Source organism: Thamnophis elegans, chromosome 6 (assembly GCF_009769535.1).
Source record: "Thamnophis elegans isolate rThaEle1 chromosome 6, rThaEle1.pri, whole genome shotgun sequence".
NCBI classification, from domain to species: Eukaryota; Metazoa; Chordata; class Lepidosauria; order Squamata; family Colubridae; genus Thamnophis; species Thamnophis elegans.
The window spans coordinates 63,124,598-63,196,686 of record NC_045546.1 but is presented as its reverse complement, the minus strand read 5'-3'; the positions used below and the strand labels follow the sequence as shown (position 1 = coordinate 63,196,686).

Genomic DNA, 72,089 nt, shown 5'->3' with positions numbered 1-72,089 from the left:
CCTCAGAATCACACCCGGTCGCCCTGTTTAGGATAACCCTCTCCCTCCTGAAAGGGAGGGATGTGGGTGAACCCTTGCAGGGTAGAGCCGAGGAATTTGTTCAGTTCCTGTTGGACAAAGTCGCTCAGATTTGGACGGACCTGGACTCCACTTGGACAGTACCTGCTGAGATGCCGAGAGTGGGCCTTGATCGGATTTCTTGGAGCGAGTTCCAGCTTGCTACTCCTGAGGAAGTGGACAAGGCCATGGGAGCTGTAAGTACCTCCATCTGTTTACTGGACCCGTGTCCCTCCTGGCTGGTTTCGACCAGCAGGGAGGTCACACGAGGCTGGCTCCAGAGGATTGTTAATACCTCTCTACAGGAGGGATCTTTCCCGCTGCCCCTAAAGGATGCGGTGGTAAGACCCCTCCTTAAGAAGCCTTCTCTGGATCCAGCTATTCTTAACAACTACCATCCAGTCTCCAACCTCCCTTTTGTAGGGAAGGTTGTTGAGAAGGTGGTGGCCTTTCAGCTCCGACGGACCTTGGATGAAGCTGATTATCTAGATCCCTTTCAGTTGGGCTTCAGGCCTGGTTACTCCACTGAAACTGCTTTGGTCGCGCTGACCGATGATCTCTGGCGGGCCAGGGATAGAGGACATTCCTCTATCCTGGTGCTTCTTGACCTCTCAGATCATTCGTCGGCACGGGATCAAATATAACCAATATGCGGACAATACTCAGTTGTATCTGTCCGCCCCATGCCAACTCAGCGAAGCGGTAGAAGTGATGTGCCAGTGCCTGGAGGCTGTTGGGGTCTGGATGGGAGTGAGCAAGCTGGCACTCAATCCAGACAAGACCGAGTGGCTGTTGATGTTGCCCCCCAAGAACGGACCAGATATTTCATTTCTTAGCCTGGGGGGTGAAACCCTTTGCCCCTCAGAGAGGGTCCGCAACTTGGGTGTCCTCCTGGATCCTCAGCTGACATTAGAATACCATCTGTCGGCTGTGACCAGGGGGGCTTTTGCCCAGGTTCACCTGGTGCACCAGTTGCGGCCCTACCTGGACCGGGAGGCACTTCAAATGGTCACTCATGTTCTCGTCACCTCTAGGCTTGATTACTATAATGCGCATTACTTGGGGCTGCCCCTGAAGAGTGTTCAGAGACTACAATTGGTCCAGAATGCAGCTGCGCGAGCGATATCGGGTGTACCTAGGTACACCCATGTTACACCTCTCCTCCGCGAGCTGCACTGGCTTCCCATCGGTCTCTGAACGCGCTTCAAGGTGCTGGTCGTTACCTTTAAAGCCCTACATGGCTTAGGACCTGGATACCTACGGGACCGCCTCCTGCCACATACCTCCCAACGACCTATAAGATCCCACAGATTGGGCTTCCTTTGGGTACCGTCGACCAGGCAATGCTGGTTGGCGACTACTCACGGGAGGTCTTTTTCTGTAGCTGCCCCGGCCCTGTGGAATGATCTCCCCGCAGAGATCTGGACCCTTCCCACTCTCTCGGCCTTCCGTAAAGCCACTAAAACCTGGCTGTTCTGGCAGGCCTGGGGCTGTTGACCCCAAATATGGTCCAGCCCCACTTGGAATGGAGTGCATGGTGTGTTTTTAAATCTATCTTTTCTTTCCTTCTCTTCCTTTTGCTTTATTTGTATTGTTATCCGCCCAGAGTCGTATGGGATTGGGCAGCATATAAATGTTATTAAACTTTCAAACTTTCAAATCTCTCTTTTAAATCCTGATTATAAAATATTTATGAACATTATAGCAGAAAGAATTAAGAAATTATTAAATGAAAATATACATTCAGACCAAAATGGATTCCTACCAATGATACAAATCAATACGAATAGTAATTAATATATTGGAGTATTATGAGGCCCACCCAGAAAAACAGGTGGCCCTGATCTTTTTAGATGCTCAAAAGGCCTTTGACAAGGTAAATTGGCAATTCATGACCCAACAAATAAAAGAAATGAAGTTTGGAGAGAAATTTGGAAATATGATAGAGTCAATTTACTCTACCCAGAAAGCAAGCATAATAATAAACAGGGAGATTAAAAAAATGTTTGAAATAATGAAGGGGAATGTCAGCGTTCCAAATATCATCCAGAATTAAATCAGAATTCAAGGCATAGCTTTCATCAAAGTTCTAATTTAATAAGAGAGACATGTTGGTACAAACTGTGGGAACCTGAATCTGAAAGCTTCCTGGGTTTCCACCCAGTTGAAAGTTCAAACCTTGCCCCCACACCCACAAGTCCACCACATGGTCCAATGTTCCTCTGCCATGCTGGCATTTCAACCCATCTAGTTCCGGCCAGGTGCAGAGGTGCAGAGACAAAAGATGACCTTGGCCCTCTGGAAAGGAATGTTTTATTATGACAACAACACATTCTGCTCCTTACTATTCCCCTTCCCTATTCCCCACAAATGAAACAGCATAGAAAAAATAATAGAAAGTGTGGCAGGCCAAAAAGGAATATGACTGCAGGCCTGAGAGGCAGCCTCTCCTCAGAAGAAAAATGTTTCCTGAAAAGAGAATTACATAAAAGTTAACATAACAATTAACCACCTCTTCCCTCCCCCCCCCCCAGGGGGATCCTTTGGTTTATCAGGAAACTTCTCATGGAATTGTTTTACTAACTTATCCGCTTTTCAGCCAAGTAGCTTCGGACAAACGGTACCCCTTCCAATGCATTAAATACTGTAAGCGACCCCTATACAGCCTGGAATCTAAGATTTTTCTCACCTCATAATGTGTTTCCCCTTCTACCACTACACGAGGAGGGGGAGCTTGGGTGGACCATCTTATGCTGGACCCAATTACTGGTTTTAACAAGTTACAATGAAATACTGGGTAAATTTTCCCTAGAATTCTGGGTAGACTATAACTGGGTTAATTATCTTCTCTATTGGGAATGGACCTAGAAATTTTGGCCCCAATTTCTTACTAGGCATTCTTAATCTTATGTATTTGGTAGATATAAAACCTTTGTCCCCCACATGAAAGGGAGGTTGGAGCAAGCGGTGTTTATTGGCTTCCTTCTTGTAGGCTTCTGCCACATCTGCTAGAGCTTTCTTCATATTTTCCCACCCTTTCTTTAGTGTGTCCATCCATTCATTCAGACATGGAGGTGGGAGGTTCTCTAGGCATCTCAGGCATGGGAACATATTCCATGCCATTGATAATCTGGAAAGGAGTTAATCCAGTGCTGCTGTGGACCACATTGTTGTACGCCACTTCGGCAAAGGGTAGCAAGTCCGACCAGTTGTCTTGCTGATAGTCCACATAACACTGGATGTATTGTTCCACCATCACATTGGCCCTCTCCACTGCTCCATTCATGCTGGGATGAAATGCTGAGCTGAGTCCTTGTGTGGACCCAATGGATCTCAGGAACTCTCTCCAGAACTTGGCGGTGAACTGAACTCCGTGGTCTGAAATGATCCTCTTGGGTACCCCGTGCAGGTGATAAATGTGTTTCACAAACATTTTTGCTAATTTCTTTGCGGACGGCAACCCTGAGCAAGCGATGAAATGCGCCTGCTTGGAAAACAAATCAATAACTGTCCAGATTACTCTATTTCCACTGCTGTCTGGAAGCTCAACGATGAAGTCCATTGTGATCTCTTTCCATGGTCGGCTAGGGCTGGCCACTCATTGTAGTAGTCTAGGGGGCTTCCCCGGTCATGTTTTCATCGTTGCGCAAGTAGCACAGCTTCTTACATAATCTTCCACCTCCGATTTCATCTTTGGCCACCAAAATTGATGCCTGGCGAGGTGAAGCGTTTTTAGGAATCCAAAGTGTCCTCCTAGTTTCGCATCATGGCTTTGCTGTAGGACTTCCAGCCTCAACCCCACAGGGACGTACAGTTTAGACCCCTTCCAGGCTAAGCCACCACTCATCGTTAGGATGCCCTTGTTATTGTTGAATCACAGGTCTGCCGGGAGTGCTGCTTTGAACTCTGTCGTCAGCTTATCCGGGCTTCAGGTGGTGACCTGGGAGAAAGAAATGATGGGGTGAACAACTTCTTACTTCTTATTGTCATATTGTGGTTTTCTCGAACAAGCATCCACCAACAAGTTCTTTCCTGCAGGGATGTGTTTAATTTCAAATTTGAACCTTTGGAAGTATTCTGCCCAGCAAACCTGTTTGGGAGGTAACCTTCGATGGGCTTTGAGAGCTTCGAGGTTTTTATGATCAGTCCAGACCTCGAATGATATATCCCCCCCCCCTTCCAGGAGATGTCTCCACATGAGCATGATCCACCTGATTGCGAACGCTTCTTTCTCCCAAATGGCCCACCTCCTTTCAGTAGTGGTGAGTTTCTTGGAGATGTAAGCGCACGGCAAGAGGTGGCCCTCTTTATTCTTTTGCAGTAGCACTGCAGCTATTGTTACATCACTGTCATCCGTCTGGATTATGAATGGCTGTTCTGGGTTGGGGTGTTGCAGTATGGGCTCCTGGGCAAAGAGCCGTTTTAATTTCTCAAAGGCTTTTTGACAGTCCATTGTCCACTTCAGGGGTTGGTTTGCTTTTGGCTTTGTTGGGGAAGGCCCTGTTTTTAATAGCTCAGTCAATGGGAGGGCAATTTCTGCAAAAGTCGGAATGAACTGCCTGTAGAAATTGGCAAATCCAAGGAAGCTTTGCAGTTGTCTGCGAGTGCTTGGAGGTTTCCAGTCTAACACAGCTTTCACTTTTCCTGGATCTATTTCTATCCCCTCGTTGGAGATGTGATACCCCAAGTAATCTATTCTAGTGAAGTCTTGTGGAACTCACATTTCAACAACTTTGGCGGCATTTTATTGCCCCCCTGAGGGATGGAACCCAGTTGCATCTCTAAATTTAGGAACCTCCTCATCACATTCTTCCGCCATCCATCCTGCAGCTTTCCCCTCATTCATCCCTTCTTCCATTGTTGAGAACTCTTCTTTGTAGGAAAGTGGGGTAAGAACCTGTTGGGGCATTGCAGGGGAGACTGGACTCAGTGGGGGTGTGTGAACCCCTGGGTTGGCCACTGCCCAGTTATCTGCCACGGTGCCATCTGCTAAGGGAGGGCAGGTGTCCACTGGCATCCCTCACATCCATGACCTGGGGTTGCTTGATTCACAGGTTGCAGCTCAACCATCAATGACTGGCTAGGGTGGGGTATGGGCCAAGGCCCCCTCTGCTGGCTTGGAGGATTTTCCCATGTTGATGGCCAAGCAGGTGCTCATTGGCATCTCTTCCATCTGTGATCTGGGAAGAAAGCCCAACCTGGTGGTGCTTGATTCACAAGCTGCAGCCCATATATCGATGGCTGATTAGGAAGAGATGTTGGCCAAACCCCTTCCTGCTGGCTGGTTGGAATTCCTCATTTTGATAGGGAATCTATCTTCAACTCAGTTGCAGGGTAATGGGTCATTTCATTTATTGCTGTTTGAAAGGAGTCAAAATCTCCACTCCAGTTTTTTTCCCCACACCTTGGCTGGGGAAGGAGGGGAAGTAAACACACATGTTTGGCTGCTCAAGTTGATTTGGGACTTTCTTTTTTTTATAAAAAAATTTTATTATTATTTTTTTGTTACATAGACAACACATACCCACAACAATGGAAAGAAAGAAAAAACAAAAACAACAAACAAAACAGAAGAAAAAAAACCCATCATCACATATAGCATGTCATTTGGTTACAAGTGTTTTAGCATTTATCATTGTTATACATTTATTATTTCATTTAATAGGTTATAATATACAGTTTGGGTTGCTTTATTTACCATCCCTTCCTCCTGTTATAACACCACCTTATTTTCCCTTTCTTTTCTCCCTTCCTCCCTTCTCTACTTTCTTCCTTCCTGCTCTCCCTTCCCTTCCTTCTTCCTGTACCTTTCTCCTACTCCTACTCTTCCTCATCCCCTTCCTACCCTCTCTCCTCCTCTTTCTCTCCTTTCCATCCTCCTCTCCTTACCTCTTTCTTTTCACCCTCTCTCCCTTCTCTACTTTCTTCCTTCCTCCTTTCCTTCCCCTTCCTTCTTCCCTTACCTCTCCTTTGCTCCTACTCTTCATCTTTCCCTTCCTACCCTCTCTCCTTCCTTTTCTCTCCCTTCCATCTTCCTTTCCTTTCCCTTTCCTTTCTCCCTCCCTCCCTTCTCTACTTTCCTCCTTCCTCCTCTCCTTCCCCTTCCTTCTTCCCGTGCCTTTCTCCTACTCCTACTCTTCCTCTTCCCCTTTCTACCCTCTCTCCTCCTCTTTCTCTCCTTTCCATCCTCCTCTCCTCACCTCTTTCTTCTTTCCCCCATCTTCCTTTCATTCTCTCCTCCTTTCTCCCTTTCTTTTTCTACTATTATTGGTGTGTCTATTTTAAATCTCAGTTTATGTTTCCTTGGGATGGTACTTCCGCCAACCCAAATATAATTTAGTATCATTTTTTATTCCCTTACCTTTGCTAATCTATCCTAACTATATTTCCCCCCACAGAGACACTTTGTATCTCTCTATTGTATATATACTTATATATTTGATAAAAAAACACAAAAAAACACAACATACATATGTTATAAAAAAGTATATCAGCTGGTTACAAAAAGTTTTTATGCATCTCTTCCATTAATTCATATTAATTCAAATGTCTTAACTCAAATATTTACTATATTAACATCATCATACCTCCACTTTTAATTGACTACAGTTATTTAAACATCCTTCATTCTTAACTATACCAAAAATTCAATCCATAACCACATGCTGGCATTTCATTTACTTATTTATAAAATCCTCCATTAACATTAAGTCCTCATATCCTGTTTTAGCTAAACATCCATAATATTTAATACCAAAGATTTCTAATTTCTAATCCTCCATGTATATAATTTATTATCATTCTCCTTTCTTTATTTAGTTATATCCTATATCATAGCATTTTCCCCCATTAGTTAAGATTTAACTGTATATAGTTTTATTTTATTTTTTTATAATAATTATTATTGTAATTAATAATCTTTATATATAGTCCAAAGATATTTCTAACTTTTCCTTCTCATATCCAATTATTACTTATCATAGCAACTCAACATTATATACATTACTATCATTATCAATTATTATTCAACTATACCTATTGCAAATGAATTTAACTAGGTTTAGCTAATTTTAAATTATACTCTTCCATCTATCAGCCTGTATCTCTCCAATAACAGAACAGTCTTATATCTGCTGTCATCCGTGGGTCCAGTTCTCCAAACATCTTTATAAGCAAGTCCATACGAATAAATCTTTGCACCTTTTTGTTTGTAGTGCCTCTCATATAATGTTGCCACCCTCTTTTTATTTCCTTTATCAGCTTGTCTTTAATTCTCAGTAGTGGTATCAAATGTTTTGCAGATGGTCTTTCATAAACTATGAATTATTTAATGCTTCTCACTCCTCCTGCGCCCTGTCTTTTGAAGTAAATTTTCTGTGTGTCTGCCTCCTCTCCAAATATTCCATTCTTTCCTCCCTCAGAAGTAAACCAGTTGCCCCGAATATCAACAAATTCAGAATCTTTATCTCCAACATCCTTATTTTGTATTTGAAAAACATTCTCAGTTTTTTCCTCGTACTTTGTTGCCAAAAACACCAAATAATCCAATTTTATCTGAATTCTATCTTGTGTGTCAGACAGTTTCTGTAGTGCTGAAGAAATCACTTGAATAGATGCCATGTTTATACGCAGTTAGTATTTTTTCTTAAGAGCTCTGAAGTATTTTCAAGTAAAAGCAGACTGAAAGCTGTACAATCTTATCAGATCTTAAGCCAATATTGCCAAGCAATAAAAGTGTCAAGATGGAAATAGCCAAATTATAGTGAATTGGTTTACAGCCCGTTTGCGGAAGATCAGAGGAGATGTTGGAGTAATCTATCCATTATCCGTGTGAATAACATTTAAAACCACCGTCCAAAACCATTAAAAGGATCAAAATCGCTGCTAGATTCTTCTGTTCTTTAATTTAAATTAGTTTGAGTTTTTAGGCGGTCTGTTCTCTCTAAATAATAAAGTATTCTTACCAGCTGAAAACACTTTCTCTTTCTTTAGGGCTGCCTGCAGTTTCAATTAGCCTTGTGGCTAATCCGGAAGTCACTGGCAAAGGAGGTTTTTCCAGGGCCCCCAGAGACTTTGTGAACATCTCTGGGACCACTGGGTCTCCCCCTACCTTTCACTGTCTCTTCGGGACAGCTTGGGTCCAAAAAAGGACCGTCCAGATGCTTTGGAATAGAAGGAGATCCAGGGAGAGCCTGGAAGTCCGTCTTCTCACTGCTAAGCCCCGCCTTCCAAGTTGATTTGGGACTTTCATTCTCCAGCCATGCAGTGAATTAGTTTTCCCAGCCCCCCTCTGGCTGCATCTTTCCAGACGCTATTTATCTGAAAATTTCCTCTCCCACACCAATTCCTTTGTACGTTGGAAGAACTTCAGAGAAGCAATTCATCCTTAGCTTCTTTTTTCCAAAGGCTTTCTCTTAATTGTTCGCTGATATTTAATGCTGACCAGGTCAGCTCAGTGTTGGAGTCAGCACCCCTTGCCAGCACCCCGCGCCAAGGTTCCTGGTGATTTATTTTAATTTCAGATTTGGGTTAATGTCAGCGTTCCAAATATCATCCAGATTTAAATCAGAATTCAAGGCATACCTTTCAACAAAGTTCTAATTTAATAAGAGAGACATGTTGGTACAAACTGTGGAAACCCAAATCTGAAAGCTTCCTGGGTTTCCACCCAGTTGAAAGTTCAAACCCTTGCCCCCACACCCACAAGTCCATCACATGGTCCAATGTTCCTCTGTCATGCTGGCATTTTCACCCATCTACTTCCGGTCAGGTGCAGAGGTGCCTAGACAAAAGATGACCTTGGCCTTCTGGAAAGGAATGTTTTATTATGACAACAACACATTCTGCTCCTTACTATTCCCCCTCCCTATTCCCCACTAATGAAACAGCATAGAAAAAATAATAGAAAGTGTGACAGGCCAAAGATCCTAAAATGAATATGACTGCAGGCCTGACAGGGGTACCACAGGGATGCCCACTGTCACCTCTACTCTTCAGAGGTTTTATTAATAAGAATCAGATTGACTTTAGGAGTAAGAGGAACTAAAATTAAACAAGAAGAATATTAAGTCCAGACGTTCGCCAGCGACCTGGTATTCTTCCTAGAAGTGCCATTGGACTTGGGACCAATACTAATACAAGAGATAGAAAAATATGGAGAAGTAGCGGGTCTTACAATTAATGACAAAACTAAAATGCTAGTTAAAAATCTAACAGTTAAACAGAAGAGAGAGTTAGAGAAGGAAATGGGGCTGCAGATCACAAAGAAGGTCAAATAGCTAGGCATTTGGCTAACGGTGAGATGCTCCTCAATAAAAGATGATAATTACACAATCCTATTCCAACAAATAAAGAAAGACTTAGAAGTATGGGGGAAACTACAATGATCATTGTTAGGAAAAAATATGACTATTAAGATGAATATTCTACTTAAATTACTTTATTTATTCCAAATGATTCCCGTGAAACTGGATAAAAAATTCTTCACAGATTTAAATAAAATAACTTTAAAAAACTATAAACTATAAAAATAGCATGAATAAAATTAACTGCATTGCAGGACAGCAGGAGTAGAGGTGGCTTTGGACTCCCAGTATGGGAAACTTATTACAAAGCAGCAAGTTTAGTATGGATTACAGAATGGGTAAATTTAAAAAACAGGAGAATTTTAACTTTGGAAGGGATGGCATGTCTTTATGTGGAATACCAGAAGCAAGTTACATGCATATTTTTACAGACACATATTGAGCGATTCATTGATACGAACTTGGGAGGAGATTAAAGTAAACAGTATATGAAAATCCTGGGCTGGTTATCCACTATGGAGGCAATGATCTACCCCAATACACTAGACGTAGGTAGAATGGCCAAATACTATGAAATTTTTGACACCCAAGGAATATTAAAAACTAATCAGGAATTAAGGGACCAGGGAGTAATTATAGACTGGTGGCCATATCTTCAACTACAATCTAGATATAAAAAAGATTGAGAGGAATTTGGAATTGATATAGAACCAAAGCAATTAGACAAAATGCTGTTAGGTACCGAAGATAAATTAATATCGAGGATATACAACTATTTACTAAATTTTGAGGAAATAGTAAAAGGATCAATGATAGCCTGGGCTAAAAATTTTAGTCATAATATTCAGCTGGAAGATTGGGAAAGAATTTGGAATAAAAATTACACAAAAACAAAATCTGTCGCATACAAAGAAAACCAATACAAAATGTTTTATCATTGGCATTTAGCCCCCACGAGATTGGCAAAAATGTATCCGAACTTAAATCCAAACTGTTGGAAATGTAAACAGGCACAGGGTACCTTCTTTCATGAATGGTGGTTATGCCTGAAAGGTAAAAAATATTGGACTAAAATACAAAAATGGTTACAGGAAATTACAAACACCCAAATAGCGTTCAAAGCAGAATTGTTCCTCCTGGGAATTATTAAGGGAAAGTATATGAAAGAGATAAAATATTTAATTTTGCACATAATTACAGCAGCGAGAATAGTACTCGCACAATGTTGGAAAAGTGATATCATGCCGACAGACTGTTTAATAATCCAAAAAATTCTTGATTCCATAGAGATGGATAAACCCACATTGGAGTTAAGGGACAAGGAAGACTCAGAATATTATACAGTTTAGGAAAACTGGTATCAATGGACAAATAATAGAAACATAAAATGTACAGCTTAGAAACATAGATGTATAGATATATGAATAATTAGGAATGTATAAAAATGTATTTGAATAACAAATGGTTATGTTAGTACTATCAAAAAGGATCGTAACTTATACAAAATTATTTTTAAAGGTATTTGTACTTTAATGTTTTAAATTTTGAATAAAGGTTTTTTTTTTCAAAATTCAAAAACAATGTGGGATAAACAGTGTCATCGACAGACTGGCTGACAAATGGCACTCAGCATGTAGTCCATAATGGAACTACATCTATGTGGAGGGAAATATGCAGTGCAGTCATCTGGGGTTCTGTCTTAGGCCCAGTAACCTTTAAAATTTTCATAAATGATTTAGATGAGGGAATAGAAGGGGAACTGATCAAATTTGCCAAACTGGTAGAGTAGTCAACACACCAGAAGATAGGCTCAAGATCCAGAAGGATCTCAAAATAGACTTGAACATTGGGCCCTATCTAACAAAATTAAATTCAGTAGTGAGAAAAGTAACAATTTACACTTAGGCAAGAAAAACCAAATGCCCAGGTATATAATAGGTGGTACCTGGCTCAATAGAACTACTGTGAGAGGGATCTGGGAGTCCCAATGGACAACCATTTAAATAAGAGTCAGCAGTGTGCTGCAGCTGCCAAAAAAGCCAATGCAGTGCTAGGCTGCATTAACAGAGGGGTAAAATTAACAGCACATGAAGTATTAGTACTGCTTTATAATGCCTTGATAACACCACACTTGAAATACTGCATACAGTTTTGGTTGCCAAAATATAAAAGAGGCGTTGACACTTTAGAAAGAGTGTAGAGAAGAGCAACAAAGATGTTTTGGGGTTGGAGACTAAAACATATGAAGAACAATTGCAGGAATTGGGTATGTCTAGAAAAGAATAACTGGAATGACATGATATCAGTGTTCCGATATTTGCAGGATTGCCACAAGAAGAGGAGAGTCAATCTGTTCTCCAAAACACTTAAAGACAAGACAAGAAGCAATGGATGGAAACTAATCAAAGATAAAACCAACTGAGAACTAAGGAGAAATTTCCTGAACAATTAAGCAGTGGACTGTCTTGCCTCCGGAAGTTGTGAGTGCTCCATCATTTGAGGTTTTTAAAGAGATGGGACAGCCATTTGTCTGAAATGGTATAGGACCATGATGGCGAACCTATGGCACACTCCGGCCAGCTGATTTTCGGCCTTCTGGAGGGCATTTTCATCCTCCCCAGGTGAAACTCACTTTTGAATACTGGGCCTTGGCAAAATGGGAGAACAAAGAACAGTTACAAATGAAAGTAGGTGTTGAACAAGTCATGATCTTTGGTTGTTAATGTTATCATTACTCTTCACGTTAGAGATATTTTATGCATTTACACTGAAAGATATTGTAAGGGTCTGCCTCTCCTCTCCATTCAAGAAAGTAAAGACTCTTGAAACTTCAGCATTTCAAAAGGAACCTTTCGTTGAAAGAGAGTGATTGCAGGACAAAGGAAAACAGATCTAAAGTCCCCCTCAGGCAATACAGTTAAGATAAAGTAGTTAGAAATGCCTCACCTCAGTCCAAGGTTGAATGAGCCAACCCACAGGTGTGAAGATGTTAGAAAAAGAAAGTGATAAGAAGCGATTCCCAGGATCCTCTTGCAAGAAGCTTCAGGACTGAGACAAAACACATGGCCCTCACCCCTTATTACATTCCCCCCAAAGTAAATCAAGCTTAGGGCACATACAGTAGTTCCCAGGATAAAGGCTATAAACTAGGGAGATACAGGATGTATGGGAAATAGGAAGACAGCAATAAGCTAATAAATGTATCCAGCCCCACTCCCCACAGGTATGGCAGTATCACAATAGGGATCTGACAGCTATCAACTCAAGAAAATGTGAATTCTACTAGAGCTTATGCCGCCTTGAAATGTCAGACAATAAATAAAAAAAAATTGATCCAAAGCTACCCAGCAGGTTGAATAGCCAGCCAGGAGATTTAATCCTATTGACAGCCTTTCTATATCTACTAGTTTCATCTATGAGAAATTTTAAAATAGAGCCTACTTCCTTGGCCACAGTCTGACAGTTGTCCCACTAGAGCTGTGATGGCGAACCTATGGCACACCATTTGTGAGGGCACATGAGGCATTGCCCTGTCAGCTCCAGCGTGCATGTGCGCGCTGGCTAGCTGACTTCGGCCTTCATTTTCAGCCATTTTTTGCCTTCCGGAAGCTTCCCTGAAGCTTCTGGAGGGCGAAAAACAACCAATGCGCAAACCTGAAGTTTTGGAATGGACTGAAGCCTCAGGAGGGTGAAAAACGGTCGTATGAGCAATGCAAAAATTCAGGAATGGACTTCCAGGTTCCCCATAGGGCCATTTTTTGGCCTCTGGAGGGCCTTTGGGGGGGGGAGGCCATTTTTACCCTCTCCAAGCTCCTAGAAAGCCTCTGGAGGCTGGGGGGCAATGAGTCCATCATGCACCAAAAGTGGGGGGAGGGCAGGGGTCACACATGCATGCATGCAGGAGAGTCACACACATAGAATTATGGGTGTGGGCACACCCATGCATGACCCCCTCCTGCACTCCCCCCCTTTTTGGCATGAAATGGCAAAAAGGTGAGCCATCACTGTACTAGGGCAACTCAAATCCGTGCCTTTCTGAGCTTCATTCCAGTTCTCAGGGCAATGTTCTCAGCAGCTAATTCAGGGTTGGACTCAGGCAGCTTTTCAGTATTTAAGGCCAATGCACCATAGAACTATTAACAGATTTTCCATTTTATCATTAATATCTCAAATGTACTTCTGTAAATATGTGATGGACTTCATAGTTTTGTATCTGATAGACTATTTGCTCCTAGAATAACGATTACTATGGAAAAAAATTATTGAATATTTGTGAAGAACTGGGGTGAATGCAAGAGAGATTAGACATATTTATGGTTCTCTGTGTGAAGTTTTATAGAAATTGTCTTTGCAAAAATAAATAATTCATGTAGAGACTCTAATATTTGTACTATACAGATTCAGAAAGAATGGTGAGCTTAATAACTTTGTTTCTTTAATATTTTTGGGGGAAGTTTTCATTTGCCTACACATGGAGTATATGAGGAAGTTTAAAAGCTTTATCTAGGATATGTTATAAAGATGTATTGCAATTGGATGATCTTAGGATGATTTTTGCCGCAGTTCTGGTGCATCAGCATTATGTAGGGTCACCATCATTTGGCAGCAGCTCCTTCCAGGGCTAGGGTAACCACTTGCACTCGGGATCCTTGGGTTTGAAAATCACACCCAGATTCTTGCATGTAGTGAGCACATGTGCCACAAAGAATCCCAATTTTGGGGGGTTCCCATCAAACTTTACCCCAAGGGAAGGAGTTTTTCTTTCTAATTGCAGGTTTTGGGGTTGATTGGGAGTGGCCTCCAGTCCATGCGCCAACTGGGGCGAGGGTTTGTTGTGTTCCCTGATGTTGTTTTGCCATTCGCTTAATAGTAGGGCCCAGAGGGGGGTTAGTCCCCCTGGCGTCATCCGCAGCTGCTGCCCTTCAAACGCCTCTTGATTGCCGTTCTGGCTCCCCCCGGATGTTGAGATTTTCCAAAATCTCCATCACCAACTTTGTTACATGTCTCTTCAGACGATCCTCTCTCAGCGAGGTTTCATTTAGCTCCTCCTGGTCAGAGGGGGCTTCTAGATCCAATTTTTACCCTGGTTTTTGGTTACCCTGGGTGAGGGTGACTCCCCTGGTCCTTCCATCCCAACTGTCTTTCGTCCCGATGCCGATTGACTGGGGGGGCTTTTTGGGGTCCTCTAGGTTCACCTCATCCTCTCCAACAGGGTACATGGAGCAGGCCTCCAGTTGGGGGGGGGTTGACATCTCCTCCAGCATTCAGCTTCCCCTTGTTTGCTGGTGTGCTCGGACGTGGTTTGCAGAGTCCCCTCGGTAGAGCAAATATTGCTTCTCTGGGTTCACCGTTTTGCAGAGATGTTGCTTTATGTAAGGAGTCCTCTCCTAACTTAATAAAGTGAAGACTCTTGAAACTGAATATTTCAAAAGGAACCTTTTATTAAGAAGAATGGAAGCCATTAAAGTCAAAGCAACATCTGAATCCCCTTAGGCAATGCAAGTAGAATTAAAGCAGTAGAGATGCTTCCCGTTTGTTAGAATGCAGATTCTAGCCAATACACAAGTGTGAAGATATTTCCTTTATCAAATGCCCTGAGAGCCGAATAAATATACATTTCCATGGCTATCTTCTATTAGACAGTAAAGTGAAATGTCCCAGATGGCCATCATAAACATTGCCCCAAAAGGTGATGGGATCTCAGGCATTTCGGCACCAGGAAATCAGTTGTAAAATATCAGTGTTCACAGGCACTGCTAATAAGTTGACTCCAAGGCCCCCCTCCTCCCAGTTTAATGGCAGTATCACTTTTAGGGGTCTGACAATCTCTTTTTTTTAGCATATTTTATGTTGACAGATACAATTGTCTCCATATATCCAGTGATTCAGTAATAATGATCTGAATAACAATATGATGTGTAAAATCTATAAAGGCTGATTGCTAAGCTTGTTCCTTCTTTACCAAATTTTGATGCATTTTAAAGCTTGCTCCTCGTACTTTATTTTGATGTCTTTAATAATAATAGAATGTCCAGAGGGGGGCATTCTTTTTTCAAATATTGGGTTTAACTAAAACCTATCACAATGTAATGGTGCTGTTTCTTTTTTCGCTAGTTTCTTTACTCAACTTCTGGTTCTTCCTAGGCAGGTGCAGATCATGAGTAGTAGAACAACTTATAAAAGAATTGACCCCTTAGAGTAGGGGTGTCAAAGTCAAGTCATCACATCATCATCATATAAGGTATCAGGACTTTTCCCCCCTTCACTACACCGAAGGTGGGCATGGCCAGCACCTGACACATCCGGCCCATGGGCGTTGAGTTTGACACCCCTGCCTTAGAGGAAGAAGACAGATGGAAACATGTCACTCATAGAAAAAAACACAAACCTAGTACAAAACCCATGTCCAAACTAACCCACTTTGATGTAGCCCCACTGAAGCTAAGCAATCAATTTCTCCCAGGAAGAAAACATGCAGACACATAGAAAAGAAGCATCATTAAATGTCCCTTAAAAAGTAGCACCATCAAATGCTTCTGTGATAGATAGACAAATACCCAAAACCTCCCTAGGAAAATAAAGACAAGTGTTGGTGATAGCAGATTCAGTTCTCAGAAGAACAGAACCAGCCATCTGTAGACCAGACAGTCAATCCAGAGAGGCATGTTGCGTCTCTGGAGCAAAAATCAAAGATGTGGCTGAGAACCTAACCAAAATAATAAAACCCACATATTACTACCCTTTTCTACTACTACTTGTAGGGACAAATGACACAAAAAGGGCTTAAAAACAATATTGAGTCATTACGAGCTACTAGGCAAAAAAGTCAAGAACCTAGGTGCACAAATAGTTTCTTCATCTGTACTGCCAACAAAAGTGACAGTGTCATACTAGAATTCAACATAATGCAACCACAAGCAATAAAACATAATGATACCAGATTCTTAGATTTTGAAAGAGCTGATTTCAACAAACTCAGTGAGAATTTGGGAAAAATTCCTTGGATGAAAATCCTAAAGGGGAAAACAACTCAAAAAGCTTGGGAAACTCTGAAAAATATGATCATAAAAGCCCAAACCAGTACAATACCACTGAAAAAGAAGAACAACAAATCCAAGAAGAAACCAGCATGGCTGCACAAAGATTTCTTGGACAAATTGAAAGACAAAAAGAACAAATAAAAAAATGGAAAGGGGGGCACACAACTAAGGCAGAATATCAGCAGATAGCCAGAATCTGCAAAGACAAACTCAGGAAAGCAAAGGCTCAGAATGAACAAAGGCTTGCAACAAAAGTCAAAGATATTTTTTAAAAAGTTTCTTCAAACATAAAATAACAAGAAAAAAAATCAAGGAAACAGTCAGCCCACTAAAGAGAGAAGACAACAAGGAAGTACCGTATTTTTCGGAGTATAAGACACACCCTAATTTTGGGGGAGAAAAACAGGAAAAAAAGTTTCTGCCTCTGCCTACCAGCATCCATTGGTAGTAATCTGGCTAGCATCCTTGCAGCAAACAGCAAATGGCCTGGCCAGGTTCAGCAGCCTGATTCAGGAGGAGCAGCTGATTGAAGGGTGGAATACCCCCAACCAGTTGTTCCAGGCTGCAGGGATTGCCACAGACCATCGCCGCCTGTGTGCCTCGCATTTTCTGGTGGTTTCAAGTGGCGGGGATTCTCACTTTCACTCAGATTTTGATAATGAGCACAGGTTTTTTTATCCATTTAAAACAAACCCTATCACCCTACATGGATTTAACCAGAGTGCATGGGGTGGGGTGGGGTGGGGAATGCTTTTTATAGGGGCAGAAGAGGGACTTGGCTGCTCGAAGAAGCTGGCCCAGTGCTGGTGCCGTTCAGGATTGCTGAAGCCTTCTTGGTGGGACAGCTGCTGTGGGTGCCCAGACCCTCCCCGTACAAAGGCATTTATAGTAACAATGTGTTGGTTATCATTGCCTCCCACAGCCATTTCCTTCTCCTCTTAAATCCTCTCTCCTCTGCGTGAGCCAAACTTTTGTGGCGTAAAACTGAAACCAGATGCTCTTGTGAAGTGGCACGGGAGCTTCTTGGGAGAGGCGAGGACAAGCTTGGTGTTTTCTCTCTCCCAACCCCCTTCCTCTTTACCTCCACTTTCCCTGACCTGCCTGCGATCTTAGCGCATGGCTCCTTGGCCTATCTTTGCTTTTCTTCCGCCCGCCCCATTCCATGAGCTGGAGCACTGAGGAGGTACGGCAGAAACACGTGAAAGCGAGAAGTAAAAAAACAAAACAAATGCAACATTTCAGCCAGTAAAGGCTTGGCACCGGAGCTGCCGAGGAACAAGAGGGTGCAAATCCAAGGGGAAGAAGGTGGCTGTTTTCCTCCTGAAGGTAAGGTGACCAGACATCCCGATTTTGGCGGGACAGTCACGATTTCGCACAATTTGTCCCGCGTCCCGCGTCATTCTTAAAAAGTCCCGATTTTTGTGACCGGACCCAGAAGTAAGCCTGCCCCGCCTCCAGCCCTGTATACCCGTCCCGGCCGGATAGTATTTTGTCCCTTCTGTCTCCCCATTGCTCAGAAAAGCAACTTCGGGAAGGTCCTTTGCTAGCAGGCAGGTTCTAGGACACCTGCCGCCACCAAAGGACCTTCCCAGAGTTGCTTTTCTGAACAACGGGGAGACAGAAGGGACAAAGTACTGTCCATTTTCCCCATGCCATAAGGGCAGCAGGAAGACTAGGACAGCCTGGGAGAGAAGCAGCAGAGAAAGGTAAACCAGCATTTTATATTTTATTTGCTTTATTTGCTTTCGGCCCGAGCGGGCGGGGAAGACACCTTGCCAGAGGCTGCTGGAGAACTCTTTCCGAAGAGAGGGTTTGGGAACTGGGCGGGCGAGATTGGAGCGGGCAGGCGGGGAGCGCACTTGCTCTACTTTCCCATGGCCTGCCTTTCCCCATGGAGCCTGTGGATGCAGCTGCTGGCTGTGAAGGGGGCCTGGAGGGAAGCCCCAAACCTCCTGGCGTGGACCTGGCATTGGAGATCCGTGTTTCCAAAGCGTAGCATTATTTCTTTCCTCTCTCATTTTCGGGGGGGGGGGAGCTACAAGAAGCGGGTGGTGGCCACTTGGGGAATTTTTGTGTCCCCCGGAGATCTGCTCTTCCCCACCCCTTACCTCCAAAGGGGAGGCCAGGCGTGGGAGAGAGTGCTAATGATAATGACCGATTCCCTCCTGTTTCTGTGGCTTGGGAGGAGGGAGAGAAGGTAATTGCAGAGCCTGGACTGAAGTTATGAGGCTGACTCGCTAAAATAAGCAGTGACCATTATTTGGAGGAAGAAAAAGCGTAGCCATGTGACGGAGATTCGCTCTTTTAGAACCTGCATCATCTTTTTTTCAAATTAAAACAAAAGTCTTTTAAACATTCTTATTCCTAAAGGCAAAAAACCCCATGAGGCTTGCTGGAGAACGGAGTGGAGGTGACGTGCGAGGGGGAGGCGGGGTGCCATGGTGGGGGAAGATGTTGCTGAAATAATTTGATCTGTCAGGAACTCGGAGGCGGGGGGGGGGTGTCAGTGGGAAGCCTTTGCCGGCCCGACGCCAGCCATAGCTCTGAAGTTGCTTTCCTTTCTACTGAAGCCCCCGCTCAGCAAAGCAAGTCCGGGGAAGTCCTTTGCACCGGCTAGAAAAGGTCTTCACTCACTCCCTCTTGCAGCACGCCCCCACTGTGAAAAACGCCGAGATCGATGCACTTGGGGCTGCTGCTGCTGCGACATCCAGGAAGGCTTCGCTGGTCTGGAACCCATCTGCGGGGGGAGGGATCCCCCTCGTGTTACTCATCTTCCCGGATGTGCTGGTAAGGGGATATTAAAGGTTTTTCTCCAGTCCCAGGTTTCAGCTTCTTGGCTTCATTATGTCTTTCAAGCTTCTTTTGTTGAGCCTGTAATTAAGCTTCTTTTTTATGTCTTAGGAAAGATCACCAGGTTAAAAAGAAGGAAGAGGCTCTGCTGGTCCGGAGCCCATCTGCAGGTTGGGAGGGAGGGAGAGACAGACAGAAAGACAGACAGACAGAGACACAGAGAGAGACACACACACAGAGTGGGTGATTAAGTGAATGAGTGAGTGAGAGACAGACAGACACACACACACACACACACACACACATACACACAGAGTGACAGAGAGAGAGGAAGGGAGGGGAGAGAGATAGAGAGATAGAGAGAGAGGGAGGGAGAAAGAGAGACACACACAAAGTGAGTGATTAAGTGAGTGAGTGAGTGAGTAAGAGACACACACAACACACACACACAAACATACGCACAGAGTGACAGAGAGAGAGGAAGGGAGGGGAGAGAGACAGAGAGGGAGGGAGAGAGCTTTCACTTTGTAGGGATGTAACATGGCTGTTTTTGCCTGCTCTCAAAAAGATGAGCAGGGTTGAACCTGGCTAATAATTGGAGGGGAACCCACCTGGGAATCTCAGTACTGTATATTTAATAGGAAAATATTAAAAATTGTCCAAAAGCAACAATGACAATTTCCATACTACTAGTAAGAAAATTACGACACATCAATAAAATTATAGGAGCTGAGTTTAACTCAAGAGAAACTTTTTTAAAGGTAGACAGTTATATAACAATTCCACAATTCTGAAAGAACAAGCTTGTTCTATATGAAATTTAATGCTACAGCAGAATGAAGTAACACTGAAGATAAGTGCAGATAGTCCTCAATGCACGACCACAATTGAGCCCAAAATTTATGTTGTTAAGTGAGAAATTTTTTGCCCCATTTTACAATTTTTCTTGCCACATTTGTTAAGTGAAAAAATTTTTTTAATCAACCCCCCCCCACCTGTCAATGGTGTCCCTCTTTACCAATGTTAAAATCTGGTCACCTTACCTGAAGTGGCTTCTTTTTCCCACCCCTTTCCCTGGGTTCATAGGGAATATCTCATCTCTGCAACCTCTCTTGCCCCCTTTGTTTCTCTCTCAACTTTTGTGAGGATTGTGATGCTCTTGGGAAAGTAATCATGCTTTGATAACCTTAGGAGAGTAGGAGGGAGAAAAAGGGCTTTTTGGGCAGTGGTTTTCGGCAAGTTCCAAGCGTGGCTTTCTTTCCCAGTTACTCAGAGGCTTTTGTGATGCCGCCTTGCTCCTCCTGCAAATGAGAGGTGCCTCAGATTTCTCAGGAAAAAAAAGCTAGATTGGGAAGTTAAAAACCTGGAATGGGATACAATCAAGCTTGATTCAAAGGCTTTGGCTTTGGATTGCTGTGCTGCCACCCCAAAATACTGTTACAGTGATCTCTGCAAAGGCCACTTCAACTGCCCCTTCTTGGGCAGTTCCAGGTGGCAGAGATTGTGATAACAGCATTTTTGGGTTCGCAGTGGAGCGATCTCAGGAGCTTGATTGTATCTCATTCCAGGTATTTAACTTCCCAATCTAGCGTCCTGAGAAAAGCTATTTTTGCAATCAGGGAGGAAAAAGAGCATTTCTGGTGACAGGTGGTTCCAAGCTGCAGGAATTGCGAAGCAGCCTGGAACCGCCTGCCATCTGAAACACTCTTTTTTCCTCCCCGATTGCAAAACCAGGGTGTGCATTCCTCCTGACTAGATGCATCTCCCGGGCCAGGAGCCGAGCCGGCAAGCCAGCAATCGGCTAGCTGCCTCTGATCTGCCTGCTCTGTGTCTGCGCCTGGCTCCTACGCCCTCACCTGATCCTGCTGCCCTCTCTCTTTTCTCCCTGCCTCACCCGGCTGACAGGAGATAAGAGAAGGCGAGTCTGCAGAGGGGGAGGCTGTGCGGCTCTGCAGTGTGCACTGGGGAACTGGGAATGAAAGTATTTTGAGGTGGCAGTGCGTACTAAAACCACCTGCCACCTGAAATGCAATGCACATTTTTGGCCTCTGCATGCATCCTTTTTGGAATTGGGTAGGGGATTGTGGTGCTGCCACCCAAAAATTCTTTCGTTGGAAAGGCTTTGAACGCAATTCCCCAGGAATTCTTCGGGAATCAGGCTCCATGTGGGTGGGCGGAACTATATTCAAAATATAAGACTAAGGTGACCAGGCGTCCCGCTTTTGGCGGGACAGTCATGATTTTTAATAATTTGTCCCACGTCCCGGGGCATTTTTAAAAAGTCCCGATATTTGTAGAAAGGGTGCCCCGCCCCTTTTTTCGCTCCACCACGTGGCTTCCTCTTGCAAACATTTTCACTCATTTTTTCAGGTCTATCTTTGTCTATAGACTAGTGGCTGTGCGCCGGGAGGGCGGCCTGCAGGGCTGGAGGCTGTGCGGTGGCTGCACGCTGCCGAGCACTAGCAGGAGTCGTGGGGCGGGCTGACAGAGCGGCCTCGCAAGAAGCTCACCTCGCCGCCTGATGGAGGCTGCCCGGCTGCTTTCCCTCCACCCTCACCTTTTTCCTCCCCTTCCTCCTCCTCCTCCTCGCTGCGATCTGGATGCCCGATGTGCCTTCCTTTCCTCCACGTTCGGCCCTTTTGTGCGGAGCCGCAAGATTATGAGCAATGCAGGATTGCTACGCTAAGGGCGCCCGGTCCCAACTGGGAACTGCTGCTGCTGCTGCCGCAGGGACCCAGCAGCACCCGATCCCTGCAGCAGTGGCTGGCTATGCTCCCGGCTGCGGGCCCCTGCTGCGTCCAGCGCGTCTTCAACAGCAAGCAGGTTGCCCGCCCGGCTCGCTGCCGCTGCCCCTCCATGGCCGAGTCATCCCAAACGCACATGACTCGGAGCTCCCCGCGCCTAGCTGCATTGCACACACGCGCGGGCATTCAAGGAATCCGGCATTTTTTTTAAAAAAAAAATCCCGATCAACCCGATCGCTCCAGCTCTTCCCACCCGGATGCCAGGAGCCGCCCGAAGCCTTGCAGCCCGCCTGGGGCGAGTCGGCCGCGGTGCAGCCAGTGGTGGGCAGGAAGTCTTTAGGCAGCTCCTGGGCTGCGGGCGTCCGGGCAGGAAGAGCTGGCGAGGGGGTGGCGGTGGCATCTTCAGCGGCGGAGCAGAGTCGCAGCAGCGCCAGCAGCCGGGCAGCCTCCATCGGGCAGATGGAGATTATAAGCGGGGCGGCTGCTGGGGCTTTGGCTGCTCCTAGCTCCCGTACCACTTGTTGGCTGCCCTTTGCTGCCCTTGCATTGGAGACATCCGGGATGCAGGTGTTTGCAGAGGATCTGGAACCTTTAAAAAAAACTGAGCGATCGGGTTGATCGGGATTTTTTTTTAAAAAAAATGCCGGATTCCTTGTTTTAGTATATTTTATTTTCATTTTCATACACTCACATGTATACCTCATACAGTATTAAACAGTAATTGCATCAATTCCTCTTGTCGACAATGCCCCAGAGAATAAAAGCCCAATATACCTCTTCCGTTCTCCATACACCACTTTCTTCCACCACCCTCCAGCTTTCTATCTTCCCTCCATCATACCCCTCTACCCTACTTCCCCTTGCCCTCTACCACTCCTCTCTCCAGATCCGCTCCCTTCTTCCCTTTTGCCTTCTCCCCCCACCCTCTCTCCCATCCCTCTCTACCCATCTTTCTTCTTTCCTACTCCTCCTCCCCTCAGTGTATTTCCACTATATGTATTTGGCTTATCCTATTTTTAAAGAGAAAAATTAGAGAAAAACAGTATACATGTGAAGTCACATTGCATTGTGATCTAACACATCGTGTCTAGCCTAATGTATATCCATCCCTCCCTCCACCCTCCCCCCCGACCCCCCTCCTCCTTCCCCCCCAACTTCCCAGAACCCATACACGGTATAGATTTTTAACAAACACAGTCTAAAATCTATTGAGAAAAAAGAAATAAAGAAATTAATAACATCTCTACCTTGATCTTAGCTTCTTCTTGCTAAGCTAACTTTAAACAATTTAAATCATTCCTGATCTTAAGCATAGGCTAACTGGAATTTCTTGCTCCCGTATTTATTTTGTATATAGTCAATCCACTTTTTCCAGTCTTGTTTATATCTCTCATTTGAGTGATCTTTAAGATATGCCGATATTTTAGCCATCTCGGCTAAATTTGTAACTTTCAATGTCCATTCTTGAGTTGTAGGCAAGTCTTCCTTCTTCCAGTATTGCGCCACCAACAGTCTTGCTGCCGTTATTAGGTGCAGAATCAAGTTAGTCTCTACCACTGTAAAGTCAGTACTTATACCTAGTAAAAATAACTGAGGAGTAAACTTTATCCTTCTTTTAAGGATGGTGCATAATCCACCATATTTTTATCCAAAATGCCTTAACCTTTTGGCAGGTCCACCATATATGAAAATATGTAGCATCGAGAGAACCACATCTCCAACATTTAGGCTGTACATTCGGATACATAGAAGCCAGCTTTTTAGGATCTAAATGCCATCTATAGAACATCTTATAAAATTTTTCTCTCAGGTTTTGAGCTTGTGTAAATTTCACATTTCTTACCCAGATTCTTTTCCATGTATCCAACATTATTGGTTCTTCAATATTTTGAGCCCATTTTATCATACAATCTTTAACTAATTCTGTTTCCGAATCCATCTGTATTAATACATTATATATCCTCTTTATATGCATTAAGCTTTGATCTCTTATTTGTTTAAACAGATTATCCTCAACTTGGATAAAACCAATTTTTTGATCTATTTTCCACCTAGCCTGTAATTGCCCATACTGGAACCATGTCTGAACTACTTTCTCCTCTTTTAATACCTCTAAAGATTTTAATTGTAATACCCCCCTTTCCGAGGTAAGAAGCTGTCTGTAAGTAATTCTGTCCTGTTTTTGTGCTGTATTCATATTTTCAATTGCGTGTCTAGGAATTGCCCACATGGGTATCTTGTTATTTAATTTATATTGGTATTTCTTCCAAACCTGCAATAAAGCATTTCTTAAAATATGATTTTTAAAATTCTTGTCCAATTTTTTGTTGAATAACAGGTAAGCATGCCAACCATATACCAGATCGTGTCCCTCAATATTCAATATTCTATCATTAGTTAAATGAATCTAATCACTAATTACAGATAGCGCCACTGCATCATAATATAGTTTTAGGTTAGGTAATTTCAAGCCTCCTCTCTCACGTACATCTTGCATTATTTTCATCTTTACCCTCGGCTTCTTTCCTGCCCACACAAATTTGTTGATACCCTTCTGCCATTCTAAAAGATTCGCATCTTTTTTAAGTATAGGTAACATTTGGAAGAGAAATAAAAATTTTGGTAAGATGTTCATTTTCACTGCCGCTATCCTACCCAGCTAAGATAAGTGCAATTTCTCCCATTTTTTCATCTCTATCTGTATACTATGCCAAAGTGGTTCATAATTATGCTTATATAATTTCCCATTTGAGGTTAAAATATTGACTCCAAGATATTTGACTTTTTTGACTACCTCACATCCTAGCATCCCTCCTAGTTCTTCCTTTTGTTTAGTATTCATATTTATAGTTAATATTTTTGTTTTTCCTAAATTTATTTTAAAACCAGACACTTGACCATATTGATTAATCGTATTCATTAAAACCATACTGGATTCCTGCGGTTGTTCCAATATTATGACCAAATCATCTGCAAAAGCACGCACTCTGTATTCTTGCTGCCTAATCTTAATTCCTTTTAGACCATGCATGCCCTGTATTTTATTCAACAATACTTCCAAAGTTATAATAAACAATAGTGGGGACAAAGGACAGCCCTGTCTTGTACCTTTTCCAATTTGAAAAGAGCCTGTTAAACTTCCATTGACTATAATTTGAGCTGTTTGCTGTTGATATATTGCTTTAATTGACTGTAAAAAGCTCCTATCTGCATTTTTTGCAATATCTTCAACAGAAATTGCCAGTTAACTCGATCAAAGGCCTTCTCAGCGGCCAAAAATATGAACGCAGCAGGAATTTGGTGGTTCTTTCCCAAATATTCTAATGCATTAATAATTAATCTAACATTACTTTTCATCTGTCTCCCCTGTATAAAACCTGTTTGGTCAGTGTGTATCAATTGTTGAATAACCAGCATTAACCTATTTGCTAGTATTTTAGTAAAAATTTTATAATCTACATTAAGTAATGAGATAGGTCTATAATTTTTTGGTTGGGTAGTATCTTGATCTTCTTTGGGTATCAAAGATATAAACGCTGTCTTCCAAGATGGAGGCACTTTACCTTCCGTTTGAATCTTATTAAATAATTCTCTAAGAGGTTCTACCATTTCTAACTGTAAATTTTTATAGTAAACCGCTGTCAAACCATCTGTACCTGGTGCTTTCCCTAACTTTAATTGCTTAATTACCTGCAAAATTCCCCCCGAGGTTATTGGTTGATTCAATTTTTGCCTGTGCTCTTCTCTAACTGAGGGTATTTTCTCTTTATCTAAATATTTGTCTATATCTAGACCATTAATTTTATCCCCTTTATACAATTCTGTAAAAAATTCCCGAAATGCCTTTTGAATCTCCTCCTGTTGAAACACCTCCTTCCCTCTGTAAGTCAGTTTAGATATATTTCGAGTTTTCCTTTTTTTCCTAATCTGATAAGCTAACCATCTGCCAGGTTTGTTTGCGTTACAAAAAGTATTGTGTTTTGCATATAATAAACTAGTGGCTACCTGGTCAGAGATCAACATGTCAAATTGAGATTTTAATATGGTGATTGCTTCCTTAACCTTTGTATCGCCTGGATTCATTGTTAACTCCAACTCTTTCCTCTTAATTTCCTCTTCCAATTCTGTTCGTTTTAGCCCTTGTTTATATCTATGTGTTTTATTTATATTCATCAGCACTCCTCTCATATACGCTTTGCTTGCATCCCATATGAATTCCATAGGTGTACCCTTATTCATATTCAAAACAAAGTATTCAAATAACATTTTTTTACAATCATTAATATACTTTTCATATCTAAATAGGTTTTCATTCAATCTCCAAGACCTTCTTGCCTGCACTGCCCTTCCCAATTCCATCCAAACTGGGTTATGATCCGAAAGGGCCTTAGCCGCAATCTTTGTCTTCTTCACCCTAGAAAGCAAACCATTAGTGATTAGTATAAAATCAATCCTTGAAAGGGATTGATGTCTATCAGAAAAGAAAGTGAAATCATATTCCTCTGCGTTTCTTTCTCGCCAAATATCTCTCAATTCAAAGTCGTCCATCATGTCAAAAAAAGGTTTGGGTAGTTTTGCTCGCATCTTAGTATTTGGGCGAGAGGTCTTCTTATCTCTTTTAGTGTCTATCACACCATTCCAATCACCCAATAGTATACAAGACCTATAGTCCCACTGTACTAATTTAGCATGAAGATTTCTATAGAATCCATCTTGCTGTTGATTAGGAGCATAAATTCCCCAAAGTAATGTCTTTTTCCCTTCTAAGATTAGATCCACCACCAGCAGGCTCCTCCCAGGAAGTCCCCACCACCAGCAGGCTCCTCCCAGGAAGTCCTGTCTTTTCCTTCTTGTGGTCTTTCTCCAGATCCAGATGGTGCAGGGTGTCCTGCCTTCAAAATACTGTAATAAAAATCTCGAGCTTTCCATACGGAGTTGAGACGATATCTTTGCCTGTCAAATGTAAATATAATACCAAATGGCGCGTCCCATCTGTACTGTATCTGACGGTTTCTGAGTTCTTCCACTAAAAAAGCATAGTCTCTCCTGACTCTTAGCATTTGAGGTGGTATTTCTTTCAAAACAGTCAAATCCTGGCCCCCAATTTGGAGCCTAGTGTTATAAGACTCTTGTAATATCATGTTTCTGAGCTCTCTTGTAGTGAAATATATAACTATATCTCGGGGGAGTTGCTTCTGTTTTGCCACCCAAGAATTAACGCGATAAATTTTATCGATCTGCCAGTCAAAGTTAGACCCCGGTCTTCCCGCCAGACAATCAAAAGCTTCTGAAAGAATCTGTTTCAAGTTCTCCTGTTTATCCTCACGCAACCCCCTTACTCTTAATGCCAGCTCCATCTGCCTGTACTGTATCATAATAATTTCTTTTTCAGCATTTTCCACTTTTTGTTGCACCACCTCAGTTTTGGATGTCAAATTGGTATTAGCTTCATTAAGATCCTCTAGACTATCTTCAATTCCAGAAACATGTTCTGTCAGTACAGTTACAAGTCCCAGCATATCATCTTTCATTTTAGCAACCCTGGTATCATTTTTTTCATGCAAGTCAGCCTTAAGTTCTTTTATCTCCTCTTTTATCTCCCCTTTTATCTCCTCTTTAAACTCTTTCAGTTTGTTTTCCACTTTAATTGTCAGCATGTTATGAGCTTCACTCAGTTCTCTCAGGAAGAGTTCTGTCGTTAGTAACTCTCCAGTAGGGGGCATAGAGGGCGGTGGCTGTGACTTTGTATCAAGTATTGGCGATGTACTTCTGGGGGCTGAAGAAGAGGGCGGTTTCAGATTAGGATTTGGTTTTGATGCCATTCCAAGTTTTATCTTCAAGCAATTAGGAAAACTCTACTGGCCAGCTATACAGTTGTGGAAAGAGGTACTTTTTTTTTTATAAACTTCGTAGGACTTTGCAGAAGGTTTCAAAAAATAAGCATTGTAACGAAACAGTTCAGCATATTAACCACTGTTTTGAATGTCTCTATATTATCCAAGAGTCTTTTAAAACTTTAAAAGTGAAACTAATTAATAAAGATCTGTTGGCCAGCTGTGAGGCAAAATAATTCACTCCCTTTCTTTGAAGTTTTGAAACTCCATATAACTAGATAAACATTGTTACTCAGCAATTCAACTGGCTCGTCGCCATTTTAGACGCCTCTTTAAATAGATAAAATAACGGAAGAGGATCTTGTAAAAAAGAACCTAGGATTTAAATAAACAATTAATGCTTTCGCATATGAATTCTGCTCGTTTTGAAATCAAGGAATTCAATCTTTGATCTGAGTGGGAGGGAGCTTACTTTGAGCTGCAAAGCAGCTAGAGATTTCCAGCACGGAACAGTTCTGCCTTCAGCTGGCCCCCCTCTCTCTTCGCAGACACAGAAGCTGCAAAGATCAGAAAGGCATTTGCTCGACAAAACTTCTCTCCTTTCCCTTCTTTTCCCGAAGAGTAAGGTGTCTGTCAGATGTCTGATAGATGATCATCTGAACAGATAATACGACTGGTAACTCGGGAGCAGCTATGTTTAGCTGCTTCCATCAGTAAGTCCCACCCAGGAAGCCAGAATCCCCTCAAAAATGCCGGATTCCTTGAATGCCCGCATGTGTGTGCAACGCAGCTAGGCGGGGGAGCTCCGCTTGGGATGACTCGGCTATGGAGGGGCAGCGGCAGCAAGCCGGGCAGGCAACCCGCTTGCTGATGAAGACGCAGCAGGGGCCTGCAGCCGGGAACAGAGCCAGCCACTGCTGCAGGGATCGGGTGCCACTGGGTCCCTGTGGTGGCAGCAGCAGCAGCAGCAGCAGTTCCCAGTTGGGACCGGGCGCTCTTAGCATAGCAACCCCGCATTGCTCATAATCTTGAGGCTCCACATGAAAGGGCTGAATGCGGAGGAAAGGAAGGTGCGTCGGGCATCTAGATTGAAGCGAGGAGGAGGAAGGGGAGGAAAAAGGTGAGGGTGGAGGGAAGCAGGCAGAAGCAGCCGCAGCAGCAACAACCATGCTGCCCGGGCTAGGCGTGTTTGGCACCAGCCTGACCACCCGGGTCATCATCCTGCTTCTAAAGGACAAGGGCTTCGTGGTCAAGGCGCTATGGGGCCGCACTCAGGAAGAGGCAGAAGAACTGGCCAAGGAGATGAGCGTCCCCTTCTACACCAGCCAGATAGACGAGGTCCTGCTGCACCAGGATGTGGATTTGGTCTGCATCAACCTGCTGCCTCCCCTCACCAGGCAGATCACAGTGAAAACTCTGGGTGAGTCTCTGCAGAGAGCTTGGCAGGCAGCTGGCTGGACTTCCAAGAGGTGGGGGGGAGAAGGAGGCTGTGGAAGAAGCGGCAGCACCTTGAAATGGAAAAAGGCCTGCTGTGTTGCGCACACATGAGGGCTTTCAAGGAATCCGGCGGTTTTTTAAAAAAAAAATCCCGATCAACCCGATCGCTCCGGCTCTTCCCACCCAGACGCCCACTGCCCAGGAGCCGCCCGAAGCTTTCCAAGAGGTGGGGGAAAAGGAGGCCATGGAAGAAGCGGCAGCACCTTGAAATGGAAAAAGGCCTGCTTCCCCGCCCATCAATGGTGTCCCGCTTTACCAATTTTAAAATCTGGTCACTTTATATAAGACGCACCCAGATTTTCACCCTCTTTTGGGGGGGAAAAGGTGTGTCTTATACTCCAAAAAATACCGTAACAAGCAGCAGAGAGAAAGCAGAACTGCTTAACTGATTCTGTGCCTCGGTCTTCACACAAAAAGAAACTATAGCCCAACCTACCAAAAACATAACTGTAAAAGACAAACTAGAAATAAAAGTTAAAATAAGAAAAAAAGTAAGAGAATACTTGTCTGATTTTGATGAATACAAATTAAGGGTACCTGACATATTGCATTCCAGGAGCTGGCAGATGTCATCTCAGAACCACTGTATCACATCTTTAAAAAATCCTGGAGCACCAGGGAACTACCTGAGGACTGGAAAAAAGCTGATGTGTTTCCCACCTTCAAAAAAGAAAAAAAAGAAAAAAAAACCACACTCAGGAAATATAGACCAGTCAGCCTAACATCAATACCCAAGAAGATGCTAGAAAAGATAATTAAAAAACAGATCTATCAACATCTAGAACCAAGTAAAGTAATAACTAACAGTCAGAATGTCTTTGTTAAAAACAGATCATGCCAAACAAATCTTATTTCATTCTTCAACATAGTGACTAAATTAGTAGACCTATGAAATACTGTGGATATAATATACTTGCCAGATTTCCTAAAAATGCCCTAATTGATTCATAAGTAATGAAACAAGTTTTCAATACAAAACCAGTCATTTATTACTAGCACCATTAGGCAAGATCTGTTCATAGTCAAGCCTATGCTTTGTTTGATTTATCTCTGAACTTTACCCCTGTTCCTTCTCTCCCCTAAGTCTGTGTCATAAATCACATTACCCTATAAGATGCACCCCTCCCAAATCAGTTGCAGTAATCTGAGATCTGACTCCAGCTGACAGTATGCGTGGAATGCACTCCCCCTCATTCTGTCCTCATGACAATACTGAGAATTGACATTACTTAGACTTCAGTAAGGCATTCAACAAAGTACACCACTGGTAAGCTAGAAAAAAGTGGGATACATAGCATCACCACCAGATGTATTCATAACTGACTGACAAATCATACCCAACAAGTAATCCTTAATGGACCTAGGTCTACATGGAGGGAAGCAAGCAGTGGGGTACCACAAGATTCCATCTTAGGTCCAGTACTCTTCAATATCTTCATAAATGACTTAAGTGAAGGAATAGAAGGGGAACTTACCAAATTTGTGGTGTACAATAAATAAAATATTATTTTAAAATACATTAAAAAAATAAAAGAAAAAAACCCGGCTCACTTACCAGCAGGCAGGCACTCCAAGTCAATCCAGAATGATATAGATGTTAATATCTGCAGACCACCAACATTTTCTCACAGCCCACCACGGACCACTGGTTGGGGACCACTGCTTTAAAGCAGAATCTGCAGAGGGGAAGCAGGGAGATGGTTCCTAAATAGAACGCCCCCTTTAAAAAAAATAAGTTTTTTTTTAAATGTCTCAATGCAGCCAAGTTCATTATAAGGCATCATGCAAGCCTTGTCACATCTTATTATGCCATCATCGCTAAATCTCTTTAGAAAGTCTACACGAATATAGTTTGTAAATCCCCCTATATTGCTCCTTTCCCATGACTCCTGATGCTGGCAGGTAGACTGCCCTTGCCCACAGAAGCTCAAGAGGAGAAAATTGGATAAAGCACACCTTAGTCATGCTGGATGAAAATTTAAATTTCTAACTTGCCTCTTTTTGGGAGGGGAGCGGGGGGCGTCAAGGCTGCCCAGGAAGACCAGCAGAATAATAATGTAAAAAAAGAGATAGACTTAATACAATAAATAGAGAAATGTGTAGAGAAATGTAAAGAATGAAGAGGGATGGATGGATGAAAAGGGGGAAGGATGGATGAGTTTTTAACAGTCTGGGGCTGCAAAACGGGGATTATTAATCTCTGTGTGTGTGTGTGTGTGTGCGTGTGTGTGTGTGTCCAGCCTTCATTCCTGCTCACTTCACACTGGATGCACAAAAAGAGCAGTCAAAATGTGTGTGTGTGTGTGTGTGTGTGTGTGTACGATTTTTACCAGCAACAAAAGGGGAATTGCTAGTAGAGTCTTTTATTTGCAGCTGTTAAGTGCTTGGTTACAGCAATTACGAGATCTCAGGAGGAATGAGGGAACCTAGTGAGGGGGTGCGCGGGAGGGAGGGGGATCAGAGATCACAAGGTAGGAAAGGGATAGATTAAAAATATGAGGGGATCGTACGCCCCCACCCACCCACTCCCAACCCCATCTGACAGAAGGAGACGAGAGAAGAGCAGTGGAGAGAAGAAAATCTCCTCCATCCCCCCATCTCTTCCAAATTATACACACAGACACTGCCCTCCCCATCCCGCAGCCCCAATTCCAGCCACACCAATTCAAGCTCCCAGATCTCTCTCTCTTTTTTTCTCCACTCATCCCCCCCTCAACCAAACAAACAAGCAAAGGAAATACAAGAAAAGCAACTTTTTAAATAAATAAATGAAAGAAATCCAAGGCACGGGAGGAAAATCCCCCTTTCCCCTAATTCCCACTACCCCCACATCCTGCCTCCCAATCCATTTGGGGTGGATTTCTTTATTTGCAATAAATCCTGGGTTTCCCCCCCTTTTTTTAAAGGAAGGAAAATGATAGATCTTCTCCCCCCCTCCCGCCCCCCCTCACCAAAAGGAGACCAGAGAAAAGCAACCAGATCGAAAGGAAGGGAGATATGATCATGTTTGGAAGAGCAGGAGGGGAGGGAGGAGCCTCGCCCCTCGTCAGGCACTGTGAGCAAGCCGAGTGGAGGGAGGGAAACCACTGCCATCTAAAGGCCACATTGGGAATGACACTTCAGAGAAATAAAAACTTTTTTTTAATGGTGTCCTTTTTAAATCGGGACTTTTTGAACACACAGCGGGACACGGGACAAATTTTGAAAAATTATGACTGTCCCGCCAAAAGCGGGACGTCTGATCACCTTATTTATGAATGAAAAAGGGCAGGAATATCCACACCTTACTGATATGGCCTAGCTTACCAACCTCATGTTTTTTTTTTACAGATTTTACACTATACTTCAATGTACTGAACAAACAACTACAAGGTGTAGGGAAAACAGCAGAAAGGATGTTTTGTAATATCAAAACATTTGAGAGAAAACTGCAGGTTTTTGAAAGAGGCATTGAAGGTGGGCAGCTGAAATATTTTCCAAATCTAAAAATGCATTTAGAAAATTCTACAATATTTGCAGACAATCCTACAAGCCATCAGGAAATCTACAAGGAATTTTCTAGCATTGTAGCAGCTGCAAAGGTGAATTTTAGTAACAAATTTGTACAGTACCGTAAGATGGTGTAGGAAGTGAACTTCACAGAGACAGTCTTGTACTAGGAAGAGCAGGCCAGAAACCTTAAGAAACAGTATTGTTATAAGAACCAGACTAGAAATCACTAGAAGAACAATGCAAGCATTGACTCACCAATATCCAAGCCAGAGAAATAGAAATACTGGATGAATTTTAAAAGAACCTCCTGAGAATAATTACAAGAGTATCAGGACAATTAGAAACAGCTGCAGAGTACAAAATAATACAAAAACAAAAGACCCGGGATGTGCGGGAAGAAGTTACCTTTGAAATAACAAAAGGTCATAGTGATAACAAAGATTGATTAGCTCAGGGCAAATATTTAATCATATTAAGAGGAAAAATACACTAGATATAGGATTAACACACCAGAAGACACTAGGGCTCATCCATGCCCCATGAAGATTACTTTAGGGCAGAGGAATAACAAACGCAAGACAGGATTATAACCATTAGCAAGGGCACACACAAAAAGCAATCACACAATAGTACAAAGAAAACAAAAGGACTTCAAAGAAGAAAATTGTATAAAAATGTACACTTACTGTATATCAGGGTCAGCTCACTCAGGAATGCTGGTCCACGTCACTGTTGGTCTTGCCTTCCTGAAAGAAAATAAAGAAACCTTGCTTTCAACACAGCTTATTTTGATCTTAAATTCTTTCACCGTGCCAGTGACGTTCTCCCAGCCGGGAAGACCAAACCCACAGAGGAAACTTTCTTTCCATCTAATAGTGGAGACAAACCTGTGTTTTGTTACTTCTCCAGATAAAGCTAAATTTGAAGAAATTGGTCTTTCCTGCTGATCTTTCCTGCTTACCCTGTTTAGATTTAGGAAATATGGAAATGGAGCTATTGGGATTTTAAGAAAGCTCAATCTGGAAAAATAAATTCTATGACCTGCATGAAATACTTGAGAAAATAGAAGGATGACAAAGGACAGCACAGTTAGTTCTGAAAATGAAATCCTTAAAATGTGGAATTCTCTGCCAAATAATTTTAAGTCAATGAAAGCACTTGGGATTGCTTTCCTTACTTTGGATCATCTTATGCTTGTGAGCAGCTGTTTTCAGCTTTGAATTATATCAAATCAGATACCAGAAACAGACTAACAGATGACCTGAGTCCTGCAAACTTACAAAGTAGAGCTAACGTTAGACAAATTATCAGCATGCATACAACAGCAAAAATCACATTAATTGTTCAAAAGCATACCAAATGCAAACTTTTACCTTTCAATAAAAAGTTGTTTGTATCATTGAAAGTTCTGTTATTGTGTTTTTCTTTTAAGACAAAATATGTTAATATAAGAGTTGTTTTTTCTAAACTAAAACCTCAGTATTCAGGTTAAATAGCCATGTTGGCACTGTGATAAATAAGTGAGTTTGGGGTTGCAGTTTGGGCACTCAAGTCTCTAAAAGTTTCACCATCACTGCCCTAGATGATAGGCTCAAGATCGAGATGGATCTTGACAGACTTGAACACTGGGCCCTATCTAATAAAATGAAATTCAAGTAAAGTCTTATACTTAGGCAAGAAAAACAAAAAGTACATATATAGACTGGGTGAAGCTAGACTTAATAGCAGTAACTTTGAGAGGGAAATTGGAATCTTAATAGACAGCCGGTTAAATATGAGCCAGCAGTGTACTGTGGCAGCCAAAAAAGCCAATGCAATCCTAAATTGGATTAACAGAGGGATACAATCAAGATCAAGTGATGTACTAATACCACTCTATAAAGCTTTAGTAAGACCACACCTAGAATTCTGCATCCAGTTTTGGTCACCACAATATTAAAAAAAAGATGTTGAGACTGTAAAAAAGGTGCAGAGAAGAACAACCAGGATGATTAGGGGATGGAGACTAAAACTCATGAAGAACGGTTGCAGGAACTGGGCATGGCTAGTCTAATGAAGAGAAGGACCAGGGGAGACATGATAGCAGTGTTCCAATATTTGAGGGGCTGCCACAGAGAGGAAGGGGTCAAGCTATTTTCCAAGGCACCTGAAGGCCAGACAAGGAATAATGGATGGAAACTGATCAAGGAGAGATTCAACCTAGAAATAAAGAAAAAATTTCTGACCATGAGAACAATCAACCAATGGAACAGCTTGCTTTCAGAAGTTGTGGGAACTTCATCACTAGAAACTTTCAAGAAGAGATTGGACTGCCATTTGTCAGAAATGGTGTAGGATCTCCTGCTTGAGTTTGTGTGTGTGTGTGTGTGTGTGTGTGTGTGTGTGTTGGACTAGATGACCTACAAGGTCCCTTCTAACTCTGTTAATCTGTTAGAACTGACTCCACCTGAGATTTGATATGTGCCAAGTTGGCATGATATACTTGATGTTCTAAAAGCAAATGGAAAGAGTATGAATCAATAGTACAATGAATAGGTAATATGCTTAAATGATAGGAGGAAAGTAACTGGTAAGGCATCAAATTATATGCTTCTGATATTCACGGTTTTACCATAACTTGTCATTATGGATATATCTTTAAATATCTTGTTTATATTTACAACAAAACATACATAGCACGTTATCTATTGTTACTTTCACAACTGAAAGAAGAAATAGTGGACTTCCTTAAAGCCATCCAGTAAGATCCAATTCAGAAAATTAAATCTACCACCCTTTTGGCAAAACTACCTTGGATATTAAATGTATTTATCTTTCTCATAATACATTTAATTGGTTTTATTGTTTTCACATTTTCTCTCCATCATATAATTTGACTGGATTGTCTTTCCAGGTTTCTTTCAGTAACAGCAAGCATTTAACATTCATTTCACTTTTGAAATACATTTTGCTAAATTGAGCACAAGGATGTTCATAGTAACTAAATATAAATATAGGAGAGAGTAAAGAATTAAGTCTGAAACCTCCAGCTTCAGTGTAGGAAAGTTGTGGTTTAGATAAGTACAGAAAAACGGAAGGAGAATTTTAAACAAACAAGAACTTGGAAATATCTATTTCCAGCTTTTTTCCTATGACCAGAAGGTTGCAAAATAACTGACTTTCTGACTAGTGGAAAGCAAAGAGTCTGAGTATTTCATAAATTTGGTAATTTTAAGAGGTGTTGACAGCTGGGGAATTGTGGGAGTTGAAGCTCACAAAGTTAAAGTTGCCAAATTTGAGAAACATTGTTCTAATTCTTTGCTGTTATTTAGTAGTCATCTGAAGTGTTGCAGCCCATATCTACTTCAAACTAATATAAAATGTATTATTACCTTCAGATAACAGTTTTATGAAATGTTTGCTACTTTATGGTAATTAATAAACAGTGAAGCATTGTGCATCTCCCAACACCTTGCTAAAGAAAATCAGAGAAAGACATGGAAGATACCGGAGGAGGGGGGAAAATCCTAAGATTTCATATAGCAATAGCAACTCTGTGAGGAAAAGAGTTGAAAGTAAACATCCTTTTGTCAGTTTTCTAATGGAGTCATTAGGACTTCAGCCTCGCATTTATCATGTATATCTTGCAGAAAATCAGGAAGAATGTTTTCCAGGTTGTATAAATTGCAGCTGAGTATATTTATATTACATTTACTGCAGAGATGGTGGCTTTTCAGGAGATGGGCAGATTCCTAATCAGAAGTATTTGGGGATATGAGGCTTTCATGGAGAGTTGATACCAATAAATTTTAATGAAATACAGTAAATTGGAATGTTTGTTATAATCGAGAAGCAGGCAATCTTGGAACTTTCAATAAAAGGAACATGAATGTAAGAAATGAACAATCAAGTATGCTTAAAGCTATGCTTAAACAGAACTAACAACTGTACTTTCTAGATTCTGCTCCACAACTGGCTGAGTCAAACTAAAAATTCCACCTATTAAAAACAAAATTTCATCAACATTTCAAAAGTACCTAACTGAGAGCTATTTCTCTATACAGATTTCATACTGCTTTGAAACCATATAAATAATTTGTTTGGAAATATTCTAAACTTTGAATCAAGCACTGAGAAGATTTTTGAATTTTAAGCTTTTGGTTTCATTGAAAGCATTAATTATGTTCAGCTTTTGAATGAAAGCTGCCCAGAGTTGTTTCATTATGAGATCAGTGGCCAATAAAATAATACAATGTAATTTAATTTTTAAAAAGTAAATACTGATAGTTCTCAATTTACAACAATTCATTATTATAACCATTCAAAATTACAACCATTCAAAATTATAACAGCACTGAAAAAAGTGATTTATGAGCATTTTTCACACTTATGACCAGCATCCTCATGGACCAATTCAGATGCCCCGACTTTGATGGTTGCAGGCTCCTGTGATCACCTTTTATGACCTTCTGATAAGCAGTCAGTAGGGGCCAGATTCACTTAATAACTCCAGTGATTCACTTAACTGTGGCAAAACTCATTTAACAACTGTCTCACTTAGCCACAGAAATTTTGAGCACAATTGTGGTTGTAAGTTGAAGATTACCTGTATCTTTTTCCTTAACTGTACAATACTTTTAACATATTGACATTCAAAACAAAACCTGAAAATGGGATTCCAATAAATTTGTTAAAATAGATGGAGAAAATGAAATTGATTGATCATGAGGGCATACTATATGATGATCAGACATGTCATGGTGATGCTGGAGTATATCAGGTCAAATGAATATAAACTAAGAAAAAAAAATCCCTTGTGCTTTCTTTGTGAGGTAACCTGAGTTTTCCCTGTCAGCTTGAGCACAATTCTTGAAAAGGGACGCTGTTTTAATGGGAATTAAACTTGGAGTTGTAGCATACAAGTCTTTAAGTAGAGTTCTTTCTAACACCACTTTTCCAAGGTAAAGTAGCAGATTTCTGTTTTGATAACATTTGCAATCTCTCTTTAGTTTAACAAGTTGGAAACAATAGCAATACTGATTACTACTAATTTTGGTAGTGGATATGATACTTCTATGTTGGTCTACCAAAGTTTTATGGTTTAATAAAAAGAAATAATAATTATAATCAATATGATAGTATATGGTTGTGATGACGGACCTATGGCATTATGAGCCAAGGTGGCGCAGTGGTTAAATGCAGCACTGCAGGCTGACTGCTAGATCAGCAGTTCAGCGGTTCAAATCTCACCGGCTCAGGGTTGACTCAGCCTTCCATCCTTCCGAGGTGGGTAAAATGAGGACCCGGATTGTTGTTGGGGGCAATATGCTGACTCTGTAAACCGCTTAGAGAGGCCTGAAAGGCCTATGAAGCGGTATATAAGTCTACTGTTATTGCTATTATTGCTATTGCTATTGCTATTGCCACAGGTGGCATGTAGCACCCTCTCTGTGGGCAGGTGAGCCATCACCCTAGTTCAACCGCGCATGCATGCATGCATGCCTCCTGCTGGCCTGCTGGTCATCGGTTCTCTGCTGCACATGTGCAGGGGCAGAGCATGTGCAGGGGCGCGTGTTGGAGTGCGTGTGTGGAGATCATGCACACATGCATGGGGGTGGGACATGTGCAGGAGGTGTGCGTGCATGCATGGGGGCATGGGCATGGGGGGCATGTTCATGCGCAGGCGACGGGTGCATGCAGGGTGTGTGCACGCATTGCATTTTGAGGGTTTGAGTACACATGCATGCATTCGCATGTGCACATGCACACTTTAGGCACTCACTCTGGGAAACGTTAGCCATCACTGGTATATGGGATCTGATTAGTTTAACATATATTTTTAGAAGGCCTTTTTTGTTGCTTGGGTTTCATTTCCAAATTCTCTACTGCTTGCATCTGTTCCCCTTGGGGATATGCAAATCAACTTGAGAACAATAGGTGTTTCAGCTGCACACTGTTCAGTTTAACATGTTAAGACTTTGGAAGGAAATCTCTCTTTTTGCAGAATATACCACTAAACTCATATTGATTCTAGACACCTGCACAAACACGAGAAGTCAAAATAAACTTAATGAGATTTAATAAATACTACGGTAATGCCCTATGTAGAGAGCCAATTAGGAGTAATAATTAAAGCATCAGGCTGGAAAATGGGAGACTGAGTTTCTAGTACCTGCCTTAGGCACAAAGCCAACTGAACTGGGTGACTTTGGGCTAATCACTTTCTCCCACTCCTAGAAAGTAGGTAATACAGAATACTGCTGCAAAACACTGCCAAGAAAACTGCAAAGACTTATACAGGCAGTCTCCAAGAACCGGACATGACTAAATACAAGAAAAAAAAAATCTATGTAAATATTATATTTACTCAATGAATCTAATGAATAGAACCTATTTACATTTTTATTCCATGTATGATTTCATCTTCTCATATCTTATCTTATTTTCCTCTAAACCAAAGTTTCTCAATCTTAGCAACTTTAACTTTAGCATGCTGGGGAATTCTGGGAGCTGAAGACCACACATTTGTAAGTAGTTAAGGTTGAGAAACATTGATCTAAACTAAAATCTTATTTTGACTGCTTCTTTCTATACTCCCCCTCCCAGTTCTATAATATTTATGATATTTTGATGTACAGTAACCAGAGCCGTAGACAGCTTTCAAATCTGGTCATTCCAGAGCCTTATAAAAGAGGATTAATGTATTCATGTTTTAATTTTCAGTTCCCTTTCCAATGATTTGAAACATGGGACTTGCCTTTTATTTACAGCAACAACTCACTGTATTGACACTGTAATCAGGCTATCTACTACAATGCTGAGATCTATTTCCTGATCATAATCATGCCAATTCACATTCAATCAAAGGGGAAAATAAAAAGACCAGAACTGATAAAAAAGAACTAGTGTAACACTCCGATTTCAAACAATAACAGCAGATCACCAATATGATTGCATTCTTTAAAAGACCTAGGTGAGTGACATAAGTATTATCTAATGCCAGAAATAATTACAGTCCTGAATAATATCTTGTTTTGAACAATTACAGATAAATAAAAACAATCCTATAATAAATCTGATATCACAACCCTGCAATGGGTGTTATAACATTTCTAAAACAAGCATGCTTTACTCTAAAGAGATGCAGAAGACAATAATTGAGGTTTGATTTTTATGTATGAATTTTTAAGGAGAAAAGGGTGGACATTATTCTGAACACATAGAGGTTTATCTAATGCATGCAAGATGAAATAAGGAAACAGATTGTTGCAAGCCTTAGTATGCACTTCCTTTTCTGAAGGAGAAAAAAAGTATGTACTATATGATAATCAAACACAGCTCAGATTCACAACAGTTCTCACTGTCATCATGGGCAACTGGGCAGAGAACGAAGGACTCTCCATATTTGTCATTGTAAGTACATTTATTATGCATTTTAGTTTCCCAAAATCAAAATCAATTTAGTTTTATAAAAGCATCTTCAACTCAAGAAGTGCAATAATTTAAAAACGTCTTCCTGTTTTGAATGCATTGTAGTTTTAATATATGCAGTATTTTAAGCAATAAGTGTGTTATGGCTTTAAAAACAATTACTTATAGAGAATTCTCAATGAAATATGAACTGTCTGGAAATATGTACTATTGGAAAAAAATAGGAAATAAATATGATTTATAAAAAAACAAGTTTAGTTAAAGGGTGGTAGCAATTTAAGGGTTTCCAAAAGAAATTGGTGCCTTTTATAAATTATTATAAATTGTTATATGAGTTATGTGAGTAGACATTTTATTTATGCCTTTAATTGTGTCTTTTTTTTCTCTTTAAAGCCTTTTCCCCCAAGTATTCTCTAGTTTTGAATACTTTTTTGGATACCAGTATGATACTAACAAAGTTTTTCAGAATTAGTATAAAACTAGGCTGGATCATGAGACTATTGTTTACTGAATTTTTACCCAATTCATATGATTTCTAATTATGTATTACTGCAGATATTTCATTGAGAACTAAGTAATTTTAGTAAGAATTTTAGTAATTACTAAAATAGTAACATATAACAAAAGAAGCTCAGATTTCCAGGTAGATTCCAAAATGTGGACTACCTTTCTGTGAAACTTTTGTAGCCTACTAAAATATAATTAAAGTGCTTGATCAGTAAGCAAACAAAGTTAATAAAATTGACAATATTAACACCCCTCTCCACCACTAAGGGTAAGATTTTAAGAAGTTTCACTTAATTTTGAGAAACCTCATCTGCATTTAACATTGTTGTGATCAGTTTTTGAGAAAACCAGGCATAGTCACCATCTTGCCTCTGCTAGTGATACAGAGAAGGGGTCAGGATGTTAAGCAGCAGCACCACTACTAACAGTAGTCAGTGCTATTTTATTGTTCACAGTTAGGGTGAGGATATGATTTAAATTTAAAAACAGCAATGCAGTTCCAAGTGTCATTATTTACCTAAAGACCATCATAATTTTAAAATACTACAGATAGTCCTTGAGTTACAACCACAATTGAGGTCAAAATTTATGTCGCTAAGTGAAACATTTGTTAAGTGAGTTTACCCAATTTTTCAACTTTTCTTGTCACTTGTTAAATGAATCATTCTATTTGTTAAGTTAGGAACATGGTTGTTAAGTGAATCTGGATTTCCCATTGATTTTGCTTGTCAGAAGGTCGCAAAAGCTGATCACATGACCCCAGGACACTGCAACCATCATAAACATAATCACTTGCATAGTGTTTGAATTTTGATCACATGACTATGGGGTGCTGCAACGATCATGTGAAAAACAGTCATAAGCCACTTTTTTCAGTGCCGTTGTAACTTTGAATGATCACTAAATGAACTGTTGTAAGTTGAGGACTACCTGTATTGAAAAGTGCACACTTTGCACTTGGGGAAAGAAGCCAAGCCTGCATAGAATATAATGCAATATAATTGTCTAAACCTACTTGGGCTCACTGTTTAATGTAACTGTTAAAAGTAGAATTGGTTCAAATTGGGCTGCATAACCTTTTGACTTTGCTGCTTTCCTCCAAATCTGGGCTAGAGTTTTCAGAAACCTATTCTAATCATTAGATCTTGCAATTATAGTAAAGTAATGAAAATAATTTTAGGCCATGTTTTTCTTCTTTCAGCTAGTATGGCTGGGTTTAAATGTTTTCCTCTTTTGCTATTACTACTTAATCTATGCTAATGGGTGGCCGTATTACTATACAAGAGAACTTCTTGGGGTAAGTCCTACATCACATGCTGTTTGTTCCCATGTTTCAGTGAACTTCATCATTGTTCTAATGTTTACTGGATATTGCTGCTAATTGCAGCTCAAAATGTGCATCTCTATTTATATGGCCAGTTCTAACTTTTCAAGAAGTCTCCTTTCTTTCTGTTGTCATCCATATGACAAGTGGATTGATTGAGAACCCACCTATGATTGCAGCCATTTTCTGTGCAGCTTGCAGAGGTCCAGTTAAGGTTTCAATGTTTCTCTTTGCTTTGGGGAAAAAAAATGAGGTGAAAACTCTCTTCTCAATAATTCTGGCATAGGCAAAATACTTTTCCTTGCTTCTTTTAGCAAGAGAGAAACTACTGGGGAGAGAAAAGTTAAGCCCAGGACCACCCAGTGATCCTGTTCAGAAGCACTAAAAGTTAGGTTTAACTTTCCCCCTGAAATTCTAATTATTCCTCTGCTGTTAATTTTAACAAACCAATAGCTTGGGGTTGGGTTTTTTTGCTGAAAATGCATCAGGAAGAAATAATACAGTATTATTGTTATTATGCTGAGAGTGAAAATCTAGATACATATATAGAATATTCCTCTGTGATAAAATGTCAATATATTTTTCTCTGAAATGTTGCAACTTTATTTCAGCTTGACTGTTATAAATGTAGCTGTCTATTAAGCAATCTTAGAAGTCTCTGTTCAAACCCATTTCCCTTTTTTTGTCCTTCCACTTCCACATTGATCTGAATCAACGGTCAAACAAACCAAGTATAACACTCCTCCTTTTTTAAAAATAATCCTTGCAGGATGATAACCCTAAACCACTGGAAGTTCTGTTACATCTATTACAAAGCAGAAAAAACAATATGTGGTGCATCAGGGTTCATTTGTTTCCCCCACCCCACCCCACCCATGGGAAGAACCTGGCATCAGCCACTACTAGAAGGGGAGGGCAGTCTTCCAGGAAATATTTTTAGGTGTTGCTTAAGGGTATTGCCCCATCAAGAACCTGATTCTTCTTGCTTTATGCAGAAATTGGAAGCAGAGTTTGAGCAAGACACAAAGGGAAATAGTAACAACAGTACATTACAAATTCATCTGCTTTAGTACTATCATGTTTCCCTGAAAATAAGAAAGGGTCTTATTTTCTTTTGACCCCCGAAATAAGCACTTGGCCTTATTATTTTTGAAGTGCAGGAGGCAGCAAGCGTGGCTGCTGCTGTGTTGCAATATTTTTGTGGAGGGTTTATTTTCAGGGGAGGGCTTATTTTAGCACATGTGCTCAAAAGCCCGATTGGGCTAATTATCCAGGGAGATCTTATTTTCAGGGAAACAGGGTATCTAGCTGGGTAGATGTAGAGCAATGCAGGCTGTACAGCAGGGTGTCCAACTTTGACAACTTGTAGACTTCAACTCCAAGAATTCCCCACCCAGGTTGGACATCCCTGTTGTAGAAAAAATAGTTATTGCTCCATTTTTTCAGTATAAAAGCAAATGAAAATGTCTCAAAATTCTGAAGGGAAGCTAATTCCAAAAATGATCACAAATCAATAATTTTTAAATTGAGCAGAAATATTTTAAGAGTGGAGGGATGAGAAAATTCCTGGATAAGAAGGATAGAAGCCACAAAGCAGCTGTAACTGTCAAGAGTGTTCCACCGAAAATAACAAAACCAATGAACAGTCACAGGGGCAATATGCAATAGTTAAGAGTCTCAGGAGACCCCCCCTTGTTCCTCTTAACATACCTTTCTTCCCAAATTGTGTTTAAGCAATGTTATGGTGTTCTTTTCCTCCATGCACCATCTTTTGATAACCTTTCTTCTGGGCAAGATGGTCATTCATAGAATCACTTAAAATAAGCTGAGGTGTTAGTTATCAGAAATAGTCTTGCCTCCTTAGAAGCTTTGAATTTAAATATTGTCACTCTGTCTCGTAGAACCATACTATGACTTTAAATTAATATCAGTTAGTCTATGTTATGCCAACAATGAAAAGTTTCTTGGTGTATATTAGTTTGCAGTTAGTGTTTCAGACTTAATCCTATTTTTCTTCACATTCATATATATTGCAATAAATTTTTGTAAATGGCACCTCAGAAGCTCATGGCTTTGTAGATGTTGCTAAACTATAATTCCCAGCATCCCTTTCTATTAATCATATTGGCCAGGTCCCACAGTCCCTATATAATTTTAATGTTGATTTTCCCTAGGGCTTTTAGTTCTATTTCAATGTATCCTTAAATGATATTGCTTGATTAATTATGATCCTATTGTCTCATGTTTAGTCTTATTTGGCATTGGCCCGGGCACCTGCAGCATGTTTGAATTTCAACTGCCTATTAATTCTGCTTCCTGTCTGTAGAAATCTGCTTTCCTTTCTCAGAGGCTCAAGTGCAGTAAGTATTTACTATTTTTAATCAAAATAATAATAATCATTGTAAGCAAACAAGGGTTGTCTTCTATTCTTTTAATCTTGTAGATTACCATTAATACAAATGTTGTGATAGTGAATGAACTTTCTCTGAAGATGGTATTCTGACTTCAGCGAAAACATGAGACTATTCAGCGTTGAGTCATTCATTGAAAATTCTTGTGCCCACCCAGTTACTGACTGAGTCAAACAGCATATAAGCCAGGTGTCAGGGTTCCAAAAAAACACCCCCAACTAAATAAAACTTTGAGGCTTTTGTTTCCTCAAAGTTCCAATTTATTAGAGATGTCATGTTGACACATCTGGGAAAACCTGAATCTGAAAGCTTCCAGGTTTTCCCACTCAGTGGAAAGTTCAAGATCCTGCCCCAACACCCACAAGTTCATCACATGGTCCAATCTTTCACTGCCACAAAGACAGATTCCTCCCATCCAGCCAATTTTGGGGTAGGTGTTTCGGTTTGTTTTGTTTGTACTTGGCGACCTAGGGGTCTCATGGCTGGCTTTTCAGTGGTTGACTTTCAGTTGGGGTGGAGCTCATGATCCAGGATGACTGCAGTGTTGTACCAATTCTGGATACGTTCCAGCACCCACTGGATGCCACATGCCTTTCTGAGCTCAGGATCCAGCACCTCCTTGAATGTGTGTACAAGGAGGCCCTCTGGCCAGTCTTGTAATTTTCCAGCCAGTCTCCAAAACTCCCAAACTAGCTCTTTCACCGGTCAGCCAGCTTGCTTCAACTCTTCGATTTGCGCTTCCACCTCCACTTGATGGGCGACATTGTTAAATCTGATTTTCATCAGTTAGACAAATCTGTCGGCGGCGTCTAGCTCAGGAGCTGCTTCATTGTGGAGCTCAGCTATCAATTCTGATGCCTCCCCCTCATTCATCTAATCTGATATTGCTGAAACCAAATCTGGGTCAGAAGGGTATTGATCCCCATATTGGTTCTAATGGTCACTCATGCCCTCATCACCTCAAGACTGGATTACTGTAACATGCTCTACCTGGGGCTGCCCCTGAAGAGTGTTCGAAGACTGCATTTGGTCCAGAATGCAGCCGCGCGAGTGATACTGGGTGTACCTAGATACACCCATGTTACACCCATCCTCCGCGAGCTGCACTGGCTCCCTATTGGTCTCCGAACGCGCTTCAAGGTGCTAGTCGTTACTTTTAAAGCCCTACATGGTTTAGGACCTGGCTACCTGAGAGACTGCCTCCTGCCACATACCTCCCAACGACCAACAAGATCTCACAGGTTGGGCCTCCTCCGGGTGCCATCGACCGGACAATGCTGGCTGGCAGCCCCCCCGGGGGAGGGCCTTCTCTGTAGCTGCGCCGGCCCTGTGGAACGTTCTACCTGTAGAGATCCGGACCCTTACCACTCTCCTGGCCTTCCATAAAGCCACTAAGACCTGGCTGTTCCGGCAGGCCTGGGGCTGTTGATCAATGTCCAGCCCCACTTAGACTGAATGGAAGTTGTGTAATTTTAACAATTGTATTTTTTTACTTTTAAATTTTTAAATGCTTCTTTATCTGTCTGTAAGCCGCCCAGAGTCCCAAGGGAGTGGGCGGCATACAAATTTTATTGAATTGAATTGAATTGAATTGGTCAATATGTGCCCAGATTCAATTAGGAAATGGGCTAGCTTTCCAGGTGTCCCATCAAACATCGTCCAGAATCTGGGAGGCGTGGCAATCAGTGGGGCTTGCGGCTGGATTTGTGTGGGCATTTGGGCAGGCACTGGCTGCTCGATGCGGGCTGGTGTCCACTGATACTGCACCCATCCTTGTCCTGGGTAGAAAGCCCATCCTGGTGGGATCTGGCTTGTTGGCAGCAACCCAAATGTTGGTGGCTGATTTGGGGTCAGAATCCCCCAAAAGATCTGCTGTGGGCTTGTCAGCAGCTGGCCAGGTGATTCATTCAACCTGGTTGTTGGGGCATTTGCAACCCGGGGTTAACTGGGGCTGCAATTAGCCCCACTCCAGCTGTAGGGCTGTGGGCTGATCTGCTTTCAAATTCGTCTGGGAGCTGTCCAAATTCATCTGGGAGGCCAGCCAGCAACTGGCTGCATGACGGTGGTGGGAATCCCCATTCTCCAGAGTGCCTGTTTCACGTCTGCTGTGGCATTCTCCACTTGTGGGTTGAGGCCGATCCCGCACCCATCTGTGGTTCCAACAACATCTCCTGTGGGGAGGTGAATCCCACAGCTTTGCCTTGAATGGTCCAGTCCAGTTGCAAGGTTTGCCAGAAGCTGGCTCTTTGTTCCTTGCTCCCAACTGGCATTCTGTCTCAGTAGCCTCCTCAGCTTCCACCATGGTTTGGGAAGGTGAGTAGATGGTCTTGACATAAATCACCGATCCATCACCTATGGCTCCCCTCATGGACTTCTTCTCTTCCTCCATCTTCCCTGAGTCTTCGCATTGCCTGGGTTCAGATCAAGGCTGGGGCTCAGGACCCCGGACAGCACCCCGAGGTTCGGGGTAGCTGGTGAAGTATTTTAAGGGAGATTCAGGTTAATATCAGGGTTCTAAAAAAACCACTTCCAACGAAATAAAACTCCGAGGCTTGTGTTCCTTCAAAGTTCCAATTTATTAGAGATGTCCTGTTGGCCTATCTGGGAAACCCGAATTTGAAGCTTCCAGGTTTCCCCACCCAGTTGAAAGTTCAAGATCTTGTCCCAACACCAACAAGTTTATCACAGGGTCCAATCTTTCACTGCCACAAAGACAGATTCCTCTCATCCAGATCCAGCCAAATGCAGAGATAAAAATGACCTTGACTTTCCTGAAGAATGTTATTTTGGCTACATATCACCCAACTCCATATAATCCCCCCTCCCATTTTCCCACAGTAGAAAGTGTGGCAGGCCTGAAATCCCAAAGGAAAAGATGGCTTGCAGGTCTGACCCCAGGCTTTTCTAAATCAATGTGATATATCAACTATAAAGACATAAAGCTAAACCATAAATTGGTTTATTCATGCATGTTAATGGTTTGTTTCAGTCATGATTTTCTGAACAATTCATAAACAAATTAGTTTTAGACTTAAATACAAGCAGTATGATTCTCTTTTTGTATTTCTGTTTATTTTTTATTTTGTTATACTTCTGTTGTCTCTCTCTGTTTCTTTATTCTTTTTTTCTTTTACTCCAGGGGTGTCAAACTCAAAGACTGGGTGCTGGATTTAGCCCACGGGTTGCTTAGATCTAGCCCATGAGGCCACCTTGGCAACAGCGAAGGACTGTCCCGCGGTGCCTCTGCCAGTGAAAAATGGAGCTTGGAAGTCCTCTCAAGCTCCATTTTTGCTGGTAGAGGGTTGCAGGAGGTTATCACAGCTAAAAGCAGAACTCAGAAACCCATTTTTGCTGGCAGAGCACTAGGGCAACCACAAGTGCCCCCGACACAAGTGACATTGAGCTTACAATGCCTATCCTGGCCATGCCCAACCCTGCCTCCTGAAGTCAAACACAACCCTGATGTGGCCCTCAATGAAATGGAATTTGACACCACTGTTCTACTCTTTTTCTTATTATTAGTTCTTGTTAGTTTTTATCTTTCAGTCTTAAAATATGATAGGTATTCTCAGATTCTGTGGTCCTGTTGCAGAAAATGAGACAAGACCAGCTCTTTGTCAAAGGGAAAGGTTTATTTGGTGGCCAGTTCCTGAGTTTGTTACAACTTGATGGACTAAGCTTCCCTCTGGGGGCCATCCTACACCAAAAGTGGGCCATTCTGACTCACAAAATATTTTTAAATTAGCCTGGGTTGCTGGGGGGTCCCCATAATCCCCATTATATGCCTTCTTAAAATTCTTCAACATACACTGGAGGGGTGTTCTCAGGACACTACCTCCTCCTCCCATGTTCTAAAACACTACCACTGACCCGCGGTGCTGGATACTCGACAGTCACCAACGGAAACTGCAGTGGTTTAACCTCCCATACAACCTAACACGGACTTCATTAGGATCGACGTCCCGAGTCCAGGGTGGTGATCAGGCACCCTCTTCTACTCTCTAGAGGAGTAGGTACACAACACTATATTATACTTGCCTGCCAGCAGGTCTTGTATTCCCTCTCGTCCTGGCCAGGATTTGTTCAGATTTTCTCCTTTCCCTTACTCACACAAAGGGTCCTTGGGCTGACTTGGATTTCCCTCGATGGTGGAAGGTGTCCTCCCCCGTTCCTCCGAAGCAAGAAGCCTCGTGGCGCCTGAGGTACCCGGGGCTCGGATCCTTCTGCCAGCGTGGGGTCCTAGTCGTCCGGAGCGAAAGATTGCCTGGTTGTCCCATTCTGGGGTGCCAGAAATGTTGCAGAAAATGAGACAAGACCAGCTCTTTGTCAAAGGGAAAGGTTTATTTGCGCAAAAGTTCAGGAGCAAAACCTGAACCCCAAATGGCAGTTCTGTACAGTCTTTTATACTCTTTGACAACTTATCGATCATCCCCAAATACCTGGCCTTCCTGTGTCACGTAGACCCCTTTCCTGTGTCATGTAGACCTCTACACAATCTCCCAAAACAGAGACATGACATTCATTACTCATTTACCTCCCCACAGGGGGTATTGGTACAAATATCCTGTTTCATTTGTTTTAGTTAGGGGAAGCAAACAGAACAACTAATCTTAAGGGTAATCATTCCTTTATCCCATTCCACATGGTAAAGAAACTTTTAATACCCAAAGAATCTGTCTAGTTGTCAAATTCTCTTTTAGTCACAAATGATGAAAATCCTGATCAATTATGACCACCAGCTTACCTGTGATGAGAAATTAAGTGTGAAGATTAAATAAAATCAATAGAATATCTTTATAATGCCAGTATTCTCGATGCAATATTCTGTGCTAACTGAATATCAAGGCTGCTTCATATAAAACACATTGTAAATAAGTGTAAATATCAAGTTATCAGGGTATGAACTGCTATATCAGAGCTACAGTAAAGGCCATAGCTCTAATATAAGCTGCAACAAATCACTTTTTGCCATAGGATCCCTTGTAATAAAACAATGGATTCAGAGGGAATACAACTTTTCCAGAACAAATTGGAAACAATATACCCTGGTATATAAAACATCCACTAACAGCACATATGTCTTGTCCAGATTGAACTTCAATTTATTGCTCCTTAACATAATTGTAGCAGGCATTGTTTTAGCACTTCTATTGTCTACCCAGATGAATAAAAAGAAGAGATGGAGGTGATGATAATTTAAAGCTAGAAGAGAAAAATGGCCATGCTGATTATAACTAAAAGCACATTCACAGTCAAGGCCTCCTCATTTGATAGGGCCTGAAACAGATTCAGTGGAGGCATAATGGGGTCAGCAAACTTTATGAGGTATTGTTCAGTATCAGCCCAAGAATGGGTAGATAGCACTTCAAACTCAGAAGAGAGAACCAGGAGAGACAAATAGTACTGTTGTATTTCATTTTTTCTTTTGAATCTCTAGTGTTGCTCAGTGCGTGTCAGAAGACAGTTGGACAGAAACCTCACATTTCACAAACTGGTGGCCTGGATGATTGCACTACATACTGGTGAGTGTTCCAAAGTTCTATTTTATTCAAAGTCTCATCAGTTTAGTGAACAAAACTCATACTGAAGGAACAAGTTTCTAGAAAGGCATGAGAAGTAAAGAAGTAGAGAAGTAAAGAAAACAAAACATTTGTTAAACTGATAGAAGAGAATATTTGTAGCTCAGGGTTGAGTTGTGGGGTCCTTGGTGTTTTCTGACTTAGTTGTTTTCTTCCAGATGTTTCATTACCACCCTAACTAGCTAACATCATCAGTGTAGTCCATTTGCTAAACCGTAATACAGTTGGATATTGAATGAACTTGTTCACTCTGGTTTATAAAACATGGCTTTTAGTTTTCTCTGCTGTACAAATCCAGTCATAGTCAACATATTATGATTAAGTAAGCCATGATTTAGTACAGTATAGAAATCCAGATTTAAATTCTGGCAACTGTCAAACATGCAGAGGATGAATGAAAGAGAAGTTTATTCTGTATAATTATATTTAATTTTAGACGTCTCAGGTCATCAAGTCCTATACAAAATATTAAAAAGAAATAGTTTTGTGAATTTTTTGTTTAAAAGAAAATAGAAAGAAAAGGAACATAATATCTTGATATAAATTTACTGGGGCTTTAGCAGTTTTTCATTATTATGAATATGTGCTAGCAAGATATCTTTTTCATGTCCTGTCAAATTCCTTCAGCATTAAATGCACTTATTCTACCTTGCTGTCAAAGTTCTTCTGCTATCTTATATTTATTTCCAAACAAATATCTACTTTTTCAAATTTTGCACAAAACCATTCATAGATTAATTATTAAAAGCCACCTCAGTATAACTGGAGAAAAATAATGCAATTAAAATAATTAGGTATACAACTTAAGAGTAGAAACAAAACGACCTGTATTTGTAAAGTATGTGTCTTGTACACTTGTTTTTATATTTTATAGGATGTTTCAGTTCTCAAAATAGTTAGCAAAAAATCCCCTTTCCATATGAAAAACAAAGCATTTTAAAAGTGATTTATCTCTTTAATATTTAATATATATCATCTATCCCACTTTTTATTTATTTTTATTTTTTGCTAGCAATCCATACAATTGCACATTTATTTAACGTTGAAAGATTGGTGGATGCACGCACTGAAAAAAATGGAAGCATTAAGTGTGTACTGTCTGATCTGGGTGACCAGTCAGGTGAAACTTACCTGAACTTTGCCAGAAAAAAAATTTCGGTAAGCAGATGGGGGGGGGGGAATCAGAGGTTTATTGTTTCTCACGCATGCATACAGAAGTATTTTATTTTTCCCTATAATCATCGCTACCCTAATGTAATGCCTTTTATTGTGGATATAGTTGCTTGGTTTTAAAGCAAAAGAAGTTATGCAATTCTGTCAGAATGAATTTGTTTGGTATGATTATATCAACATGATTTTTTCTTTCCAGAACCCTATGGGTGGCCTCTATGTGGCATTTACGACTTTGGCTGGCCTCAGTGGTGTTATCATTACATTGTGTCTAATATTAATTATCACATCATCTACAAAAACCATTCGCAGATCGTACTTTGAAGTATTCTGGTTTACTCATCATCTCTTTGTTATTTTTTTTGTTGGTCTTGTCATCCATGGATTTGGGTAAGTAATTGCACTTATTCAGATATCACATTCAAGAACTGCCTAAAGACAGTATCAAAAGGGCTTTCTTAGGACGATCTATCAAAACAGTAAATGACTGAAGTCTGTAATAGAATCATTTTTAACCTGATGTCCAGTGGTGGGATTCAATTTTTTTTACTACTGGTTCTGTGGGTGGGGCTTGGTGGTCATATGGGCATGGCTGGGTGGGTGTGTGAATGGGTGGGTGTGGCCAACTCAATGTCACTCACATCAAGGGTTGCCTCGCCTGGCCCCTCCCCTCCCAGCCATTCCTTGTCACACCCAGTCTCAACATATCTATAGTTCTGTAAAAATGTTCACCTTTTTTCAATTTATTATCTACATACTATAAATGTACTTTCATGGATCACCGAAAGGAGGAAATGGCTCACATGCTTTGCCCAACAGTGTTGCAGGCTTTTAAGGAGCTGTCACAAAGAAGTGGGGGGCAATGTATTTTCCAAAGAAGCAGAAGGCAAAACAGGAAGCAATGGATGGAAGCTGAACAAAGAGAAGCAACCTAAAACTAAGGAGAAACTTTTTGACAGTGAGAACAATTAATCAGTGGAACTGCTTCTCTCCAGAAGTCCTGGGTGCTCAATCACTAGAAGTTTTAAAGAAAAGACTGGACAGCCATTTCTCTGAAAGGGTATAGGGTTCCCCCCACAAGGTCCCTTCTAGGTGTTATACTGTTATTCTGACACCTTTCCCAGGACCTCTACTCAGATTTTGGCATCCTCAGTTTTCCTGCCTCAGCAGGCGGTTGGATTAGAAGATCTCCAAAGTTCCTTTCATCTCTGTTATTCTGTTATTTCTGAGCTAAATAGCTAAGAATTAAAGAGCTGCCTCTAGACATTCATTTTAATGAGATTTTTAAAAACATGCAGTTGAGAGTTCTTCATGTCTCCTTCCCCTGAAGACCCAATATAATTTGGAATTTAATCCCTGATTGCCCTTTTGGCATTTCTCCTGATACTTCTCCAAAATGCACCCCGAAGAAAATGCATCCATCTCCATCTCCGTCTCCCCCCTCACACACTCACTTTAAGCAAATTCCCTTGTTTTGGGGACTTTGGAAATCTGAAGCATCAGTACTAAAATCTAACTTTTATTTCTGCTGCTGTGAAACTACAGCAGCTAAGATGTTGATCTTATAAACAGATTGTCTTATCAGCAGTGACGTGCGGTGAGGCTGATATCACACACACACACACACACACACACGCACACACACACACAGAGGCAGATGTCACACAAGGGCCCTTCAAAGACTAAATGGTTTTTTTTACTGGTGGGGAATTAAAACTCCCCTTTTCCTCAAGGGGAAATCATATTCAGACAAAGAAAATTATTAAAAATATCCTTTCCTTTCTGAAGCCTGGCTCTTTCTCTGCACCTATATTGGGAGGGGGAGAATAGGGGAAATGCAAGCGGCGAGGCCAGCCTGCCCCCTTCTTGTCTCCCATCCACCCTTCCCAACGGGACAAGAAGGCGGAGGGCTGGTCTTGCAAAAGGGATCAGCGCACTCACCACCTCCCCCTCTCCTGGGAGGAGCTCTGCAGCGGGACAGATGGATGAAGGGGGAGATTGCCCCTTTCTCCTCCGTGCCCCCAAACCCTATCTTCCCTGGCCTGCACCCCTGTGCTGGAAGGGCGAGCAAAACGCACAATTTGATGCTATGCCGTGCAATGCAAGCGATGCAATGCAATGCGATGCAATGCGATGCAATGCAATGCAATGCAATGCAATGCAATGCAACCCGCCCAGGCTCCTTTGGGTTCGGGGGTGATCTGAATGGGAGGAAACGGGGGATCCCCAGGGCGGACGCCTCCCAGTGCAATGGTCTTCCGCAGCTCCGGAGTGAACCTTTGCCTTCCCCGCCCAGGATTGCAAGGCTGGAGGCCTCGACAGCAGCCACCCCAAGCTGGCCAACCCTCAGCCCGTACCGTCAGCAGCGGGACCTGCATGGTTTCTCTCCTCCCTGGCGCCGTCCGGTAGGCGTGCGAGCACTGGGTGCGAGTGCTGAATGGCCGGCCTGGAAGGCATGCCGGCACTTTAAAGTGCTGGCCGGCTCGGCCGCCATTCAGTGAAACATGTTTCACTGAATGGCGGCCGAGCCAGCATGCACTTTAAAGTGTCGGCATGCCTTCTGGGCCGGCCATTCAGCATGTCCCACTGAATGCCGGCCCGGAAGGCATGCCGGCATTTTAGAGTGCCGGCCGGCTCGGCCGCCATTCAGCGAAACATGTCCTGGTTTGTGGCCGGGTGGCACACTTGTACTTTAAAGTGCATGCCGCCCGGCCACAAACCAGGACATCTTTCGCTCTATGGCGCGCTGAGGCGGCATGGCTTTAAAAAATATAAAAGAATAAAAAATGAAAAATAGATGTGCCAGCCCGCGCGCCAGCAGAGGCGGGTAAAAAAAAACCACACACACACACACACACACACAAAATAAAAACAAATTACAATTACTTACATTACAAATAAATTGAATTCCTCCCCCCTGCCCCTTCCTTCTGAACCACATACCTTCCAGCTGCGTCAAAAATGCAAGATTTGGTCTAGCCAGGGCCAGGCAGGCTAGGATAGTTGCTGCTAGAGTCACCACGTGAATGACTCTGCTTAACTGTTTAAAAAAAGCCTCTAAACAAAGTGCCCTCTGCAGGAGGCGGCGGGAGAATCACGTGCCTCATTTGCATAAGGAATTTTTCGCTTTTTAACTTGGTTAACTCTTAAAAGGTGAAAAATTCCTTATGCAAAGGAGGCCCATAGTTCTCTAGCCTCCTCCTACAGTTAGCACTAAGCAGACTCAGAGTCACTGTGACTTGGAGTCTGGGAGCAACTACCTTGGCCTTTTTAATTATTTTAAAAATTGTTTCCTTTTCCTCAGGAGACTGGTGAGGCCCCGCCTCCCCTGCCTCTAGTGACTGCACATCACTGCTTATCAGTATATTAATTCTCATTTCTCCTGGCATAAACTCCTCTCTGTTTTTTTCCTGATAGCCTCTGCCTTCCAATGGGACACAATAAAGGCTCTTTTTATAGTAAACTTTTGTTCCTTGGGTCAGTTCATCATTTCAATTTATTTAAAGGAAAAAAATGTATCTAAAGCTGTCTACTGTTCTTCAGTAAAACTATTTTTTGGTGTTAGGAATTTAAGTAAGGAAACTAATAAATGGAACTAGCTATTTTCATTTTCCTTTCTACATATAAGCCATACTGAAACACTCTGTCGAAATATTGCCAAAACATTTTCCTAACCATAAGGATCCCCACTGGCTTTTGTTGCAACAATAAGGATGCTTCTGGCACATGTGTCATTTCAAGACTATCTGTGTGCTGGCACATGTTCATAGAATGGCCCATCATACTGTGTGAAGCAAACAGGTTCAAGATGTAAAACATCTGTGCCAGCATTTTAGTTTTCCTTATAAATCATTTCTCAGGTCTTAAGGGGCAACAAAGAAGAATATGCTGGCATATAAATGTAAATCATTTCTATTTTCTTCTGGAATAGAATAATAATCAGGTTTATTTGCCAGCTTTGCATTATTCCAAGAAACAGGTTAATGGGAGCATTTGGTCTTATGGCTCCTGAAAGGCGAAGAGGGATACTTTGCTGAAGCTATGCAAAAAAAAAAAAGATGTTGCCAGTTCATCTCCTGGAATGTTTGAAATAAGAATTAAAACTACAGCTTGTCACCCTGTCTTCCAAATAAGTTCATCATTATTAAATAGGAATTGTTCCCAGATTCATACCGAAAGGATTATAATCAGACAATTAAAAAAATCAAGACAGATTTACCTGTCAAGTCTTACTTTAACCTGTAGACAGCTGATGAAGTCAAATCTACACGTTATACTTAAGCTATTGTAAAATGTCACAGAATTTGAATTACTGTACCATATGTACTGAAGGAACTGAACAGCACCATTATCACATAGATATGCAACAAAACTGAACCCTGACAGTGAGCTCAGTAGTCAGTAGCTGTATGTGTCCTAAAATATGATATCAGATTGTTTCCCTCCCATGTCAAACCCATACGTTTTCTGTACCAAGTTGGACTTATTAAGAAACCAGCATCCTGGCACCAAAATGCCAAACCTATTTAACAGAAAGATGCAGTGGGAGAATAATTGAAGATTCAAACCAAAGTTCTAGATTTCGTGCATTTCAGACCTTATCTAGCACTCATCTGAATAAGTTATTTCTTTCTCAAGACTGCTTCCATATATCCTTACTTACCCCCGGATATTCTTTTTCTGCTACTTCAGGGAGAAGCAGCCAGGTTGAATGCTGCTTCTCTCTGGCGCAGTGCTTTCCCTATGGGACCCAAAGCACTATGCTGCGAAAGATGCTCTCGCTTTTCCATCAAGAGAATGGTGGAAAGAAAACAAGTTGATGGAGAACACGTGGAGTGACTACATGTGCTCTCCAGGTCAATGGCTGATTCTTCTCTCCACCTCTGCTCTTGCTGAGAGAGGGAGAGCGTCTTTTGCAGCACAGCGCTTTGGGACCTGTAAGTAGCTGCTTCTCTCTGCCTGGCTTTCCAGAAGGGATTTACAGGACCCAAAACGCTGTGCTGCAAAAGAAACTCTCACTCTCCCAGTAAGGGAGTGGTGGAAAGAAAAAGCATCCGCTGACCCAGAGAGTAAATGGAGCCACTCCATGTGTTCTTTGGTGACTTGTTTTCTCTCCACTGCTCTCTTGCTGGGAAAGCGAGAGTGTCTGTCGCAGCACAGTGCTCAAGATTTGGAAGTCGCGCGTGAAGGTAAGCTGGAGGCTGGGGGGATGGCGGGTTAGTTAGCTAGTCGTGCCTGGGATAGAACCAAGGCAGCTTCACCAGCAAGGCAAGCCCGGGGATGGGGGAGAAGCAAGCTAGGCCACAGCCAGCATGGCCTGGAATGGAACTGAATTGGTGGCTTTGCCAGCTACGTGAGCGTGGGGATGGGGGGGCACAGCCAGCTCTGTGGACAGGGGGATAGCATGACTGGCAGGTTTACCTGTAGGCAGGAGGAGGCAGCTCAGCTGGGGTGCAGGCATTGCAACAGCCGCAGAGCAGAGATTGTGCGCATGCTCAAATGAGTGCCACACAGAGTGTGCTATGCCACTGGGAAGGTAAAGAGTGACTGGGTGGGGCAGGTGGGGAGAGCGGTGACCAGGCAACCAGGCAGGTGGGGGGGGGGAGCCAGCCAGAGGTAGTATTTGCAGGTTCGGCGAACCAGTTAAAATTTCCACTGCTGGTTCACCTGAACCAGCTGAATACCACCTCTGCTGATGTCTTTAGACCAAGGGTCCCCAACCCCTGGTCCATGGACTGGTACCGGTCTGGGGAATCCAGAAACTGGGTTGTGCAAACAAGCAAAGCTGCATCTTTGCAGGTAATGCAGGTAACATGCGAAACTACAGTCCACAGAAAAACCTTTCTTCACAGAACTGGTCCCTGGTGCCCAGAAGTTTGGGAGCCCATGCTTTAGGCTATAGTTCCCAACTGGTCATGCAGTCTGGGGCTGATGTCGTTATAATTCAAAATAATGGAATATGAACTCCTGAAACAGCTAATATGAATGGACTTTTTCCATAACGTTTTGCTTTTTAACACTGAACTTGAAGATATATGTAATTGGATTAGTGGATGTTTTTACAATGGATCAGTATAATTGCTCCAAATGCTTGTTGTTATTTGCAGAAGAATTGTACGTAGGCAGACCCCTGAAAGCCTTTTGTTGCATAAGCCAGAAGTGTGTGCCAAAAATTTCACAGCCTGGGGGAAAATGTCTTCATGTCCTAAACCAGAGTTTGCTGGAAATCCTCCCATGGTATGATCTCTTGCTTCCTTGTTAAAAAAACTACACAACTGTAAAGACTGCTGAATTTTTAATGTTAATGTTAGAGTTTGCTGAAGGAAAGGAAAGTTAGAGAAAACATTTGAGGGTTCAATCATAACTTATAAGAACATTATTATAAATATTTGATGCAAACATCTTTTCATTCATATGTTCAAGAGTAGTTTCAGACAAAGGACAACATCTCTCTTAACAGCAAGACTTCTGAAATTAAAGATTTGTGAAAGATGCAACTTCCTATTAACCAATAACCATAAGCTTTTGCAAACAACAAACTTCTTCTCTGTGCAAGAGGCTAATGTCTGATTTCACAACTGAAACAAATTCTGGTATATACAAAGCAGCTGTCTTTCTATTTAAGAGAGAGAGTTCACATCTCGTGTTAAATCATAAAGTGATTAATTTTAGTTTAACATGTATGCACAGCCACTGTAATTTGAAAATCATTGTTTCAGTTGAACCATGTTAGATGAAATCGAATAGTGTCATGTGTGAATATTTATTAAGAAAAGTTAAACAATTCTTCATTCTCCTTTTACTCATTATCTTGGCAGACATGGAAATGGATCATTGGCCCTATGGTTCTGTATATTTGCGAGAGACTGGTGAGGTTTTGGCGCTCACAGCAAAAAGTAGTTATTACAAAGGTAAGAGCAGTGGTGGGCTGCTGCCAGTTTGGACTGGTTTACCCAAACCGGTAGTTCTGAGCACTGGTTGATCCCGCTGATCCACCAGGACACTATCTCATTTTCCAGCTGTCCTGCCCTGCCCCGCAGCCAAGCTGATTTGCATGCCTCTTCCATTCTACTAACTGTGGCTGACCTAGCAGGTGTGCAAGAAGCCGCCCTCATAGAAAAAGCCCTGTTTTAGGTGTTGCGCACAAGTGCAGAAGGCATGTGTGTGTAGCCTACGTATGTGAAGCAGGTGTGCGCTCTCTCTCACATTTTCGACAAACTAGCTGTTAAAAGTATATGCAGCCCACCTCTCGATAAGAGTCATAAAGATATCTTACATGTCTTATGCTACTCAAAATGTTAGTCATTTTGTGGTTGCCTCATCATCAGTGTTACCTACAGACATAGATACCTACAATAATGAGACCCAATCCTGGGAAGAAATTTCCAAATTAATCATCAAAGTATTTAACATATTCATTTGGAACTGTCTTTCCAGCATTAATATATTTAACAGTTCACAATATTCAAAATATTCAAATTTGAATGAAATTCAAATTCTAAATAAATATTGGACTACCTTTTGTTGCTTCCTTTATCAAACTTGTGTTAACTTAGGACAAACTTATTTCCTATGGCATTCTGAGAATTTTATTTCTTGTGTCAGGTTGTCACACATCCTTTCCAAACCTTTGAGCTCCAGATGAAAAAGAAAGGCTTCAAGATGGAAGTTGGACAGTACATTTTTGTCAAATGTCCTGAAGTATCTGTACTGGAATGGCATCCTTTCACACTGACTTCTGCCCCTGAAGAAGATTATTTCAGCATTCATATACGTGTTGTAGGCGACTGGACAGACGGTTTGTTTAAAGCTTGTGGCTGTGACAAAGAACAACTCCAAGAAGCTTGGAAACTTCCTAAGTATGTATTCATCATATTAGTAATTATATTTTCTATGAAATATCTTGTTATAAAGTGTCAATGATAAAATTAAGTTTGAACCCTCTCAGTGCTATTCACTACTATCAAAATGGAAAAAATCTTAAATGGCTTAATTGTATTGTGAAAGATCAGATATTCCATGACGCAAAGTGAGTTGTGAGTTTATCAGCACTGTGAGCTCAAACTAGAGTCCATTACAATTATTTTTATGGCTTGTTGCACAGTTAGCCAGATGTTTAGACTGGGCTTGGCACTTTTATCTACCTATCAAGGACCTGGGATAGGCAGATATTGTTGAATTAATTAATTAATTAATTGTGGGTATAAGCTGTTGCAGTAAAGCTGCCTGGGGTAGACATATGTCATTGTTTGATGGTCTTAAAGGTTTCATTGCAGGATATAAGCTGTTCCAAATAAAGCTACCTTTTGCATCTGATTGATAATGATTTTGTCATTGCCAATGTGTTGAAGTGGTGGTCCAGAAGTTTTGTGATTGCACTCAAGGTGCCTATTATTGGTACTATCTTTGCTTTATTATTATGGGCTCTGATCACAATTAAAATAAATTCTTCAAAATATGGAATAGTCCCTAAATAGAATAAGGTTGGCTTCAGCCTGGTGGTAAATTACTACAGTATGACTCAGTAACAATAAATTATACTATAAACTTTCAATCAAACAATAAAATCTGAAACCTTATCTTCCCATTCTAGGATAGCTGTAGATGGTCCCTTTGGTACTGCTAGTGAAGATGTGTTCAGTTATGAAACAGTGATGCTTGTTGGTGCTGGCATAGGGGTTACCCCTTTTGCATCAATTCTCAAATCTGTGTGGTATAAGTACTGCAATAATGCCATGGACCTAAGACTCAAAAAGGTATGTCCACAATCTGTTCCTGAGCATTCAGCATTTGTTTTCTAACATTCAAGAGCATATAAAAATGGGGAGCAATATATGCCCAGCTGTGATTTATTCATGAGTATGTCAATGCACAATACTAGTATTTCACATCCAACTTTCCCCACCCTTCCCCATCTTTTTCAGATGTCTTGGACTTTACAATTTCCAATTAATATGGCCAAGTTGAAAAAGACAGATTTACATTATAATATGATGTGTGTGTATGTATGTATGTGTGTGTATGTATATATGTGTGTTTGTGTGTGTGTGTGTGTGTGTATGTATATGGATATATATGGATATATATGGATATATATGGATATATATGGATATATATATATATATATATATATGTATGTATGTATGTATGTATGTATGTATGTATGTATGTATGTATGCATCATATTATATTTCTTTTGTTTTATCCTCAGCTAATATCATTTTCTTCCTAATTTTAAAACAGCATTTCTCCCTTTTTCTAACACAATTTTCTATGAAAAAATAGACATTCCTCACTGGCCATTTGGTTGCTGATGCAGTTAGCAATTGGCATTTGCTTGGCTCCTGTTACTCTATGCATAATAGCAACAAACTTCTAAAGTTGGAATGGAGCAGAGAAAATGACACTTTCCCAAGGGAATTAAGTTAAACACGATACTACACAAATGATAACATGCAAATTGAAACTGCATGTGAGTCTTATTGGCCAGTCACAGACATTTCTAGTGAGTCAGAAATAATAATAAAATAATAGTGAAAAGAATATCATCACACAATACCCTTGTTGATAGAAGCCACAGAAAAGCAGCAATTCTTCCAGACCTGAGGTCGTATTCAGTAGGTTTTGACCAGTTCTGGAGAACCGGTAATGGAAATTTTGAGTAATTCAGAGAACTGGTAAATACCATCTCTCACTGGCCCCACCCCCATCTATTCTCTCTCTCACAAATCCCAACTGATCAGGAGGAAATGGGGATTTTGCAGTAACCTTCCCCTGGAGTGGGGAGGGAATGGAGATTTTACAGTATCCTTCCCCTGCCACGCCCACCAAGCTATGCCCACCAAGCCAATACTGCACCCACCAAACTGGTAGTAAATTTTTTTGAATCCCACCACTGCTTCAGAGGTGAGAAAATCAGCAAGACCCAGATAACAGAAACTTCCTATTTTGGCTTGGTGAGACTGAACATCTGCCTGAGTGATGTCTGACACTTATCAGGTATTCAAGCTTACTGTAAGTAAGAGTTTAGTGTTCTTTTGGAAAAGCATTGGACTGGCTTTTAAAACATGAGCATAGTACTATCTTGAAAGTAAAAACATGAGCTTAGTACAGTTGAACCTGGAAGAAAATAGCTGTGTTTGCCAGGTGTGTATTGAGGTTTCTGTTATCCTGAATGAGAAAGTGAACAAAGTCATCTAACTAAAGAGGATCTAATATGAACATGTTCAATTTTATTCCCTCAGATCTATTTTTATTGGCTCTGCCGAGATACCCATGCCTTTGAATGGTTTGCTGATCTCTTACAATCAGCGGAGGCTCAAATGCAAGAAAAGGATCAGACAGATTTTCTCAGTTACAACATCTATCTTACTGGCTGGGATGAATCTCAGGTAACTATTGAATCAGAGCAATTGGATCTTTAAGAAAGGCAGGCAATCACTGCATATCCCCTATGCACTGGGATCTGGATGGCGGGACTGGATCAGTGGTGGGTTTGAAAAAAATTACTACCTATTCTGTGGGTGTGGCCTATTTTGTGGGCATGGCTTGATGGTAATGTGACAGGCTTGGAGTCGCTTGGCAGTCATGTGACCTGGTTGGAGTGCCTTAACAGTCATGTGACTGGGTGGGAGTCGCTTGGCAGTTATGTGATGGGTGGGAGAAGTTAAGTTGATGTCACTGAATTTTTTGCCCCAACGAATGATCTAAGAAGATATAAAAAAGTAAATGTATTATTTTGTGCACTTACTACTAAAATAAGAATAAAATAAATACACAAAACAATAAAACAGCTACTTACAGAGGAAAGATGATTATCCTGTTGGTCTTCAACACCACCACCTGACCAACTTACTCCAATGAATGGCCTGCACAAAGAAGAGACACAGAAAGGAAATCTTCAATTGCATGCACTGCATAAGGATGAAACAAGCACACAAAACAATAAAACTTACAGAGGAAAGATGATTATTCTGATGATTATTCTTCAACACCCCCACCTGAACATCTTGCTCCAATGAATGGCCTGCACAAAGAAGAGACACAGAAAGGAAGACTTTAGGAGAGGAGGAGCCAACATCACAATGATACAGAGGTGCGGTCTCGATGGTCCAAGACTGCAGCCGATACTTTTGCCGCTGCGTGGTGCAATCAAACCTAAACTGTCCCGCAGAGATGGTGAACAGGAAGAATATGTCTTGCTGACCTCAGGGACATTGCAAAATCCCTGGTCGATGCAAGAGAAGTTCTTCAAGCCGGCAACAAAAAATTCAGCCAAGGCTGATGAAGTCAGGGCAGCTCCAAAAACGGAAGGATATGGAAAGAGAAAATGTTTCCAGCTGGTGAGGAACTTTTACCATTTTAAAAAGAGACTGTCTATAAAAAACTTAAAATTAATTTAGATTGGAGAACAGAAGAATTAAGTGATGGAATTAAATTTGGAATGGTTTTGGACAGTGGGTTATCTTACTTTTTAAATGCTATCTTCATGAATGGAATTTATGCAAGTCTTTTAAAACAAATGGATTAAGTTTTCTTCTACTTTTTTTTCTTTAATTATTCTCTGTAACCTATGGACTAAAATTTTCCTCTTTCATTACTGTGGGTGTTCTCCTAACTCATTCAAAAATCGGACTCCTTTTTAACTTGAAATACAAAAAAGATACAAAAAGAAACAAGGAAATTTGCAACAATAACACTGCTACTCAGAGGCTGGAAGGTTTGTGTATTGGAAACGAAACACTCTTATTTTTCTCACTGATTATTTTGGCTTGGTACTACAAGGACTCACTGCTTGGTTATAGAGAGTGATAAGAAGGAAAGCATACAGATGTCCCTTTGAAGTATATCTTTAACCAGAGAAAAGTGAAAACAAAACATTATTGTGAATCTATGCTTAATCTTATTAACCTTCCAAGCTAGAGCAGCTGTGTTTGTTAGCTGGAGATAATGGCACAATTTCAACAGCAGAAAAAAACCTTAAGCTTGTGAAAGATATTCTCAGAAATACAGAAATTATCAAATACATATGAGAGGATAGAGAAGAAGCTGGAAGACTTAGAGCATCTAACAACAAAATATGATGAAGTAGTTGAGGTTGTTTATCAAGTGGAAAACATGGTGGTTAAAACCCAAAAAATCGAAGTGGAAAATGAATATAAAGAAATTAAATTTGCTGATATTTATGGTGATTGGTTTGTTTCTGAAAATGGAAAGAGTGGAATACTGAAAGAGGAATTAAATGGAGGGGAAATTTATCCCAGATGGCAAGATACAGAAGAAGAAAAAACAAAAGAATGTATGGATTTAAAGAGAGAAATTTTATTAGCAATATCATTGATAACACTACTGACAATCAAAGATAAGCTGATTAAGGAAACAGAAGAAGGGCATCAAGATTACATGAGAGATCTTATAAGCAAGGAGTTGCTAAGAGGAGTCCATACAAAGTTGATTAAGGAGATGATTAGAGGACTGACACCACAAATGGCAGAAGATATGAGACTGTTTTGCTATTGGAAAGATAGTTGATAGATGGAAGAGTATAATTTGGTGAAATTTATTGACAATAGATATAGTTTAAATAAATAATTGGTAATGTTACTAATGTATACAATGTGTAGTGTCATGATGAGTATAATTGGATATGAATATTGGATGGTACCCATGAAAGGAAGATTAGAAATCCCTTTGGATTATATATAAAGGTTAATAAAAAAAGAATTAAGTTAGATACAGTTAAAGTTTTGATTATTAGGGGGGAAATGTTATGATACAGGCTATAGTTAAATAAAGGAGGGATAAGGATAATAACGTATATATAGATATGGGTACAACATAAGGAAACTGGATGTAAATTCTAAACAGTGATTTGGAAAGGAGGATTAGAAAATTTTGTTATTAAATATTATGGATGTTTAGCTAGAATAGGACGTAAGGATTCAGTGTTAGTGGAGGATTTTAGAAATAGTAAATGAAAGGCCAGTATGTGGTTATGTATTAAATCTTGGTATATTTTATGATGAAGGATGTTTAAACAATTATAGTCAAATGAAAATGGAGATACGACGATGGTAACATGTATAAATATCTGTTAAAATACTTCAGTTAATATGAATTATGTTTGTTGACTTTGGAAGAGATGCACGAAAGTCTTTTTGTAACCAACTGATATACTTTCTACGGCATGTAAAGAAGGATGTTGTGTTTGTTTTGAAAATAAAAAATAAAAATAAAATTAAAAAAAGGAAGGAAGACTTTAATTGCATGCACTTACATCTTACATAAGAATAACACAATGAAAAAGATTCACTCAAGTACTTACTTGTGTTATTGGTTTTGTGGTTGAAGATGTCTCCAGATTGTTCTTTCGTTTCCAGACTCTTCAGTTGCACTTCTTTTGCTCTTCACTCATGGATCATCAGCCATGTGATGATGTGCTCAGAGCCACTTTTTGACTGAAGGAATTGGGTCCCATCTTTTAACAGGCATGCCCATAATGCTTATTGTCATCAGATTACTAATGTTTGGAACAGTTAGGCGGGTTCTTTGTTCTGAACATATGTGGTTCATTTTTGAGAACCCCCTTTCTGCTTTTACTGAACTAACAGCAATTGTCCTGACAATATCTCCAGCTTTTTTGACACTGTCAGGAATTTTGTAGTTCTTTGGATCTTTGAGTACATTTTCCAAAAAATCTCTATAGTCATTCAAATCAATTTCATAATTAAACATTTTGCCAAATTCAATCAATCCTGCCTCTGCTTCTGCCCATGGAATGACTACATCTTCAATGTTCCAGTAATCCGGCTCCAAATATGTGAGAAATTGTAATTTGTTTGCGTCTGGCAATTTGCTAGTTGTTTTTAGATGTTCACAATCCATCAGCCTTTTCTTCAAATTGGTGATGGTGCTTGCCAAAAGTTTTTCACAAGGAAGGGCAACAAATAGTTGATTTTGAACTAATTTTATGTTTTGGAAGGCTTCTGAAGCTATCATTCCATTAACCTTTTATTCATATGGGCCTTTTCCCTGTCTAAGCATTTCAAGTGCTTTAATTGATCTCAATACCAATTTTTGGGCCTTGATGATATCTGTGTTTCTCCCCTGCAGTGCATTTGACATAAGCGAAATCTCATTTAGAATATCAATCATGATGGTCAAATCACTCAAAAAATTTAAATTTTCAAAAAGGGCAGCCATGCCTGGAATTTTTTCATTGCCCAGAAAAATATTGATGTAGTGCTGGATAAGCACGCTACACAGCTATGGTTAACCTTAAACTACAAGCAGTCAATCTTGGTTCCAAAACTCTGCCAATCTTCACGATTTAAATGCCCATTTGTTCAGAAATTTGGAAAAGTTCTGTCTGCCTCTTGTAGGATTTATGGAAAGTGGTGTGCATCTTGTCAAAGAATATTTTGAAGTGGTTCAGTTGTTTGATGTCTTTTATGGAGTCATCCAGCACAAGTTGGAGGTGATGGTTCAAGCAGTGCCAGATTACAATGTTTGGGAAGTCTTTAGCTATTCTGGTGCTTACCCCAGAATTTTTCCCAAGCATAATGCTGGCACCATTGGAGCAGAATGCTATTAAATGCTTCCACAGATATTCGGTGGTCAACGCAACTTTATGTAAGCTTCCCATTGCTGCAGAACATATGGTCTCCGCATCTTGTTTCTCCAATTCCAGCAGCTCAACAAAAATGGTTGCTGGGCATTCGAAATCCTCAATTTTAACAAAAACCAACACATTGATAGCATTGAAGCTTCATCAATAATCAAACACACTTTCAGATTCTTTGCAATAATGCTGGCAAACACAGTGTTTTTAATTTCATTTGCAATGAATTCAACTATTTTCACTGTGGATCTCTGTGAATTCAAGCCTACTCCCAGATCTACTCCAATTGCAGTTAGCAAATCAACCTGCCCTTCAGTGTCTGAGAATAGTTTACATCTTTGTGCCAGATTGTAAACTGTAAACAATATTGTCCTAGTACTGGATAAATGTTTGCCAGTTGACTTATCTATGGATTTGGTTAAAGCATCCTTCTCCCGTTGTTTAATATTCTCTCTACAAATGGTGTGTGATTTTGATTGAAAATGTTCCTTCAATTTTTTTTCTGAGAGATGATTGCTGATTCTCCTTATTTGTCCCTGCTGCCTCAACCTGGAAATTTTTCCATTCTCTGGAAACATGAAAACCTTTCTCTAATGAGAACCCATGTTTCACATAGTACTCACAACTTAACATTTTGTCGGGCACTGCCAGTCTATCATCCTTTTCCTTGAAGTGTCTGTATTGCTGCAAACTCCAGCAGTCAGGAAGTTTTTAAAGACTTTCAGTGGAAGGGATGGACTTGCTGCTTTCTCTGACTTCAAGTGGTGGAAGTGTTTGTGCTGGTCTTGGTGGTGCTGCTGGTGCTGGTGATGCTGGTACTGGCACTGGTAGTGCTGGTGCTGGTTCACCTGCTGGTGCTGGTGGTGTTGATGATGCTGGTGGTGCTGGTGGTTGATTTGCACTCAAAAACAGCTGAAACAATCCCACATTTCATCAAGACTGTTTAACACCAACAGCACCTTTTGAGATTCAGGAATCTGCATCCCATGCTGATCCAGCTCAATGAATAAAGTCTGCATGTGCAATAAATGCTGCTCCACAGAATCATGTGGTTCAAGTCAGGTTCTGTATAATTTTCTCGATAATTGCACAATATTACATGCTGATGCACTCACATGAACACTTTTCAATTTCAGCCAAACCTCAACCTTTGCAGTCTTCAAGTCATCCACATTCAAAAATTGTTCATCTTCTAAACTCAAGATGATGTAGGCCAGTGCCTTATCATGCTGCCTCTGGTCAGCTGGTACCAATGGTGCCTGGGGTGGATTAACAATACTATCCCAGAGTTCCTTAGCCTGCAGGAAACACTCCATCTTTGCAGCCCAAATAATATAATTCTTCTGCCTCAAATGAGGCAGAGAGTTCTCCCTGAATTCAACAACTATCCTGCAATCTTTCTCTGCCTTGTTCTCTTTTACTATAACACAGGCAGTCCTTCAACTTAATTACAATTCAGTCTTACTGTGTGCTCTTGGCCCAGAACCTGTCAGAGTTTGTACAGTAGATCTGACCAGCACACAAGCAAATGAACTTCAGCAGGATTCAATTACATAAGAAATTTCTTTATATACAATACCATACAGCAGAGGTCAGCATACAAAATCAGGAACACAGAAGCAATGTTCATAGAAGCAAGTTATTAACAGAATAGAGAGATATAGAGGCCTCATATATTGTATAGATGCTGCAAAGTTACAGAGGCCAAACCAACTCTTATATACAGTTCAGCAAGTCAAAGCCATGCCCAGACTCCAAACTGCTTCTTATGGTCCCATACAAACAAATACTGTATTTCAGTTTCCAAACAGTCCCCATTGGCTGACCTGTTGCCATGTCTATTCCAGTCTATGAACATTCATACTCTGATAATATCTGTGAAAACAAGTGTTTTGTGTGTACATGTGTTAGGATACAAAAATATATAGTTTTTTTTCAAGGTGATAGACTTTCTTCTCTTTCCTTCATATACCATCTAAATTAGAAATAAATAAACTACATACTGCATGTTGATTATATGCAATTAAGTCCCTGCGGTTGTGATTTAAATGGTCTCTTTGAGGAAGATGAGTGGTTTAGAAATATAAAAAAATAAATAAATGTATTTATTTATTTAGGTTATTTATGAAATTACTGTTGGGGTAATATATGGTAGAATGAAAATTATCTCCATGAAGATGACTGTAGTTCAGTAAATATTCATTGCATGCTAAGGGATCTTCTGAACCAGGAGTTTTAAGATGCTTGTTTTCTGTGCTGGATAGAATTAAAATCAGCTTAAGAAATTGCTCTTCAGATTTGGCAACCAAGGCAACCAGATATTTGTCTAGCAATAGTTTCTTTGATTAGTGCACTGCCCTGGTGTTTTATCCCTCTCATCCATCTCATAAAATAAGCACCACTTAGTTTCATTTCATGTTGGTGGATCTTTTGGGAGAGCCTTGCTTGCTTGATACTCCTTCATATTCAACACTTTCCTATCCAGTGCATCCAGTGGTAGGATTCAATTTTTTTTACTACTGATTCTGTGGGTGTGGTTTTGAAGGTGTGACATGGCTTTGTGGGAATGGCGTGGCTTTGTGGGCATGGCAGGGGAAGGATATTGCAAAATCCCCATTCCCTCCATACTCCACTAACTTGCTTTCCAGCTCCATTCTTCTACTCAGGGCAACAAAAGAAGATCAGCTGGGAGGCAGCAGGGGCAAGGCCAGCTATTTGCTGGTTCTCTGAACTATTCAAAATTTCCACTACCAGTTCTCCAGAACTTGTCAGAACTGGCTAAATACCACCTCTGAGTGCATCCACTGATCGATCAGAGTAGGAAGGGACAGGCTTTATCATTCTTCTTGTCATTTGCGCTCTAGTGGAATTTTTATCAATTTCACTCAGTGAAAAAGTAGAAAGTCCACCATTTCAACCCCCCACTTGTGAGCCTGTTAGAAGAAACAAAAATGGTCTTGGGTTTGTGCTGATGAGCCTATTTAAACAAAACAACCTTTCACTGCATCAAAGAAAAAGAAAAAAACACAGAGGTTCAAAACCCATCAGGGAATGGTAACTTCAGAATTGACCAGGACAAAATGGTAAAAGGGAGTGGGCATTACTACCACAATGCACAGTAGCCAAGTGGCAAAAAGTCATTTGCCAACAATTAAATGAAGTACTACAAAAGACTGATAAATGCTGTTTGTTCCACCAGAAGTAAGACAATACTGTTTTTTGATGCAATGCAAGGAAAATTGGGTTGTTTGCAATAGTTAGATCAAAAATAACATCATGCATTCTTAGCCTCAAGAAACAGGACACTATACTCACATTAGGGCAAGCCATCAGGAAATATTGAGAGGCCTCTTCCTTAGTTTTTCCTCCAACATATACAATACATATTTGTTGGATTTGTGTTATATTTTTCTTTGTTGGATGCTATTGGTTTATTTGGAGGCTATCATTTGGAACCAATCTCTCCCTCCCTCTCTTTTTTATATCAATACAGTAACTCTGCTTATATTTCCCAATCTATTTCATTCAGGTTGTATTGGATTTCAACTTATGTCGATTGTGCTGGCTAGAAATTACAACTGGAAAAGACAAAGACTTTCCTAACAATCTTCTAGTTTCTTACAAAAAGTTACCTAACAATCTGCTAATAAGGCTATTTCTTGCTTTTAATTTTCTAGGCAACTCATTTTACAATGCATCATGATGAGGAGAAAGATGTGATTACAGGTTTGAAGCAGAAAACTCAATATGGAAGACCAAATTGGGAAAATGAGTTCAAAACAATTGCAGGCCAACATCCAAAGTAGGTTTCTTGTGCAATTATTAAATTTTATTATATTAGTATATAATTACTTTTGTTTCATTGGTTTAATAAGTGCTGGTTCCTGTTGATTTTTGCCACTTTGGACTTTGTGCCAAACCTATGATGGGATCTGCAGTTGAAGTTGACAGGTGTGAAAGATCAAATTCATGCATTAAGGTTCAATTTAACTTACTTATAGCTAAAAGCCTATGCACAGGTATCTTTTCAACTAAGCTCAGCACCCGATTATAGTTAGATAAAGGTAGTGGTAATTGAAGGGGGGGTGGACTTAGTTTGTGGTTACATAACAATTTGAGGCTGACCTTCTTTTTACTCCTCCCCTGACTTTGCCAGTCCTTCTCCTATAGAAGTGGGGGAAGGAGTTAAGAGACTGGCTAGCCTGAAATCACTGAAGAGAAGAAGCAATGGAAAGCAAAGCCCCCCCACCACCACCACCACAAAAAAAAAATCTTGGAGTACTTATCCACTTGTTCAGTAGTGAGTCTGGAGAGATTGTTATAATTAAGCAAGTAGCGATAAACTTGCTGTTCAGTGTCATTCCTTGCACCTGACACAACCTGAGAATGTTGCTACCAGTGTTAAAGGGTGAACTTACCTTATGAGAATTTTGATAAACATAAGATTGGGCAGATTATAATGCCCAAGTTCAATTTCCTGTTCAATATCCCTACTTATATTATGTAGTATATTTGGGACCTAAATATCTGCTTTTCGCTTTATATCTTCAGTTCCAGGGTTGGTGTTTTCCTATGTGGACCTGAAGCCTTGGCTGAAACTCTAAATAAAATGTGCATTAATAATTCAGAAGCTGACCCAAGAGGCATACACTTTATATTCAACAAAGAAAATTTTTGAAGATGTACTTACAAAATTTAATTTAGCCATGGTGAATTAATTGAAATTAATGTGACATTAATATTTCACTGGAATGTTATTAAAAGTTTCACGTTTGTTTGATATTATGTACTTTAGAGGAAGAATATACAGTTTTAAACTGATCCTTTTTTAACCCCATGGCAAGTCTTCTTAAAAGGCTTAGGATATATTAACATTGTCAAATACAGATTGAGTTCATATATTGTGTTAAACCATAAACCATAAAGGGATCTGTATTATTTTATATTAGTGTGTAATCCAAATATATTGTGGATTACAATATACGTTTTATGGCAAGCTGGGCAATGTGCAGACCATGGACTCTTTCAACTCACCCAGCATGCCAAAATCTGATCCAGAGTTAGTTCCTTATTCAACCACAGAACTCATTGAGTGATTTTGAACCAATCACTGTCTCTCAACATCACCAATCTCAATAGGTTGCTACTGGTAAACAAAGGACAGACAGTGTATACAAGCCACGCTAAAATTATAGTACAAATGCTCTAAGGTGTTCAATTACAATGCTCATTATAAATCTCTTGAGGCTATATAAATAAAATTTTGCAAACACTGCTTCAGGCGCTTAGATGTGTATTTTGTGTGTCTCCTAGAGTAGAAATAGCACACCTGAAAATGAAACTCTTCTTCTTCTTCTTGGTATATTCTCAGATTAGGAGAATTATTAGAGAAAGGATTTAAAATACTGAATATCAGAATGGCATTAGCTGTATTCTAGCCCAAGTTAGAGTTTGTATAATATATCCCAGATGGAAATCAAACAGATATCTAGTTGTATTGGTTTCTGCTACACACTAAAGAGCATTTTAGAGCTCAGTTTAATATCATACCCTACAAACTATTCAGTCCACAAGTTTAAAGGAACTTGTCCTTGCAGCAAATATGTTGTTGAGACATCTAATATTTGCTACTATACTGCTCTGATCCAGGGTAGGTAGCAAATCTAATTGTTCCTTTACTGATATCATTAACAGGACAAAACGAAACTATTTTTATGGCCTTCTTCTTGTTAGATGCTGTGTAATATTGCTAAATTTCACATAGCAGCAATAAGATTGGCAGACAAATAACATACCTGGATACAGAGAAACAAATTGAAGGATCTGAGGGGTTTTTTAAACCATTGTCATTGATTGGATAGTGCTTAATTGCATTCTTACCCTGATCACTGATTGAACAAATTTATTTCCTGTTTTGTTGTTAATTTTATGAAATCCAAGCAATTTGTCATGAAATCTACTGGGTTATTATTGATTTGCTGAAATGTATTATAATAAGCATTAGTTCAGCATTTAGTAAATATATTTCTTAGCAGTATTTTATTACTAAAACTATTAATACAGTACTTACTGACTTCTTAAATGTTATTTCCTTTAGTATCCATTGACTGAAGTCATATTCTGCCTTACCTCTCTTTATTTGTATTTTATGTACTCTTTCTGTTCTTCTTAATCCTTTTTAATATTTTATAATTTTTGATGTGAAGCTGAATAAAATACTAGTCAATGAATTTTGAGTGTACTTTTTTCTAGCTGGGAGTTAAGGAAAGAAAAGGATGATATAATAGAAAACAGTTCAAATTGATGAAA

At 40.8% G+C, this 72,089-nt stretch overlaps 1 protein-coding gene across 1 annotated transcript; it reads left to right on the top strand.

Moving 5' to 3' along the window:
- Positions 1–40,052: 40,052 nt before the first annotated feature.
- LOC116510460 (cytochrome b-245 heavy chain) lies at positions 40,053–71,546 on the top strand. The gene is made up of 13 exons (XM_032220032.1): positions 40,053–40,151; positions 41,878–41,973; positions 44,250–44,360; positions 49,849–49,933; positions 51,003–51,148; positions 51,360–51,550; positions 57,268–57,397; positions 57,979–58,071; positions 58,766–59,019; positions 59,754–59,916; positions 61,405–61,551; positions 69,458–69,582; positions 70,332–71,546. Exons 1-13 carry the CDS (start codon positions 40,107–40,109, stop codon positions 70,456–70,458), a joined length of 1,713 nt encoding a protein of 570 aa, XP_032075923.1. The 5' UTR covers positions 40,053–40,106; the 3' UTR covers positions 70,459–71,546.
- Positions 71,547–72,089: the final 543 nt, after the last annotated feature.

What these genes read in the sequence shown, in the direction of transcription:
- LOC116510460 (XM_032220032.1), top strand. Translation starts at nt 40,107, where the DNA reads ATGGGCAACTGGGCAGAGAACGAAGGACTCTCCATATTTGTCATT. An exon ending in ATACAAGAGAACTTCTTGGG is followed by an intron (nt 41,974 to 44,249) that starts GTAAGTCCTACA and finishes TCTCATGTTTAG; the next exon opens with TCTTATTTGGCATTGGCCCG. An exon ending in ATTGCAGGCCAACATCCAAA is followed by an intron (nt 69,583 to 70,331) that starts GTAGGTTTCTTG and finishes TTATATCTTCAG; the next exon opens with TTCCAGGGTTGGTGTTTTCC.